This window comes from Jatropha curcas, chromosome 10, assembly GCF_041381405.1.
Source record: "Jatropha curcas cultivar XTBG-Jc1 chromosome 10, XTBG_Jcur_1.0, whole genome shotgun sequence".
Taxonomy (NCBI): Eukaryota; Viridiplantae; Streptophyta; class Magnoliopsida; order Malpighiales; family Euphorbiaceae; genus Jatropha; species Jatropha curcas.
Window position 1 is genome coordinate 20642318 of NC_143160.1, and position 72089 is coordinate 20714406.

Here is a 72089-nt window from a genome sequence, read left to right on the forward strand (position 1 = left end):
TCTTTGTCTGGTTGTGGCTCAGTTTTAGCACTTAAGTTGTCAGTTTTAGCGCTAGGAAACTCCTCATGTGTTTAATGTTGCCAACTTACTTTATTTTTATTTTCGAGAAAAGTATAAGGTAAAAAGCCCATATTTGACTCCATTTTGAATTTGCCTCAAGGATAAAATGCAATAGCCTCGAATCATTATGTTCGAGGACTAGGTTTTTAGCTTTTTTCACAGAATCAATGGTTTGAAATTAATCGTATAATCAAAATATTGGTTTTGTATGAATTTTAGATTATTGATGCATGAGCACACTTAGATGCATGGCAATATTAGAAATATAGAGCATTAAAAGCATAAATGAGTAAAATAGTGCAATTCAGAGGGGAGCCCGACTCTAGCCTCATTTTTTGAGGATTATAGGTCGTGTTACACATTCCCCTAGATCCTAGCCTGTCTGTTTGGTTGGGGCCCACTACCTAGGCTAAAACCCTATATATGACTTTATACTTCATTTGAATGAGGATCAGGGTGCATGAAGTTCTACCATCGATTAGGATGGTAGGATTGCGATTCCATTCTTAGAATGGGCTTACGATTTGCTGGACGGACCGGTTTAGGTAAAACTGATTTTGCAGTGTGCACCGGGCTTAAATCATTTTGCGTGCTGGATAGATTAGGCTTTGGGTGCTGGACGGACTAGGCTTTGATTGAAAATTGTTTTTGTAGTGCGCGACATAGACTAGGCTTAAATCATTTTTTGTGCTGGATGGACTAGTCTTGACAGTTTATAAGGTGTCAAATGGACTATGCTTTAATTGACAAAGATCAAGTTTGAGTTTTATACCCTAGCTCGTGAGGTAAAAAAGTTAGGTGGTGCAAGCGTTCGGTTAACATAGCTCCATGATGTTAAACGGTCAAAAAGACGGAGTCTTTTCTCCAATAAGCAAAGGATGGGCGCGAGGGCCCAATTTTAGTCTTATATTATATATTTAATTAGCTTTGGACCAAGAAGGACCAAAGTGTATATGAAAATAGAAAGGACCAACTTTTGAGTACCAAGTCACATTTTGGCTCCATTGAGGAAAAAGAGTAAAATCAGACTATAAAGCCTAAGAAACGTTCGCATGAGGGAGAATTAAAGTCGTTGAAGCTTGAGAAGTGCTCGATCAAGCAACAAGAGGTGGTGAAAAAATGAGGAGGAGAGCCATATTTATAGGCCGAGCTCCCCCTGGCCGGTGCCGGCAGCTTCTCTGCCAGTACTGGTGTTCCAAGCACCGGTACCGATTGAGGTGGATTTTAGCTACCTAGCCGATACTAGACTGGAGTCTCCCAGTAAAGCCAGCTAGGCCAAATGAATGTCTTGCCTTTTTCAGTATGTTTCAAGGTCTTCCTGCTTTTGAAAGCCCGTTTGAGGTAAAAATGATGTCCGATCAAGCTGATTCTCAAACTATTGGAACCTTAGCGGAATTTCCTAGGGCTTAGTGTTGAAATTAGGGTCAACAATTGCCCCTTTGGAAGATCAAAACTAATCTTGATTCGAGCTTATGACCTTAATTTTTGGCTGTCTATTTAGAATGCTGGCTGGAAAATTGTACCTTGCAAGTCATGGCAATGTCTGGAATATCCTGTTAAAATCTTGTCTGATTTTGAGACCATTTTTCTGAGACTGATTTGATTCAGCTGATTTTCTTAGCTAGGGTGTGTCAGCTATTTCCTATAAATAGGGGGTGAGTGGTGGCTCATTTGCACCAATCTTTTATTCTCTCACTTTTTCTTCTCTGAAAGCTGTTTTGGTGATAGTGCAGAAATGAGTGTGGGTTCATCACAAATGACTTCTTACTCACCTTTGAGTGAGGGGAAAGACAGTGATGAAGTTTCTCCCACCGTCCAACTGCATAGACAGGATAGCCAGGACAATACGTCCCTCCTTCCCTTCTACCGTCTGGGGAAGGTGGCCACGCCTTAAGAGGTGATTGAAGCGAGGTATCTTATCTAATGAAATCCCTGCTTTTTAAACTTCTATATTTTTGTATTCGTATTCTCATTCACAACCTATCTAACTTTGGTCTTGGATATGATATTGACTTTGGGAGTCCATTTTTGGTCTGCAGGACCTTTCAATTATGGCTCGCGTAACGGGCTCAGTTCCTTCACCACCAAGGGTGCCCACTTCCAATCAAAGAGTCAGTGCCCCTCTGACCTACTTCTCACTAACATGCTGCTTTCTAAGAGCATGAGGTGCATCAGATACAGGTCTCCAAATGGGCCACCATTTACTCTCTCCTAAAAGATCTCTCGGAGCATTGGCCCGATTACCCTGAGGATGTACTAGTATTTATTTCTCTCCAGCCGCTTAACTTATTGCATCCAATATGCACTTACTGCTGTGAACCCTCCCCCGAAGGCAAAATTGGTGCTAGAAAGAGGAATGCTCCCATGTGTTTTATGAAGTCGCCACCTAGTTTATTTTTATAAAGGAAAACTAAGAAAGAACCCTAAATGACTCCAATTTTAATTAATCTAAGTCTAGATTAATTACCCCAAAGTTTAAGGCACAATCTACGAACCCAAGGTGGATCCCGAGACTATGTCATGCTGATTAACTAACCTAAGTGTAAATGCTTCGCAAGGTAAATTGATGCAATTGGACCAATAAAGTGTTTTGGTGATTTCGACTTGCCGCTCGGGGTTAAATCCCGAACGTGCCTACGTACTCTCGTTTGAATGAGAGATCAAAGCCGACGTAGTTCGATAAAGCCTATTCGAAGGCATCTTGAAGGGGTATGCTTCATGCATGAGTGTGTGTATGCTTCGTGCATTTTTAGGCATTTTCCCAAAGATTGATTGATTTTCTGCTTTAGGCATTTGTTGCCAAAAGGTGTTTGATTGGGCAATTTATTGCCAAAAATTGATGCTTGGGCTATTTATTGCCAAAATGGTTGATTAAGGCATTTGTGCCAAAAGTTGATATTTGATTAGGCAATTTGTTGCCAAAGATTGGTTAGGCGATTTATCGCCAAAATGATTAAGGGCATTTGTGCCAAAGGGGTTTTGTTGGGCGATCTGTCGCCAAAATGATTAAGGCATTCGTGCCAAAAGATGATATGTAATTTAGGCAATTTATTGCCAAAGAAAAGGTGATATTTGAGCGATTTGTCGCCAAAAAGGTGGTTATTTGAATCATAGGCAATTTGTTGCCAAAAGTGATTGATTAAACTGTAGGCAATTTGTTTCCAAAAAAAACGTGATTGATTAAGGCTTTTAGCCACAATTATTGATTAATTGGACTTTTAGCCGAACTGTTCGAAATAAAGGCAATTACACCGTAGTTATTAATTAACTAGGCACTTTAGCTAATATGTTCGGAGTTGAGCATTAATACCACGATTATTCATTAACCGGGCATTTTAGCCTAAACTTATTTACTTAAGGCAGTTTGCTGCCAAGATGATGAATGGTGTGAATGCAGTTGTTTAATTAGAGTTTAGAGTAGAAGAGAATATGCACAAAATGCTGAAATTAAATGGGTAGAGTTTCGTTATTATCTGAGTTAATCGGCGGCCGGTTCTTAGCTTCAGCTTGAAAATTCCATATTAAGCTCCTCATTAGGGGAATATTTAATTAATTTAATTAAGTGACCAAATATCACAACAGCAGAGTAATAAAAAACCTACACTAAATGAAGCAAAGCAGTAAAAGAACCGCAAGGAGCGTAGGAGAGAAGAGAGCGTCCGTCAACACAGACTGAGTGAGTAAAACTGTCGATTCGGGGCTATATTTATAGGGAAAAACAGGCTGGAGGGCGAGTGCTACCGCCGTGGAAGACGAGCGCCTCCACCGTGGACGGCGAGTGCCGCCGCCGTTGACGGCGAGTGCCGCCGCCGTTGACGGCGGTTGCTGTCCACTCGCTAGCTTTTTCGTTCCAAAGGCTTTTTCGGGAGTTCCGTACCTCCAAAAAATATTCCGGGACCAGTTCTGCGATCCTCGTAATTTTCCGGACATTTCAAGTACCATATTGGCATACTTTCGGTGAACTTTTCGAATGGCCTCCGGTCCTGCCGGACTGTTTGCAGTACGGGAAAACAGGCTTTTTGAGCCTCAAAATTTGAGTATTTACAGTTGCCCCCCACCGGCAACCATAAAAATGATTTATGGGAGTCGGTGGTTGTCTGAAAAACAAATTTTGAAGGCGAAAAACAGACGTGTTCAGGAGACCCGCCTTTTGGCTATTTTCCTTGCCTGTATTTCTGTACTGTACTTTGACTGTACCTGCATTTGGTGAGTACTGAAAATTTTATATGTATGCATGATTATCCACTTTGATTTGTAAAAAAACGGGATTTTTTTTTCAATTTTAATTTTCAATTTCTGATCGTTTTTCTTTCAAAAGATGAATCCCTTTTATAACCACAACATGCACAATTGGACTAAGAGTCTCTCCAAGGTAGAAAAGATCAATTTGGGGAGGCACTGTGGTACATTTACTGGTATGACATCACCCGCTTTATCCAGGTTAGCTTCCGCCATACCCGAGTTTACCTGCTAGGCCTTACACATTGCACGTGGTACTGCGCTTCGCGTGTTTTGAGGCAGATGGGGATAGACCAGACTGTTCCGATTGTGGATGGCACTTCTGTTGATTCAGTTATTACTCCGGGTGTTACCCGAGCCATCCTTAAGGCCTGGGTTAGAGATCATCACATGGTTAGGCCCCTACCTAATCCTGCCGGTGTTCATACTTCTCCAGAGTACCGAACCTGGTTCATTGCTGCTGTTTGGCCGATTGAAAGACCAAGGAGGAACGCACTTGAGGGTTGGGCTCAGGTTGGTACTGGTGCTGCGGACGGGACTGATGAGGAGATTGTGATGGCTCCTCGGACTGGCGAGGTTGGAGAGGGTTTAGCATCTAAAGACGACATTGAGGATGTTGCCCCACGTAGGCGACGGGACACTTAGATTTTTTTTTGGACTTTAGACTTTATCTGGAATTTTGGCTTTGGATGTATGTTTTTTGGACTTAGACTTTTATTTTGTTTTTTGAACTTTATGGACTCTTTTGCTTGACTCTATTACTTTGAGACAGAATGACATTACAGTTTTGGCTTTTGGGCTTTCCAAGCATTTCCCAATTTATTTATTCAAGCTCTAACTTTTGCCTAAGCCGCCCTTTCGGGTTTTCAGCTTAGCGAGCTACCCATTTTTGCCTAAGCCGCCCTTTCGGGTTTTTAGCTTAGCGAGCCCCGACTTTTGCCTAAGCGCCCTTTTCGGGTTTTCAACTTAGCGGGTTCTTCTTTTTTTTTTTTTTTTTGCACTTTTTCTCTTTTCTTTCCTTTTTTCTTTGGCAAAGAAGAATGAATTATGAAATGATTTTTTCATTAATGTTTAGACTGTGCCCAATGAGGGTTGCCTACATATCTCCGATACATAATTTATTTTTTCCGAGGAGAATCAGGTCTAATGTAGCTCTTTGTTACATCATGCAATGATTATAAATTACACATAATATCTTTTTAATTGATCTAAACTACATGGATTCGTGAACTCCAAACATCTAAATCAGTCAAAATAACGGCTCCGCCGGACAGTATTTTCTTTAGAATGTAGGGCCCAGCCCAATGAGGGCGGAACTTCCCACGTGGGTCTATGACTGGTTGTCTAATTTCTTTCAAGACCAAACAACCTTCTTCCAATCTTCGGCTTTGACCTTCTTATTAAAATGCCGAGCTATTCTCCTCTGGTAAACCTGCGTTTGGTGGATCGCTTGTAACCTTTTCTCATCAATACCCAGGAATTGGAGGTGGTAATTCTGGACCCAATCTGCTTCGCTGATTTGGCTTTCCTGGATGATTCTTGCCGACCGAACTTCCAGTTCAACAGGCAGCACCGCCTCCATACCATATACCAAGGAATACGGAGTTGCTCCGGTGGGCGTTCTGATTGAAGTCCTATATCCCCATAGGGCATTCGGTAACTGTTCATGCCAAGCTTTGTGCTTTTTAACTGTCTTCTGCAAAATGACTTTTACAGCCTTATTTGCAGCCTCTACAGCCCCATTTGTTTGTGGACGATAGGGTGAGGACTTATGGTGTTGGATTCTCTTTTCTTTCAACAAATCCGAAAATTCACTCTGAAAGTGGGACCCATTATCAGTGATGATCTCAAATGGCATTCCGTACCGACAAAGGATGTTAGTACGAACGAACAGTGCTGCCTTCTTGGCATTCAAAACCGAATAAGAGGCTGCCTCAATCCACTTAGTGAAATAATCCACAGCAACCAGGATGAATTAATGACCATTGGAAGCCTTTGGGTGGATCTTTTCGATCACATCTATGCCCCAAGTTGCAAAGGGCCAAGGTGAAGCAATGGGATTCAATTTGACTGGAGGCTGTTTTTGCAGCTTAGCAAAAATTTGACACTCATGGCACTTCTGCGCGTGCCTCACGCAATCTGCATTCATAGTTGACCAGTAATAACCCAGATTCATAATTTTTTGAGCTAGAGCTATCCCGTGCATGTGTGGACCGGACTCCCCGATGTGTAAGGAATCCATAATGGTTTGAGCTTCCCCTTCATCTATGCATCTTAGATGTAAACCGTTCCAACTTCTTTTATACAGAACTCCCCCAGCAAGGAAATATCCGGATGCTAACTGTCTCAATGTCCGTTGATCAGTCTTCGAGGATCCATCCGGGTAAACCTCGTTCTGAAGATAATTTTGTACGTCCCAAAATCAGGGCTTGTCATCGACCAAATTCATGATGTGGGCCGGCTGTTTCTGTAGCCGAACTGTCAAAGGTCGAATGATTTGATTCCCCTCTACATTGACCATGGAAGCTAAAGTAGCAAGGGCATCAGCAAACTGGTTCTTGGCTCGGGGCAAGTAATGGAAAGACAGATCCTCAAATTGTTGAACCAATTCATCCAAGCGTTGTAGGTAAGGAACCAAACGCTCTTCCTTAATTTTCCACTACCTTAGAGCTTGGGAGACTATTAAATTGGAATCCCCGAAAACCCTAAGGACTTTTATCTCTTTTTCCAGGGCTGCTTCTAACCCCTTAATGCAAGCTTCATACTCGGCTTCATTGTTGGTGCAGTCGAAATCTAACTTGACTGCGATTGGGACGTATTCTCCACAAGGAGTTTTGAACACGACTCCAATCCCATTTCCATGATAATTCGAAGCTCCATCAAAATACATCTCCCAAACGTCATTTTCCACGTTCAAGAGATCTTCGTCGGGAAACTCCACTTCTTTCATTTCGTCTTCCACGGGCAGTTCCGCTAATTGGTCAGCCAAGGCTCCTCCTTTTACTGCCTTCCGTTGTACAAATTTCAAGTCATAAGCTGCGAGCACTGACACCCACTTAGCCATCTTACTGTCAAGAACCGGCCTCTCCATAAGGAATTTCAAGGGGTTCGATTCAGAGATAACATATGTGGTATAGGATGAAAGGTAGTGCTGTAGCTTTGTACAAGCCCAAACTAGAGCCAAACATAACTTCTCTATCTTATTATACTTCAGCTCATAGTCTAGCATCCTTTTGCTAAGGTAATACACGGCATTCTCTACCCTGGTTTCTTCCGCTTGTTGAGCTAGCATTGCACCCATCGCTTCTTCTGTCATTGATAGGTACAATAGCAAAGGTTTTCCTGGCCTTGGTGGTTGCAAGACTGGCGGAGATAATAGATACTGTTTGACCTGATCAAAGGCTTTCTGACAATCTTCGTTCCATTTGACGGATACCCCTTTCCTGAGTAAATTGAAGATCGGACCACAAGTATCGGCCAATTGATTAATGAACCGGCTGATGTAGTGTAGCCTTCCCAGGAAACCGCGAACTTCCTTTTCTGTCTTCGGTGCTGGCATTTCCAAAATGGCTTTGGCTTTTGAAGGGTCAATCTCTATGCCTTTCCGGCTGACCATATGCCCCAGAAATACTCCGGATGTAGCTCCAAACAGACACTTTGCCGGGTTGAGCTTTAAATTGTACTTTCGAAGCCTAAGGAAGAACTTCTCAAGTGCTGTGGTATGTTCTTCAGCTGTTTTCGATTTAACAACCATGTCGTCCACATACACCTCAACTTCTTTATGAATCATGTCGTGGAAGATAGTTGTTGCCATTCTTTAATAAGTTGCCCTGGCATTTTTGAGCCCCAAAGGCATGACCCTATAGCAGTAGGTTCCCCACTCTGTGATGAATGTCGTCTTCTCTTTGTCTGGCAAATGCATCATTATCTGATTGTACCCGACAGCGAGATCAGTCAAGGAGACCATCTCATGTCCAGCCATTCGATCAACCAACAAGTCAATATGGGGCAAAGGAAAATCGTCCTTCGGACATGCTTTATTCAGATCCCGGTAGTCGACACACATTTGCACCTTTCCATCCTTCTTAGGAACTGGCACTATGTTTGCTAACCATGTTGGGTAGGCAATGGGCTCTATGAACTTGTTTTCCAATTGCTTAGCTACTTCCTCCTTGATTTTCAAGGACCATTCTGTCTTCAGCCTCCTTAGCTTCTGTTTTACCAGCTTAGCCTCGGGGTACACTGCAATCTTGTGTATTGCTATTGCTGGGTCAATACCCGTGATGTCACTAGCCTTCCACATGAAGCAATCGACAAACTTCTTCAAGCATTCAATGATCTGTTCCCTGTTCACACAGTCAGATGCAATGTATGCATGTTCGTTTTCTTCTTTGCTAATGATTATTTTCTCTTTTTCATTTTTTATTTCATTTATTTCTTTTTCATTATTTTTCCTGGGATATGCTTGGAAAGATTGACACGCAGGGTAACCAATGATCTGTAAGCTTTTATTGATAAGGACGGAATTGTCCTCAAAAATTACATCAAATTTAAAAGCCGGATTTTCCAAATCCGATACAGAAGACTCGGAACTGGACTCTGACTCGATTTCAGACTCAGGGTCAGAGTCAGACTCAGTACAGGACTTGGCATCAGGTCTAGACTCTAGGCTTGGCTCGGGAAAGGTTTTTTCAGCAGCGTGCTCCTCCTCAGTATACCAGTTGGTGAGAGGCCCTTTATTCAGCTTCATCAGGCTTAGCAAGTCTTGGTTCCCATCATTACTAGTAATAATTGCAACCTCGTCAAAGAGACTGGGCTGCATGAGATCTTCTATCTCCAGCTTGGTTATTGCCTCTGGCTTGTTGTCCCGGGCATCAGCAAATATTTCCAGCCCGGGCAGCATTTTCTTAGCTGTTGTGAACCCCTACCCCGACAACAGGCATAAAAATGCATGTGACTAAGGGCAGAAATGCTCGTGAATGTATGAGTCGCCACCTTGTTTAATTATTTTCGGGTAAACTAGGAAAAACCCTAAATTGACTCCAATTTTAATTAACCTAATTACTAGACTAATTATCCCAATGTCTAAGGCATGGTGTGCAAACCCGAGTTGGATCCCGAGACCATGTCATATTGAAAAACTAACTAAAGAATGAATGCTTTGCAGGGTGAACGAAATAATTGGACCAATTAAAATGTTTATATGATTTTGACTTGTCGCTCGGGGTTAAATCCCAAACGTGCCTACGTACTTCCGTTCGAATGGAAGATCAAAGTCAACGTAGTTCGATAGGCCTTTTTGAAAGGGCTTTGAAGGGGTATGCTTAATGCATGAGTGTGTGTATGCTTTGTGCATTTTGTTTAGGCATTTTGCCAAAGAATTGATTGTTTTAGGCATTTGTTGCCAAAAGTGTTGATTTAAGGCTTTTATTGCCAAAAATTGATGTTTGGGCTTATTATTGCCAAAAGATGTTTGATTTAAGGCTTTTAGCCAACATGAGTTGATTTAGGCAATTTGTTTGCCAAAAGATTGGTTTATTTAAAGGCTTTTAGCTAAAAATGTGTAGATTTGAAGGCTTCTAGCCAAAAGTGTTGATTTAGGCAATTTATTTGCCAAAAGATGTTGATTGGGCGATTCTCGCCAAAATTGATTGATGTACGGCAATTTATTTGCCAAAAGATTGATTAATTCAAGGCGTCTTGCCAAAAATTGATGTGTAATTTAGGCAATTCGTTGCCAAAATGATTGATTAAACTGTAGGCAATTTATTGCCATAAACGTGATTGATTAAGGCTTCTAGCCACAATTATTGATTAATTGGACTTAAGCCGGACTGTTCGAAATAAAGGCAATTAAACCGTAGTTATTAATTAACTAGGCTTTTTAGCCAATATTGTCGGATTTAGCATTAATACCACGATTATTAATTAACCGGGTATTTAAGCTTAATCATATTTGATTAAGGCAGTTTATTTTGCCTAATTGATAACATGAATACGTTTATGCAGTTGTAGAGTTATTAGGAGTAGAAGAGAAATATGCATGAAGTGCTAAAATTAAATGAGCAGAGTTTTGTTTATTTACCTGAGTTAACCGGCGACCGCTTCTTAGCTTCAGCTTGAAAAACTCTAGATTAAGCTCCTCGTTTGGGGAATATTAATTTAGAATTAATTTAATTTAAGTGGCCAAATATCAAAGCAAGAAAGCAATAAAAGCTAAATTAAAAATGCAGAAAAGCAGTAAAAGAATCGCAAGGAGCGTAGGGGAGAAGGAGCGTCCGTCAACACAGACTGAGTGCCTCAAACTGAGTGCCGGGGATGATATTTATAGGCAAAATCGGACTGTTTCGGCAGCCAGGGCCGTTGGGTCCGACGGCCTGGTCCGCCGTGTCTGGCAGCTGGGGCCGCTGGGTCCCGCGGCCGGGGGTCCACCGTGTCCCGCGGCCGGAGCCGCTGGGGCCGGCGGGTTTGCTAATTTTTCGTTCCGGAGGCTTTTTCGGGAGTTCCGGACCTCCAAAAAAATTCCGGGACCAGTTCTGCGAACCTCGCGATGTCCCGGACGTTTTAAGTACCATATTGGCATACTTCCGGTAAATTTCCAAACTGGCCTCCGGTCCGGCGGGACTATTTGCAGTCCGGGAAAACAAGCTTTTTGAGCCTTAAAATTTGAGTATTCACAGTTGCCCCCCACTGGCTATCATAAAAATGATTTATGAGAGCTAGTGGCTGTCTGAAGGAGCAAATTTTGAGGATGGGCAAAGAAGGAAACCCGCCGTTGGTTTTTTTTTTTTTTGAAATGAAATGATCAAATGCATGGATTTATGTTTGCAACTTAAAGATGTTTTTGCCTCTTAATGAGGGCTTGAAAAGAGATTTTGCCTCTTAATAAGGGCTTGAAAAGAGATTTTGCCTCTTAATGAGGACTTGAAAAGAGATTTTGCCTCTTAATGAGGGCTTGAAAAGAGATTTTGCCTCTTAGAGGATTTGAAAAGATGTTTTGCCTCTTAAAAAGGGCTTGAAAAGATGTTTTGCCTCTTAATGAGGGCTTGAAAAGAGATTTTGCCTCTTAGAGGACTTGAAAAGATGTTTTGCCTCTTAATGAGGGCTTGAAAAGATGTTTTGCCTCTTAATGAGGGCTTGAAAAGGGATTTTGCCTCTTAGAGGACTTGAAAAGATGTTTTGGCTCTTAATGAGGGCTTGAAAAGAGATTTGTTTTATTTTTGTTTTTTTTCTTTGAGAACCAAGGGTCCACCTAAAGTCGAAGTGATCAAATGGCTTGGTTTTGGATGAAAAAAAGGTTGGCTATTGGTTAGGGTTTCACCCTAGGTTTTATGTAAAAAAAGGTTAACCATTAACCGGGTTCTACCCTGGGTTTGTGTAAAAGAGATTGACGATGGTTGGGTTTCACCCTGGGTTGTGTATGTTTTTTTTTTATAACACTTGCCCCTGAATCCGACTTGGAGGATTTTGCCCCCTGCTTGAGAGAATTAATGCCCTTATTAGCTGAAATAGAATTTCTTCTTAAAAATTCCGTGATTACTTCTGTGATGGGAGAATGGTGAAGGTTCTTATCACTTCTTGCCCCCAGAATGGTGCTGACCATGGAATACTTCAAAACATTGGTGTTGAACTTGTCCAATCGATTGAGGAATCAAAGAGAACAAGGCCACTTATATGACTCGAGGAAACGGATAATGTGGATGACATCGCTCGTCTGAAGGGATCAAAGAAACGATGGTCCGAGTGGAGACGAGGTATTAAAGAATTACATCTCAACGATTGTGTTTGACATTTTTTAGGGTTGTTTTGGAAACCCCGGGGATTGAATTGACATTTTCCTCTCTCTCTCTCTCTCTTTTTTTTTTTGAGGAATGACTCAAAGAGTGACGCTTTCAAAACGAACTTTTGAGAATGACTCGATTTTTGTGACTCATTGTGGAATGACCACTGGTGATGGAGACTTGATTTTAGAGACTCATTGGAGACTCGATTTAGAGACTCAAATTTTTCTTGTAGTGAATTTTGACTCGAGGGAACTCAGTGATTCCTGGAAAAAATGATTTATATACTCCGAAGGAGACCTTTGAAAGGGATTTTTTTTTAAAGGACATACTTTGCTGTTTATCCTACAAAAATGGACTTTCTAAAAGAATTCATGAAAGCACTTTTTGTTTTTGTTTTTGTTTTTTTTTTTTTTTTAACTTTTGCCTGGTAGCCGCCCTTTCGGGTTTTCGACTCTAGCAGGCTCTTTGCCCTAACTTTTGCCTAGACCGCCCTTTCGGGTTTTCAGCCTAGCAGGCTCAATTCTTGCCTGAAGCTGCCCTTTCGGGTTTTCAACTCCAGCTTTTTTTTTTCTTATTTTTTTATTTTTTATATTGGCAAAGAGAAAATGCTATTTATGATGCAAACTTATATTTGTGACCGCGCCTTTGCGGCTGCCTACGTATCTCCAAGAACTCTTCGGGGGATGGGGAGAATCAGGTCTTTCGTAGTTCCTTCCGGGATGCGAACTTCGTGATCGGCTGGTGTGGAATTCATCTCCGACTTGAAGTTAGCGTGGAATTCCTTTCCGTCTTGGTGCGGAATTTATTTCCGACTTGCTGTTGGGGCAAAATTCAATTTTGCCTTAATGCTGATTGTGGACTTCATTTCCGATTTGATTTCTTCGAGATTCCTTCCCGACTTGATATTAATACAGAATTCATTTCTGACTTGATTTCTTCGCGGGATTTCTTCCCGGCTTGATGTCTTTGCAGGATTCCTTCCCGGCTTGATGTCTTTGCAGGATTCCTTCCCGACTGGATGTCTTTGCGGGATTCCTTCCCGACTTGATGTTGATGCAGAATTCATTGCTGCCTTGATTTCTTCGCAGGATTTCTTCCTGGCTTGCTGTCTTTACAGGATTCATTCCCGACTGGATGTCTTTACGGGATTCCTTCCCGACTTGATGTTGATGCAAAATTCATTTCTGACTTGATTTCTTCGCGGGATTTCTTCCCGGCTTGATGTTGAATCAACTTATTGACTCGAGCTCGTATGATAGTGATGACCCTAGGCGAATCTGACTTTGTTGTTGTAGCGGTTTTACCACTGGTTGACTGAAATATGACTTGTATTCATCACAAAGAGTTTTGAATACCCACATTGTGGTGGTAACTTGAGTGGCTTAAGTGTTGAAGAAGCTTTTATGCTTTGAGTTTGTGGCTTCGCCATGTTTGAATTCTTGAGGTTAATTTGATTCCTTTTCTTGAACTTTATCTTCTTCTGAATTTGAAACTTATTTCCTCAATGGTTCTCCTCTCCATAAGGAATTTTGAGGAGATTCTTCCTTTTCCTTGTTTTGAGAAATGATCCTTGTTTATAAGGACACTTGTACTTGTGCCATGCTTGGCGCTTGATTTTCAAGGTGTTTGTTGTCATCCAATTTGTGGAAATGACTGCTTCTTTTAACTTGCTTTTTTCAAAATGTGAGCAGCCGCTTGGTCTTTGTCCTTATAGCTGAAATGATTTGTCATCTACCCTTGATGGGCTTGAATTTAACGGGGAGCTTGCAGTTGACCCATTTTTGACAACTTGATTTCCTGTAGCTTTGTCCTTGATTTCTTTCTTTTGTGCAGAAGTTCCTTTTGACCCATTTTTTTTCTTTTGCTTGTTTGCTTCCTTTTGACCAGGGGTTCCTTTTGTCCCGTTTTTCCTTTTGCTTGCTTAGAAGCGGCCTCTCCATAAAGAATTTCGAGGCAACTTGATTCTGAGATTACTTGAGTAGTGTATGGATAGCATTGTGACTTCGTGCAGACCCAACCCAATTCCAAACATAACTTCTTTATTCTGTCGCTTTTAAGCTCAAAATTCAGACACCTCTCTGTCGGAGCATCTTCCATTCTTGGGTTTTCGGAGAAACCATTCTAGCCCTAACCCCTTCAATCGACTTTGCCTCGGTACTGTTTGAAGTCTTGCGTACCCTTTGCTAGATCCTTTCCATGATTACCCTTCAAAACTTCCCCTTTGATGGTGCTTCTTAGGATGCCCCCAGCGTTGATTGATGCAGAGCAAATGAATGCATTTTTCTTTGCCAATTTTTATTATCTCTTTTTTATCATCATTTTTTTTAATTTTTTTATTATTTTTCTTCGATTTTTTTTTGTGCTTTCACAGGAAAGGATAGGGAAAGAGTATAAACATGATTGAAACGTAAACTAATCCCTTTTTATTGATAAGACAAAATTTGTGTACAAAAGACAATTAGATTTACAAATTTGAATTGAATGAAAAGAAAAAAAAACTAGACCCTAAAAGATAGACTCTAGGTGGACTGTGATGGACTAGGATTGGATTGACTGTAGTGACTTTATTCTTCTCGATGCTTAAATCGATCAGACAAGTTGTTGTTGGTCTTGAACAATTCCTTTGTTCTTTTGGAGGTTTGATCTCAACCTTCTCAGACACAAACTTCATTCATTCCTAAGAAAAAAGTTCGAAAGGATCGAACGATTCTTGTTCAGCAATTTTTTTTTGCATTAATCCCATGGTTAGGCAAGGGATTGGTTGATGTTCAGCTTGCTCTTGGGGATGATAGACCCATTGTCAACCAGGTCTTGTAGACGGTTTTTCAAAGTCCAGCATGATTCGGTCTTATGCCCATGTCCTTGATGGTACTCACAGTATTCATTGGCTTTGAAATTTCGGGGCAGGGGGTTTGGTAATGGCCTTGCTTCTAAGGGCTTCAGTAAATTTGCTTTCACTACTTCTCGGAACACTAAAAGGATTGGCATGCGGAGATCAGTATATTGCCTCCTTGGCTGATTGTTTCCCAAATTCCCAACACGTAAAGGATTCGTGGGGATTATACTGGCTATTTCATTTGTCTCACTGGACCCAGCATGATTCTGCTTCTTGTATGGGTCTTCTTTGAGTTGACCCAACTGGATTAAGTCTTCCACCTTAGTTGCAGTTGCAATGAGCGATTGAAACGTAGGCAAGTACTGTGTTTGAAGCTGTGACTGGTAGACAGGCCGTAAATTCTTGATTATTATGTCAACTTGTTCCTGTTCAGAGGGTCGGTTGATCATTTGAGTAGCTTTGGCTCTCCACCTCGAAAGGAACGAGGAGAAGGGCTCATTGTTCTTTTGTTTAGTGGTTTCCAGTTCCCTCCGGGTCACATCCACTTCGATATTATAATGGTACTGCGTGTTGAAAGCATTGCATATGTCCTCCCAATTCTTCATTTTGGGACGATCTAAGCTTACAAACCATCTTAATGTAGCACCAGTCAAAGATTGCTGAAACAACTGAGCAAGGACCTCGCTGTTCAGGCCAAACGGGTTGAGGGCACCCACATACATTTTCAGGTGCATTTTGGGACAAGTGGTTCCGTCAAACTTGTCCATGTTAGGCATCTTGAATTTTGTAGGTAATCTTGCTTCGAGGAACAAGGACAAGGAGTCCATGTCCACCACTTCCTTGTGTGTCTTGAGGGCAGTAATAGACCTTTCCAACAATTCCAGCTTCTCTCTCATTTTCTGAGCTTCCAGCTCAGAAGCAGTTCCAGAGGGCATGTCATCCAGGGCAGGGTTTGAGGACGTCGGTGCAGCACCGGGTCCCTGATTGGAGGCAGCAGGATCATTTCCCCCAGCTGAAGCCCCATTTCCATTACCACTACCTAGTTCAGCTATTAGGGTGGCTCTCTGGGCAGCTAATGCCTCATTCATTCTAGTCTCTATTCTGGCTTCGAGTTGTTCCTTTGGTTTTTGGATGTCAGACACTGATGCCATTGGTGCAATCGGGGTTGCTGGACTTGTGGGTGGGAGCTCAGTCGGTGTTTCGGGTACAGGTGGTCTTTGGAGGGGTACCTGTGAAAGGACATAGTCAAAACGATTAGACTATCCTATATAAGGTGTTTTCATGGGGTATGTGAGATAGTGTGAGGTAGGGTAGTGTATGGGTAAGGTATTTGGACTTGACCCTTGTGATGTGGGGTGGTATGGCCAAACAATGTAGGGTAATGTTGGTATAGGGAAGAATGACTTGACCCTGTGAGATGGGACGGTTTGACCCTGTGTGGTAGAGTAATGTTGGTATGCTAGGACACCTAGGATAGGACCCAATGGGATGTGATTTGTAAGGTAGAGTGCTTAGGGCTAGACACCTCGACTTTTCGAAAGGCCCTAAGTTCTCAAAGAAAAAAAACAATTTTTTTTTGGGCCTTAGGGGCCAAAATGTGAATTTTTGGGCCTAAGGACCAAAATGTAATTTTCCAGGTCTCAGGGACCAAAATGTGATTTTTCATGTCCCAGGGACCAAAATGTGATTTTTTAGGTCCCAAGGACCAAAATGTGATTTTCCAGCTTTGAAATGGAATGTTTTTTTTTTTAAGATTCTCTTTTTTATCATTTTCCAGACTCCTTTTTTTTTGTGAAGTATGGGATGAATGCGTGAATGCGCACAACATCACAACATAATTCATTTTTAATGGAATGATTCAGCATCATTGGATGCATACAGCCCTAAAGGATAGGTTCTATAGGCTATGACACAAATAGAGGATTGGCTTATTAAGGGACCCTTGAACCTTGAGCATGGATATACCTAACCACATGTGAAACAAGGAGTTTCGCGTGGGTCCGACAGTACGCATACTCATGGGCCACCCCCAAAAGGATTAGGGATGGTTTGCAATAACAGGGAGGATGCTTTGGCTGTCCGTCGACATAATCAAGGAGACCTGCCGATCATCGCTACTTGCTATCCAGACTCAGAAGTTTGAACAGAAGAAAAGAAATTCATTTGAAATTCATTTTTTTATGCAATGGAGAAAAAGATTCTCAACCGTGCAAATAAATCAACAAATTTAAATGATTTAAAGTAAATTTCAATTAAGTCCAAACTTTCCTTATTAAGCATTCTTAAAGAAAGAATACTTAATCCTTGCTAGGGTACCCTGCAAAACAAAGCATAGTAAAATAATACCCTAAAGAATGGCAGGTTAGTTTACACAACAATTGTAGTCCACTTTATGTAAAACGATTACATAATTCCCCAGCGGAGTCGCCAAACTGTGAACCCCTCCCCCGAATGCATAGGCATAGAAATGCATGTGACTAAGGACAGAAATGCACGTGAATGTATGAGTCGCCACCTTGTTTAATTATTTTCGGGTAAACTAGGAAAAACCCTAAATTGACTCCAATTTTAATTAACCTAATTACTAGACTAATTATCCCAATGTCTAAGGCATGGTGTGCAAACCCGAGTTGGATCCCGAGACCATGTCATGTTGAAAAACTAACCAAAGAATGAATGCTTTGCAGGGTGAACGAAATAATTGGACCAATTAAAATGTTTATGTGATTTTGACTTGCCGCTCGGGGTTAAATCCCAAACGTGCCTACGTACTTCCGTTCGAATGGAAGATCAAAGCCAACGTAATTCAATAGGCCTTTTTGAAGGGCTTTGAAGGGGTATGTTAATTGTAACATCCTAGTGAGTTGAGTTGAGTCATTTCATAGAGGTAAGTTGAGTTGGGTTGAATCAAACCTTGTTGGGGTAGAATGAGAGTATAAGTGGACTTATGTGAATGTAAAGTTAGGACTTGCTTGCATTAAAACATACAGCTTGGGTATGAAGTTGTAGCCTTTGTACACTTGAGGTACCAATTAGATATGTTACACAGCCAACTCACTTCTTCTAGAGACTACCCGTTCTTATCAGTTCACTTTCCTATTTTCATGTTTATCATTCTCTTCTTACTTGTCCCGCCCATTTTCTTTCCATTGTCAACATAGTTAAGCATTAAGTCAACTGCAAGTAAGTAAAATTCCTTGAAGTGTGATGTTATTTCCTATTTCATTGAGTTATATTGGAGATGAGTTATGAGAATTCTTGTGTATAGGAGAAGAAAGTTCAAAAGTTGCAGAAAAGAGAAGCTAAAACAGAGTCCCAGCTTTTTGAAACCAAGGTTTGATATCTCTTGTTATTTCCCATGTTCTTTGCATGAAAACTTGTATGGAGTGTTGTTCATGAGAATTCTTGTTGAGTATTGTTGAATGAAAGAAGTGGGAAGGAGATGAAAACAGGGGATAAATATATGAAGTGGAAACAGAGTTTGCTGGAAATTTTACCAGCAACTTTATCTTGATTTTGACCCCATTTAATGATGGAACTAGGAATTGTCATACAAGAGTTATTTGTTCCTTTATGTGTTATCTTTACGTGGGCTTTTGAATCATTCAATTTGGAGTTGTATATTGAGAGTTATGGCCAAAAGAACACAGACTACACAATCTGGAAACACGTCGCGCGCTCGCGCGGTCTGGAAAGCAAGTCGCGCTCGCGACTTTCACATGCGCGGTCGCGACTTTGGCCAGAAGCTCTCTGACTCTCAGTGTGCGCATCTCGCGCTCGCGAATCACACAAGCGCGCTCGCGACTTCATCTCGCGCTCGCGACTTGTGCTGCGCGGTCGCGACTTCAGCCAGAAACACACTGACTCTCAGGATGCACAAGTCGCGCTCGCGACTTTCACATGCACGGTCGCAACTTGAGCCAGAAAGCCCTCTGACTCTCAAATGCATTTCTCGCGCTCGCGAGGTTTGAAGACGCGCTCGCGACTTCTCTCTGGGAAGCATCTCGCGCTCGCGACTTGGAATGTCACGCTCGCGACTGATGCTTTGACACTCTTTTGCCTTTCATTTGCTATGTAATTACATTCCTTTGCTCAACATGCATGCATCCAATCATTTTTCAACAAAAATACAACATAAGAACATGGATGAAAACAACATACAAGCATTCATATGATGTGAAATCAAATCAACATGATGAACTATGAAGTTATGCAACCATTTATGTATTATGGTGTTATATTATTGACATGTACATAATAAGCTCCATTGAGGTTAGGGAGAAACCATGTAGATAAGGCTATGTCGCGACATAGAATAGCAGATCTGCGCCCCATACAGTTTGGAACTCCGGCTACAGGCCGTTGAGTGGATATGATTAAACCGTGCGGTGCAAATCCGGTTAGGGGCACCAAAGCGGACAGTATCTCACTAGGTCATACAGTGGCATAGGCGAATCCGGTTCGGGGCCTATAGCCTACAGTATTCATACAGTTTATCTTATCACTTCGGTTTCACTATAACCTTATGGAGCCATACAGATATCTTGACATAACATTGCATGAATCATACAGTATACTATACAGCAAGAAAGATCATCAAGTGAAACATGACAGTATCATGATATGTGTGCTTACATTCCATATGCGAGTAAATGTGTATTTATTTCCACATATGTATGTGCTTATATGTTTCTTCATTCATTATGATATTCACTGAGTTTAATCAAAGTTGCAGAGTTCATACAGCATAAAGAACATTAGGTAAGATCATGAAAGTATAATGTTATATATGCTCACAAGTTTATTTATTTAATTCTTAAGAAGCCATACAGTCATGAGTTGTTATTAATCATAATTTATATGATGTGACTAAAAGGGCATAAGTCATACAGCATAATGAATAGCAAGTAAGACAATGAACATATACTGTTATGTATTCTTACATATTTATTGATTTCATGCAGACAACACAATGAACAGCAGGTAAGACCATGATAGTATCATAATGTGTAATATACGGTTCATGTAAAGGAGTTATGAGAGAAGTAGATTAATTATGTTTATGAGTTAGAAGTTTATTCGTTGCTACAAAGAGACATTCATGTTAAAATTTATTGATTCTATGAGTATCAATGCTTTATGAAATTGGTATTTGAAGTTAGTTGCCATCGCACTTTGTTTAGTATGTGAATTATGAGCACCACTAAGTTTTATACTCAGCGCGTCGATTTTCATCACGCGCAGGTTGAAGATCGTGGTTGCTACTTGAAGACTTGAGGAGTCCTATCAAAGCAGAAGTGCTTAATTTGGTCATAATAGATTGAGAGATGTATAATTAAGAATTATGGCATGTATTAAGATTTATGGCATGTATAATTCTTTTATTGTTAGAGCTTATGTGATTGTAAATATAAGTGAAACATGTAATTATTTTGGTGTAAGTAGTTGGAGATAAGAATAATATTTATGAAATGATTGAAGATGAAATAGTTTACTATAGTTGGTATGATTAGGTCATGAAAACTTGATATAGATTCTGAATGAAATTAATTGCTAGATATTAAATGCTTTTGAGGATTTATATAATTATGTAAAGATATTTATATAAAGGGTTATTGTGTTATGATGATTCTTGGAGTTGTTGGAAGTTTAGAGTGTAACTGGGAGTGTTTATATTCTTATTCTACATACAGTATGATATCAGCATGACAGGATATAAGTTCAACCAGATTGTAGCGTCTCAGCTCGGTTCATTCGGGTTAACGGGTGGACCGGGAAGGGGTGTTACACTTAATGCATGAGTGTGTGTGTGCTTTGTGCATTTTGTTTAGGCATTTTGCCAAAGAATTGATTGTTTTAGGCATTTGTTGCCAAAAGTGTTGATTTAAGGCTTTTATTGCCAAAAATTGATGTTTGGGCTTATTATTGCCAAAAGATGTTTGATTTAAGGCTTTTAGCCAAAATGAGTTGATTTAGGCAATTTGTTTGCCAAAAGATTGGTTTATTTAAAGGCTTTTAGCTAAAAATGTGTAGATTTGAAGGCTTCTAGCCAAAAGTGTTGATTTAGGCAATTTATTTGCCAAAAGATATTGATTGGGCGATTGTCGCCAAAATTGATTGATTTACGGCAATTTATTTGCCAAAAGATTGATTAATTCAAGGCGTCTTGCCAAAAATTGATGTGTAATTTAGGCAATTCGTTGCCAAAATGATTGATTAAACTATAGGCAATTTGTTGCCGAAAACGTGATTGATTAAGGCTTTTAGCCACAATTATTGATTAATTGGACTTAAGCCGGACTGTTCGAAATAAAGGCAATTAAACCGTAGTTATTAATTAACTAGGCTTTTTAGCCAATATTGTCGGATTTAGCATTAATACCACGATTATTAATTAACCGGGTATTTAAGCTAAATCATATTTGATTGAGGCAGTTTATTTTGCCTAATTGATGACATGAATGCGTTTATGCAGTTGTAGAGTTATTAGGAGTAGAAGAGAAATATGCATGAAGTGCTAAAATTAAATGAGCAGAGTTTTGTTTATTTACCTGAGTTAACCGGCGACCGCTTCTTAGCTTCAGCTTGAAAAACTCCGGATTAAGCTCCTCGTTTGGGGAATATTAATTTAGAATTAATTTAATTTAAGTGGCCAAATATCAAAGCAAGAAAGCAATAAAAGCTAAATTAAAAATGCAGAAAAGCAGTAAAAGAATCGCAAGGAGCGTCCGTCAACACAGACTGAGTGCCGGGGACGATATTTATAGGCAAAATCAGACTGTTTCGGCGGCTAGGGCCGCTGGGTCCGGCGGCCGGGGCCGCCTGAGGCCGGCGGGTTTGCTAATTTTTCGTTCCGGAGGCTTTTTCGGGAGTTTCGGACCTCCAAAAAATATTCCGGGACCAGTTCCGCGATCCTCGTGACGTCCCGGACGTTTTAAGTACCATATTGGCATACTTCCGGTAAATTTCCAAAATGGCCTCCGGTCCGGCCGGACTATTTGCAGTCCAGGAAAACAAGCTTTTTGAGCCTCAAAATTTGAGTATTTACAGCTGTTGGGAAGTAGAATGGTTCCTGGAAGCCACAATAAGGAATTGTTTCTCCCGGTTTGCAGAAATGACCATTCAAAGTCAAAAGGTAAGGTCGCATCTGTATACTCTTCTTCTTTCTTCTCCTGGTTCTTTCAGCAAGGTCTTCATCAGTGGGCTCATAACCTAGCCCAAAGGTCCCTTGGTTCACCGGACACTCCCAAGCTTGCAGTGTGGGGTATGTCTTTCCGGACCTTGCCATAACCATTACCGGCAGGTAGGACATTTTCAGCATTAAAGGGACCATGCAGTTTATTTGCGTTGTCCCGAAATCAAAGAGAATTCGAGAGTTTGCAATTTTTCCCTCTATGCACTGTACTGTGTCATATTGAAACCCCGAGAGGGGCAGGTTGGCATTCTCAGGGCTGACCTCAAAGAGAGGCTGGCCCTTTGTCTTCTTCAGTTGGCTATAGTCATCCCCTTGAATAGTGATAACTTTGTCCTCGTAAGGAAACTTGACCTTTTGATGCAAAGAAGAGGGCACTGCCTTAGTATGATGTATCCATGGTCGTCCCAGGAGTAGGTTGAAACTAGTAGGCACATCAATTACTTGGAACGGGACCTCCATCATAGCTGGCCCAATTGCTAATTTCAATGTAGCAACCCCCAACACTTCCCTCCGGGTGCTGTCATAAGCTTTGACTATCTGGTCCGATGTACTGAAATCTGCTTCCTCCAACCGCAGACATCTAGCTATCCTTAGTGGGCAGACATTCAATGCTGACCCATTGTCAATGAGAACCATGGGCATAGTCTTTTCTCTAGTCTGAACAGTAACGTAGAGTGCAGCATTGTGATTGCTTCCTTCCTTGGGCAAGTCATCGTCGAAAAACCCAATGCTTTGCATCTTGGATGCTTGTGTAAGGGTGGATACCAGCACTTCAGGGCTAACCTCCACCGATGTTTGTAGCTGACTCATGGCCTTGCAAAGAGCTTGGCAATGAGGGAAAGATGATGCCAGAAGTTCCCAGATCGATACCCTAGCCTGGGTCTTTTTTAACTGCGAGAGTACCGGGTCTTCCTTTGGCTCAGCTGCCCTTTGGTAGGGCATATTTTGGACTTGGTCTAGAATTATTGGTTCATACTGTCTCCCACTCCTGGTCATTGCATCGACCTCTTCAGAGAAGTCATTCAGGTCCAGGACACAGATATCATTCATTTCTAGGAATAGTTCGAAAGGATCGACCAATTCCTGGTCAGCAACGATAGCATTTATCCCGTGATTTGGTAAAGGATTAGTGCTAATATTTGGCTTGCTCTTTGGAATGATTGAACCGTTATCCACCAGGTCTTGGATGCGGTTCTTAAGCATCCAGCATGCTTCAGTCTTGTGCCCGTTACCTTGATGGTACTCACAGTATTCATCAGCCCTATAGTTCCTCGGTAATGGGTTGGGTGGTGGCCGTGTTTCCAAAGGCTTAATGTAATTTGCCTTGACAGCCTCTCGGAATACAAAAAGGATTGGCATCCCGAGATCAGTGTAAGTCCTCCTCGATTGGCTGCCATTTCTCATATTCCCCACACGTAAAGGATTCGTGGGGGTGATACTTGCCACTTCGTGAATTTTGCTAGCTTGGCTAGGCTTCTTATACTTTGAGGTACCCGAGTCTTCTTTCAGTTGACCCATTTGGATTAAATCCTCTACCTTGGTTGCAGTAGCAATGAGCGACTGAAACGTTGGTAGGTACTGTAACACCCGCTGCCCGATCCTGAAAGACCCGACGGTGGATGCCACATTCGGTGCCAGAGGCACCGTCCTAACCTACATATAAATCAAACAATCATATTATGAATTAGAAGTGACTTAGTATTCACAAGTTTAGCAAGTAATAGTATTTTGTTTTGAAAATGATTTGGGAGAATCCTACAAAAAAACTGCAAGAGTTTCCCCTAAAAATAGAAGTTGCCAAACATATGAATACAAAGCACTCCCAAATTCAAACTCCAAACCCCATCAAACTCCAATAACAACACAATAGCACTTCTATAATTTCATAACTCCATAGTTCCTCAATAACATTATAATATTCATCACTTCAATACATTCATTTAAATATATCAAATTCTAATGTTATAACCATTAAATAAGTCCAAGTTTATCTCCCAATATATATACACCAAAATAATTTACAATAACATGTTTAAGTTATAAATTAAATAATACAGTCTCCAAAAATGTAATCGTTATACATGCCAAAATTTTTAGTTACATAAAATACTAATCAACTACCAAAAGATCTCTTCAGCTCTGATGCTACTCTTCAGGTCTTTAAGCAGCAAGCACAATCTCCAACCTGCGCGTGATAAAATCAACGCGCTGAGTATAAAACTCAGTGGTGCTCATAAAACACAACAAACAAATGTTGTGATGACAACATACTTAAAAACAATCATTTATATACATAAAATCATTAAATTTGAACATGCAGTACATATGCACACCAACACATCATGCTTTAGAAATTCATTTGATATCATAAATAAGTTGTGGTAAATTAAGAGTTATTAACATAATGTGATCTCATTTATTTCACTTCCTTAAAAATATTGTATAAGGGCTCACATACACTTAGGAGAAAAAGAAGCAGATAAGTTTTCATAGCTTATTCATAATGGCCTTAGGTCGCCAACCTTTTCATAACATATAGAGCGCGTCCGCCCTAATATAAGACACCCACGTGCCTAGCATATGATCATAGCTTCTTATCATAATGGCATCAAATGCCGAGCATGCTCATCATACATAATAAAATCAAATCATGCATCAAATCCACACCAAGTATATTAGAGCCCAAAAATATTTCTCATAAAATTCATTTTCTTTAGTCTTCTCATAATAAAAACTTAATTTAAACTTAAGTAATTCATAAAAATTCTCATACTTAAACAAAATGACTTAACATAGAAAAATTTCCAGCATAAAAATAACATGGACCTTTGCTGTGTTTTTAAAACATAACCGGAGCTATGGGTCTCCAAATTAAATGAAATTAGAGTCATTAGAAAGCTAAGACAAAATTCTACAAATGTTATGAAGGGATCACAGCCCAGATCAATATGGAAGATAACAAAACAAAGCTAGGAACACAGACTGACAGACAAGACCTGATTCAGCAGAACCAAGTCCATTGTTTCTTGAATTCCTACTAAACCCCACACTCAAATTAAACCAATCCAGAACGAGAGAATTCTCAAGAAATAGGGCAACAGCTTTTATGAAGAACTCAGAACCTAATCTTGTCATTATAGTGGTCAAAATGGGCACTCAATTCAGTGATGCATGTGGCCCGACACAAACAGAGTCAGTTTGGGTGTTTTAGCCATAAGTTGAGTTATATATCTCCAAATTGGACACAAGAGGATGGGTTGGAAAGCTAGGAGATTGACCTACAACTTTTATGAAGGACTCAGACATAGATGGAAATTAGAAAGGATTGCAAAATGGTCCTAAAGCTCACTCAAAATCACGTTTTTCCCAAATTCAGTTTACTTTAGCCATGAAAGGAACATGAACCACAAAGATACAAGGTAGCAATGTCTACCACAACATAAATACTCATCAAACATCATCCAAGAGCATGTAATGGCAACCAAAATTCAACAAACCAATCATTTCATACAAAATCTCAAAATATACACATAATAGCATAAAGGCACAAAATCAAAATTTGAGTAAGGTAAGTGTGTTTATGAACACTAACCTTCAAAACAAGCTTTAACAAGTTTTAATCAAAGCTTCTCAAGCTTTGGTCTTGCCTTTATCCTTATTAGAAGGCTCTCCACCCTCTACATGGAAGAAACTCAAAATCAAACAAAGAAAACAAATAAAAGAAGTAATTGGAGCATGATTAAGCATGTATATGTTAAAAGACAACTCTAAACCCAAAAATAATGAGATTATCATAAAATCACTTACTTGACCCAAGTAGGAAAATCACCAAATTCCTTGAAATTAGTCACCAAAGATTACTTCCCTAGCTTCACTCTCTAAGATTTATGACTTAAATCAAGTTGGATGGGTGTTTACTAAGTAGGAATTGAAGAAAATGAAGAAGAAGAAGAAGAAGAAGGAGGAGGAGGAAGAGAAACGTGGATGTAGAAGAAGATGGCAAAATTTGGTGGTCAATAATTGATAGTTGCTTTACTAAAGCAACTAAGGGGGTATTTTGGTCTTTTCTTCAAATAGGAGGGTGTTTTGGTCTTTTCTCCAAATATTCTCCAATTAAATTCCTTCAAAATATTATTTATCTCCACAAAACTCTCTAATTTATTCCATAAAAATAATTTCTCAAATTCCCTCCATAAAAATAATTTGCTCAAATTTCCTTACTTAATATAACACCATAATTCACTATTCACTAATTATCTAAATTCTCCAAAAATATTCCTTACTTACTTTCTACCCATAAAAACCATGCATACATGCTCCAAAAATGTTAAATAAAATATAAAACATAAATAGAAATTTTTCGGACCAAAAATAATACCAACTTTCGGACCGGTGGTACTATTCACAGACCGGTAAACTACTATTAAAACACAGGAAAAAAATGGGGCGTTACAGTTCTCCCCTCCTTAAAGAATTTCGTCCTCGAAATTCACCTGAATTAAACAACTGAGGATGCTGTTGTCTCATAATATCTTCACTTTCCCATGTAGCTTCCTCGGTCTTATGGTTTCTCCAAAGAACCTTTACCAACAGAATTCTCTTATTCTTTAGTTCCTTAATTTCCCTAGCAAGTATCCTCACTAGCTCTTCCTCATAAGTTAAATCTGGCTCTATAGTCACAGATTCCACTGATATTACATGTGATGGGTCGGACCGATACCTCCTCAACATAGATACGTGGAAAACATTATGTATCATATCCAGGTCTGGTGGTAAAGCTAGTCTATAGGCTAATGGACCCACACGCTCAATGATCTCATATGGACCAATGAACCTAGGACTAAGCTTACCCTTTCTTCCAAATCGCAATATCTTTTTCCACGGAGATACCTTAAGGAAAACCTTATCTCCCACTGCATACTCTATATCCTTCCTCTTCAAATCCGCATAAGATTTCTGACAATCTAAAGCTGCTTTCAATCTATCTCTGATAATTCTGACATTTTCTTCTATATCCCGAATCAAATCTGGACCTACCATCTTACCCTCACTCAATTCTGACCAACACAGTGGAGTCCTACATCTCCTACCATATAGTGCTTCAAAAGGGGCCATCTGAATACTCGACTGATAACTGTTATTGTAGGCAAATTCTACAAGTCGAATGTACTTCTCCCAACTGCCCTCAAACTCAATAGCACAAGCTCTTAACATATCCACCAAAATCTGAATAACCCGCTCTGACTGACCATCTGTCTGAGGATGAAAAGTTGTGCTGAAATTCAGCTTAGTACCTAGAGCCTCATGTAGCTTCTTCCAAAATCTAGAAGTAAATCTCGGATCTCTATCTGAAATGATGGAAGAAGGAACCCCGTGTAATCTCACTATCTCATCTATATAAAGCTCTGCATACTGCTCCATGGTGAAGTCGGTTCTAACAGGAAGAAAGTGTGCCGACTTAGTTAGTCTATCAACTATTACCCATACAGCATCTTTCTTTTTAGGAGTTAAAGGCAATCCAGTCACAAAATCCATAGTAACCTTATCCCATTTCCACTCTGGAATAGAAATAGGGTGTAACAAACCAGAAGGTGTTGACGCGTGTTTTTTATGCCCCGCCTGATCCGATGAGGAGAAGAGGATAAATGGATTAATGTTATCTAGAAGCATTCTGACCCAAGGATTTGAAATAATAATAATGATAAATAAATAAACAAATGAATAATAAAATAAATAAATAAATAATGGAGCTACAGTAGCCACGCAGCTACTGTAGCTAAATGAGTTAAAAAAAAGGGCAAGCGTGCTACAGTGCACGATGTGCTACAGTAGCACGCATGCTACTTATATATATATATATATATATATGTATATATATATATATATAATAATAATAATAATAATAATAATAATAGTAAAAAATAATAATAATAAAAAAAATATAAAACAAAAAAAATATAAAAAAAAAAGAGGAAAACGCGTGCTACTGCAGCACGCGTTTCCCTCGCTTTAAAATAAAATAATAAAATATAATAATAAAATAAGAAATAAAAAAAATAAAAAAATAAAAAATAAAAAATATAATAAAAAATAAAAAGAAGAAGAAAAGGAAACGCGTTTCCCTAAATTAAAAAAAAAAAAAAAAAGAGAAAACGCGTGCTACTGTAGCACGCGGCCCTTTTAACTTAGAATGAGCTCTCTCTCAAAAGAGGAGGGCTCGCTCTAAAAAAAAAGGAAACAAAACAAAAACTCTCTCTCAGCTCTCAGCTCTCTCTCTCGCTGGCTCTCTCTCCCTCTCAACTCTCTCTCTCAACACTCTCAACAATCTACACTATTACTCAATCTTCCCTCTACACAATCTTAAAATCCTAAAATACTCTACTGTCATATTTTCCTTCAAACACTCTTTTGAGTTGATTTGAGGAAAAATTGCTATTAGATATTAATTTAGGTGAACTAAAGCATAAAAAGAAAATAACAAAAAAAAAATAAAGAAAATACATTCAAATCCTTGGAAACAAAGCTTCTGGCAGATCCGATCTATTTATAATCCCGAATCTGAGGATCAGGTAATTTTCTTAACATTTTTGTATTTTTTACATATTTTTATGTATTGTTTGTGATTTTAATAATTTAAGTTTCTTTAAATTATATTCTATTCATGTTTGGCTATTTTATATGTCCTTAAATGGTATTTGAACAAGAAACCATAAACAAAAAAAAATCATTCAAAAATAAATTCGGGACAAAAAAAAAAAAAATATGCAGTGTTATTAATAAAAAAATCCACTGTTCACATACTATTCACACACTATTCACGCACTGTTTAGACACTATTTAACACATTATTCACCCGATTTTCCGGAAATAAAAAAATATAAAAATAATAAATTTTGCACGAAAATAAAGTTTAATTTCTTCAATAAATCAACTATGAACAGATTATAATTTAATTGAGCTTAAAGTATTAAAAATGTGATTATATATATTTATTTGTATGAATTTTATTATTTTATTATTTGTATGAATTTTTATTGGTTTATGAATTTAATTTTTGATTCGATTTATATACATATTTTTGGATCTGGTTTGTTACCCGCCTTGAACCATAAGGCAAGAGCGGGTCTTTTATTTATTTGATTTATTCTTTGGTTTGTTGCCCGCCTTTAACCATAAGGCAAGAGCGGGTTATTTATTTATTTCATTTAATATTTTTGATTCGGTTTGTTACCCGCCTTTAACCATAAGGCAAGAGCGGGTCTTTTATTTATTTGGTTTAATTGCTTTGATTTAATTGCTTTAATTTGAATTATTGCTATGTGATAATTAGATTTGTTTGGGACGATTAAATAATTTTTCAAATAGGAACTCGGTCCGATTCATTTGGGATGGGTTTAAATAAATAAATAATTTGGTTTTTCTAACTAAAATAAATTAGAAATCATAGGTTAATAATAGAGGCCGGTTTTTCCGGGCATCGGCTTCCAACGGGCCGGCGTACCCAATTCCCTTACCCAGAATCGCATTGGTGCGCCTGACCAGTCTTTTAAAAATAATTTGGCCTTAAAATAAAATTGGGTTTAAAATGAAGTCATTTTTATAAAAATGGTCCCATTGCCTAAACAATGGGTGGCGACTCTAAATTGTTTATAAGATCGATTTATCGGCACCGCATTCAAATAAAAAATATTTTTTCAAAAACCACAAAAAGGATGTTTTTGGGTCCTTCGGGGGGATTTCGGGCGAAAACAGATTGGCGACTTCACTGGGGATACAACCACTAGTCCCCGATTATTTTTTAATTAGATGGTTGTGATTAGGAATTAACTCTAAAAACCTATGTTTTCTAAAAAAAATAATAATAATAAAATTGGTTAGAAAGCCGTTGGAAAATTATTTAATCGTCCGAATATGTTTAATTGCTTTCCTTTTCTTTTTAGGATTTTTGCATTCATTCGCATTTCTCTCTTCTCACCTCATTCTACCCATGCTACCTTCGGTACTGGTGTTAAGTTTGACGGTGGATCTAGCCTAAACCATGCGATTTAGGTGCATCCATCCGAGAATTAACATTATTACCAACCGCAAGCCTAGTACCTTAAAGGTGCATCAAAAGGAGTAGGCCCAACAAAGCCTGAATCCTGTTTGCGGAACCCAGACTTTGTTAAGCCTAATAAGACCGAAGCCAATGCATATAGTTGAAAGCCTTAGTTACTTCCCCTAAGGTACACCTAATTCTGTTTGCTGTTGTTATGCCACATTCATTTCCGAGAGTTTATATCGTCAATCTCAAAAACCCCCTGTTGGTTGTCGAGATTAGACCAAATCCTAGGAAACAGATGTCGGAATTTATACCAACGGAATTCGTGTGTGGGAGAAATAAGGTTGGAAGGCATGCATTTCCCAACTCCCGTTCCCTATGTGTTATAAACTGTACATATGTTGTGACATTCATGCACCATGTAACACTTTCCTTTTCAGCCATGCATTAATAAGAGCTAATTTCTGATATGGACGTTTGACCTTGACTTTGAGATTAGACCTCAAATTCGTGTTGAATAATATAATGCAATCACTTATAGTGAATCAATACCCAAAAGAAAAGGGAGCCATAAGGGGGTTGCGATTCCTTTGTATTGTCACATTTCTCGCATTATCTGAAAATAAGAGAGTAAGAGGTTACAAAATTTGTAACTAAACAAAATAAGATCCTGCTTGGGACCATATGTTCCAAGGCAAAAAGTAAGGATACAAAGAAAAGAAAATAAATAAGAAAAATCCCGCTTGGAAATTCTTTCATTCCAAGGCAAAAATTAGGGAATTGAGAGAAAATAGCCAACCGTAAAATCCAGAAGGAACGGTTGACGACAGATAATGCCAGAAATGTTTGAATACAAAATAAGTTATTGACATGTTATTCACATCGAATTTGGGATCCAGTTGTTGAAATCAAGATCTTATTTCCATATTGATCATTAGCACATTAGAACTGCATTCCTCATCCTACGTGCTCCCATTTTCTCATGCATACATATAGAACCCACTTTTAACTCAGGTCCTTTTTTTCGGTCAGAATTGATCCACCTCGGGAAATCGCTTCGAGAGTTTGGCGCCGACGTCCTGGTCAACGTTTGGTCAGAGTATCCCCAATCCCCGAGCCTACTCCAGTTGGTTCTGTGAATTCTTACTCAGATCTAGCAGAAATGGGTGACAACACTCCGAATGAGACTGGGTTTTCTGAAGCTCAGATAAGGACTATTGCTCAGATTGTAGCAGCTGCTATCGCCCAAGATAGGGCCCAAAATCAAACTCCTCCCGCTTCAAGCAGTCAACTAGTAGTTGAAGAAAGACAAATTCCAGAACCTGGGTCAGACAATCAAGCTACTGTAGGAAACACTGTCCCTATTGAAAATGATGTAATTAAGCAACTTGCAGAATTAAAAGACAAGGTTGAGAAAATGTCTGTAATAAAAGAAAAAGATTCGGTCACCAATTTTCATATAACTGAGTATGTTTTGCATCCAACCAGCTCCACTTCATTTAAAACATTCAAACATACTACATTTGAAGGAGACAATGACCCCCGGTCCCATCTGTCTGATTTCCTCCGGGTCTCACAAATGAATCGATACAATGAGGAGGATGTCTTACGGGCATTTCCACAAACACTGCATAAGGACTATCGATGATGGTATGATGGTCTAGATGAGGAGATTCAGAAGAATTGGGTCAAGCTCCAAACCGCTTTTCTTAAGCACTTTAAGACAGATGAGAGTGACGAATTTGGCTTGCGTGATTTGGAGAGTCTGAAACAAGAAAAGGATGAAAGTTTCTCTGACTACTATAAGAGGTGGAGAACCAAGCTATACAGGGTACAGACAAGGCCAAAGGACCAAGAACTGATTAGAATTTTCTGTAGAAGTCTGTTACCCTTCTTCAAGGAAAGGATGTTGGTCCAACCTCTCATTGACTTTTCTCTAGTGCAAAGGGCCGGGCTGAATATCGAGGAGCTTTACAAAGAGGAGAAGAAGAGAAACCAGGGGTTTGTCAATTACCGGTCTTCCCACAATGGTCATAATAAGAATGTCGGTCATGCAGCTACAAACCAGTCAGGGAGTAGCGATATAGTTGGAGCTGTGAAGGAGAAAGCGCAAAGGGAGTTCACTGATTTGGGCAGACCTTTGAGCAAGGTTATGCGGTCCTGTATCAAGAATGGTGTACTGTCAAAGTTACCCATTAATCCATCCAAGCCAATTCTGGGTAAGTTTATTGACCAAAACTGTGAATACCATCAGTGCAAAGGACACTCTACTGATAATTGCTCCAGGCTCAAGTATGACATTCAAAACTTGATAGATAGTGGGAAGATCACCAAGCCTCTCGTGCACAAAAGTTAGTTGTGATGGGTGAATTGATCAATCCTTTAATCATACTTTTTGTTTTTCTGAATGTTGTTTTAAGAACAATGTGGATGGATTTTGTTTACTATTTTAATCAACGGAATGAATTTTGATTACTTATTTTCTTATTTCTCATGATTGTTATGTTTATAGCATTGATTATACCATATGCATATTTGGCATAAGTGCATTGCATCATTTTGCATTTAACCTAAGCACCATCGAAAATCCCAAAAAAAAAAAAAAAAAAAAAGAGGATGGGAGACTATCGGCCTATATCGACTGTAGCCTCGCCCAAAGATGGCTTCCTTCTTCCACATACAGGTGTTCTGATCAACAGTGCTGCAAGAACGGGGTGAATTCTATTACAAAAAAAAAAAAGAGAGAGAGAAAAGTCCATTTTATTTGTTGACTGCCAAACAGATGGCTAGGTTCATTAAGCAAAGCATTTTCTGTCGCTATGGTGCTTCTCATCACATAGTCACAGACAATGGTTTTCACTTCCAAGCAGATGTCATCCTGAAGGGAAATTCAGACCCAACTGGCACAGATTGTTCAGAATCCAGAAACTGTTAGACAAAGATACTGCTGAACCGGATCGTTAATCGAGACCAGATGAAAAGGCTTTTATGTCTGAAATGATGATTTCGATTAATAAAAAAGAAAGGGCTAGATTGAAAACCTGAAAGGGCGACCTGGGCAAGAAATGCACTCGCTAGGTTGAAAACCCGCAAAGGGCGGCCTAGGCAAAAGTTAGAGTTAAAAAAAAAATGAATGAAATGACAATGAAAAAAAAAAAAATAAATATAAATAAAAAATTTTGAGATTAATGTATGGTGCTTAGTTTAAATGCGAAATCTGTGATATGCATTCGTGACATATTTGCGACCGGTTGCTCGATGCCATCAACTTGACAAGAAGGAGAATAGGCGAATGAGTAGTCAGAATAAATGACCATTGTATTAAAGTAGTTTCTCTTTACTTCAGTATGATGTTGAAGGAAGTAAGAGCAATAAAGAGTTTGACAGCAATAAAGAGCTTGATGGCAATAAAGAGCTTGATTCTCAAATTCATCTTCCCTCTTGTTTCTGGGGCATGGTTGTAAGACCTCCCTCTCTGCCTATATGGTCAGCATTCGCTCATTTATGCTGAAGATTTTCCACTATTGGTTTTGCCCGGGTATTAGATTCTCCCAGACAGCGATCAGGAGGACGAATACCATCTTCTCAGTGATTTCCTTGGAAGAATCAATAAAGAAAAGCCATCAATAAAAATTCCTAACCCTTAAATAGGATCATGCATACATAAAGAAGTTGCATATTTTTATCTTTTTCTGCGTGTTGCAGGTGATAAAAAGGGTCATCCCTTCTTTTTTTTCAAGAGTGTAAATCCTTTTTGTTTACGTGCTTTTGCTTAACTTTTGTTTCATTGTCTTTTGTTAATTTTGGAATAAAATTGATGGGTATTTATCCCTGCATTAACAAGGCGAACACTCTCCCAAGTGAGTGGGATGCCTCCCTTTTTGTCTCTGTGGCTTTGTTTTCTTTGTGCAGTAATAAAGCAAAGTTCAAAAGAAAAAAAAAAAGAAAGAGAAAAGTTCAAAAAAAAAAAAGAAGAATGGAAAAAATAAATATTTCGGAGTCAGTGTGCGGCTCGTATGCTTCAACAAATCCATTTACTTACCACACAGGGGGGCAAGTCATCAGATACCCCCAGGTAAGTCTTCTTCCAACACCGCATCAGGGAAAGTATACCTAAAAATTTGGGACTAGAAAAATTTGGCAATTTTTGCTAAAATTCAAAATTCTTTGCAATGGATAAAAATAAAGTTTTCAAGGTTATCTTAAAAGATAATATTTTTGGTCTCAGGACGACATTCCGGACTGGGGGCAAAAATAAAATCTTTTGTCCTGATGCAAAATTTTCAATTTCAAAGTCTATGATTTTTAAGGCATGGGGGCATGTGATGCTCCAACATTTAATAAAGGCAAGATCTGTTTGTACACAGAAATTGCCCTTTTTCTCTTGAAAATTTTTCAGGTCAACCGGTGATGGTTTCTCGAAGCTGATCGAGGTAATCTCAAAACCAAACACTCCAAAGCCGATTATGCCGAGCTGAGGAGGTGGACAAAGCCGATTAAACCGTGCTTTGGACCAAGTAAGATCTGTATATCTACAGAAATTGCATTAAGCAAAATCTGTTTTTACACAGAACTTGCTATTTGACCTCACAAAGTGAAATCTGTTTTTACACAGAAATAGCTATTTGGTTCCATCTGTTTTTATACAAAAATCAAGCAAAATCTGTTTTTACACAGAAATTGCTCGTTGACCTTACAAAGCGAAATCTGTTTTTACACAGAAATTGCTATTTGGTCTCATCTGTTTTTATACAGAAATCAAGCAAAATCTGTTTTTACACAGAACTTGCTATTTGACCTCACAAAGCGAAATCTGTTTTTACACAGAAATAGCTATTTGGTTCCATCTGTTTTTTATACAGAAATCAAGCAAAATCTGTTTTTACACAGAAATTGCTCTTTGACCTTACAAAGCGAAATCTGTTTTTACATAGAAATTGCTATTTGGTCTCATCTGTTTTTATACAGAAATCAAGCAAAATTTGTTTTTACATAGAAATTGCTCTTTGACCTCACAAAGCGAAATCTGTTTTTACACAGAAATTGCTATTTGGTCTCATCTGTTTTTATACAGAAATCAAGCAAAATTTGTTTTTACACAGAAATTGCTCTTTGACCTCACAAAGCGAAATCTGTTTTTACACAGAAATTGCTATTTGGTCTCATCTGTTTTTATACAGAAATCAACCAAAATCTGTTTTTACACAGAAATTGCTCTTTGACCTTGCAAAGCGAAATCTGTTTTACACAGAAATTGCTATTTGGTCCCATCTGTTTTTATACAGAAATCAAGCAAAATCCATTTGTATACAGAAATTGCCCTTTAGTTCCACCAAGTGAAATCTGTTTGTATACAGAAATAGTTCTTTGGTCCCACCAACAATGATGGTGCATTTTAAAGCTATTTGAATTTTAATTCTACTAATGTATTGCAAAGTTGATCTGTTTCTACGCAGGAATTGCTTTTCTCAACAGAACCTTGGACGTGGCCAGATGACCGTTGACGCTTAAATCTGTTTCTACACAGAATGCTGATATAGTTCGACTGGAGCCTTCAGGTCAATTCAATCAAAATCCTTCGAGCTAGTCAAACCGAGCCTCGAAGGTATTTTCATATCCAACCGATCCGACTGGAGCCAACAAAGCCGATCAGACTGAGCTGAGAAGGTGACCAGATGATCAAATCAACCCAAAATCCTTTGAGCCAATCAGACCGAGCTTCGAAGATGTCTTCAAAGCCAATCAAACCGAGCTTTGAAGATGATTACCAAAACGACTACTTCATTCAGCTCAAGATTGAAGGCGCGTCAATAGACCACTTTAACATTAATTCTTTACACAATTAATGCTAAAGTGGGGGGGCAAACTGTTGACGCGTGTTTTTTATGCCCCGCCTGATCCGATGAGGAGAAGAGGATAAATGGATTAATGTTATCTAGAAGCATTCTGACCCAAGGATTTGAAATAATAATAATGATAAATAAATAAACAAATGAATAATAAAATAAATAAATAAATAAATAATGGAGCTACGGTAGCCACGCAGCTACTGTAGCTAAATGAGTTAAAAAAAAAGGCAAGCGTGCTACAGTGCACGATGTGCTACAGTAGCACGCATGCTACTTATATATATATATATATATATATATATATATATATATATATATATATATATATATATAATAATAATAATAATAATAATAATAATAGTAAAAAATAATAATAATAAAAAAATATAAAACAAAAAAAATATAAAAAAAAAGAGGAAAACGCGTGCTACTGCAGCACGCGTTTCCCTCACTTTAAAATAAAATAATAAAATATAATAATAAAATAAGAAATAAAAAAAATAAAAAATATAATAAAAAATAAAAAGAAGAAGAAAAGGAAACGGGTGCTACTGTAGCACGCGTTTCCCTAAATTAAAAAAAAAAAAAAGAGAAAACACGTGCTACAGTAGCGCGCGGCCCTTTTAACTTAGAATGAGCTCTCTCTCAAAAGAGGAGGGCTCGCTCTAAAAAAAAAGGAAACAAAACAAAAACTCTCTCTCAGCTCTCAGCTCTCTCTCTCGCTGGCTCTCTCTCCCTCTCAACTCTCTCTCTCAACACTCTCAACAATCTACACTATTACTCAATCTTCCCTCTACACAATCTTAAAATCCTAAAATACTCTACTGTCATATTTTCCTTCAAACACTCTTTTGAGTTGATTTGAAGGAAAATTGCTATTAGATATTAATTTAGGTGAACTAAAGCATAAAAAGAAAATAACAAAAAAAAAAAAAATAAAGAAAATACATTCAAATCCTTGGAAACAAAGCTTCTGGCAGATCCGATCCATTTATAATCCCGAATCTGAGGATCAGGTAATTTTCTTAACATTTTTGTATTTTTTACATATTTTTATGTATTGTTTGTGATTTTAATAATTTAAGTTTCTTTAAATTATATTCTGTTCATGTTTGGCTATTTTATATATCCTTAAATGGTATTTGAACAAGAAACCATAAACAAAAAAAAATCATTCAAAAATAAATTCGGGACAAAAAAAAAAATATATGCAGTGTTATTAATAAAAAAAATCCACTGTTCACATACTATTCACACACTATTCACGCACTGTTTAGACACTATTCACACACTATTCACCCGATTTTCCGGAAATAAAAAAATATAAAAATAATAAATTTTGCACGAAAATAAAGTTTAATTTCTTCAATAAATCAACTATGAACAGATTATAATTTAATTGAGCTTAAAGTATTAAAAATGTGATTATATATATTTATTTGTATGAATTTTATTATTTTATTATTTGTATGAATTTTTATTGGTTTATGAATTTAATTTTTGATTCGATTTATATACATATTTTTGGATCTGGTTTGTTACCCGCCTTGAACCATAAAGCAAGAGCGGGTCTTTTATTTATTTGATTTATTCTTTGGTTTGTTGCCCGCCTTTAACCATAAGGCAAGAGCGGGTTATTTATTTATTTCATTTAATATTTTTGATTCGGTTTGTTACCCGCCTTTAACCATAAGGCAAGAGCGGGTCTTTTATTTATTTGGTTTAATTGCTTTGATTTAATTGCTTTAATTTGAATTATTGCTATGTGATAATTAGATTTGTTTGGGACGATTAAATAATTTTCCAAATAGGAACTCAGTCCGATTCATTTGGGATGGGTTTAAATAAATAAATAATTTGGTTTTTCTAACTAAAATAAATTAGAAATCATAGGTTAATAATAGAGGCCGGTTTTTCCGGGCGTCGGCTTCCAACGAGCCGGCGTACCCAATTCCCTTACCCAGAATCGCATTGGTGCGCCTGACCAGTCTTTTAAAAATAATTTGGCCTTAAAACAAAATTGGGTTTAAAATAAAGTCATTTTTATAAAAATGGTCCCATTGCCTAAACAATGGGTGGCGACTCAAAATTGTTTATAAGACCGATTTATCGGCACCGCATTCAAATAAAAAATATTTTTTCAAAAACCACAAAAAGGATGTTTTCGGGTCCTTCGGGGGGATTTCGGGCGAAAACAGAAGGAAACTGATGCTCTGCTTTCACTTGCTGGCACGTCAAACATCTCGACACATAATCTGTGATATCCCTCTTCATCGCCGGCCACCAATACTGTGATTTCAAATCCTGATACATCTTATTACTGCTAGGATGTATAGCATAGGGACTACTATGAGCTTCCTTTAAGATACTCTTCCTCAGCTCTGAAATTTTAGGCACACAAATCCGATCCCTAAAGTACAAGCAGTCATCATCTTTAATCATAAATCTCTTTTTCCTTCCATCTCTGACTCGATCTTTCCACAAGGCAATTGTCTCATCATCTCTCTATGCATCTCGAATCTGCTGAAGTAGACTAAGTCTAATCATAAGCTCTGCCATGAGTACACCATTACTAGCTACAGATAATCGCGTATTCATAGCACGTAATGCAACCAAGGACTTCCTACTAAGTGCATTTGCTACCACATTAGCTTTACCCGGATGGTAATCAATGGTGAAGTCATAGTCCTTAAGTAGCTCTGACCATCTGCGCTGTCTCAGATTAAGCTCCTTTTGAGTAAGCAGATACTTGAGACTCTTATGATCCGTATACAGATGACATTTCTCACCATACAAGTAATGCCTCCAAATCTTCAAAGCGAAGACTATAGCTGCTAACTCCAAATCATGCGTAGGGTAGTTCTTCTCGTGTGGTTTAAGCTGTCTAGAAGCATAAGCAACTACCTTACCCTCCTGCATAAGCACACAACCCAATCCATTATGTGAAGCATCACTATACACATCATACGGTCTACCCGAAACTGGCTGTGTCAACACTGGAGCCTCAATAAGCATCATCTTAAGCTTCCCAAAACTATTCTGACATTTATCATTCCACTCGAATCTAACATCTTTTTGAAGAAGCCTAGTCAAAGGAGCCGCAATGAGAGAAAATCCCTTGATAAATCTTCTATAATAACCAGCCAATCCTAAGAAACTCCGAATCTCTGTCACATTCTTAGGTGGCTTCCATTCAAGCACTGCCTCTATCTTCTTCGGATCAACTCTAATACCCTCAACAAAAATAATGTGACCCAAGAAAGCAATCTCAGACAACCAGAATTCACACTTACTCAACTTAGCATACAACTATCTCTCTCTCAATATCTGAAGTACAATTCTCAAATGGTGATCATGATCCTCTCTAGTCCGAGAATATACCAAGATGTCATCAATGAACACAACCACAAACTGATTTAAGTAAGGATGAAAGATCCGGTTCATCAAATCCATGAACACTGCAGGAGCATTAGTCAAACCAAACGGCATTATCAAGAACTCATAGTGACCGTAGCGTGTCCTGAAAGTAGTCTTAGGTACATCTGATGCCTTCACCCTTAGCTGATGATAACCTGATCTCAGATCTATCTTCGAGAATACACTAGCTCCTCTCAACTGATCAAATAAATCATCTATCCGAGGCAATGGATACTGATTCTTCACAGTAAATTATCTGTAATCAATACACAATCTAAGTGATCCATCCTTCTTCTTAACAAACAATACTGGAGCACCCCACGGAGATACACTAGGACGAATAAACCCCTCATCAAGCAATTCCTGAATCTGTATCTTTAACTCTTTCAACTCAGAAGGTGCCATCCGATATGGAGCAATGGATATCGATGCAGTACCAGGCATAACCTCAATACCAAACTCAACCTCTCTCTCAGGAGGTAAACCAGGCAACTCCTCTGGAAACACATCCGAAAAATCACATACTGTGGGTATATCATGGACACTAGGAGATTCTGACTCTGGAGCAAGTACACAGGCTAAGTAGGCCTCACAACCATGCTGGATCAATCTTCTAGCAGTAGAAGCAGAAATAACATTAGAGAGGTAATCTGACCTCTCACCCACAACTACAATCTCCTCACCAGATGAAGTCTGGAGTGTAATCCTCTTAAGTCTACAATCAACCATAACTCCATGTCTAGATAACCAATCCATACCCAAGATCACATCAAACTCCCGGAAAGGCAACTCTATTAGATCTCCCAGAAACACATGGCCATAGATTACCAATGGACAATCTCTATACACCCGATTAACTACGACACTATGACCTAAGGGATTAGTAACCTCAATACTATTGTTAAGGATTAGTTGTAAATATAGTTATATTACGAGTTAGGTTCCTAATTAGTTTATGATTTGTATTCCTAAATAGCTAGGTAGCATACGAATTCCTTATATATAGACCTATGTAATCGATTGATGAGATACAAGAAATACAACTACAATATTAATCTCTCAACATGGTATCAGAGCCTTCCATTCAAAAAAAAAAAAAAAAAAGCCAAACTCAAATCTCTGTCTCGCACAAAAGCAAGCCATGGGTTAAGGACTATCTGGCAATCGGCAAGGCCTTCCCGGACACTGAAAATCCAATGGTCAAAGATAAGAAATTCGAGCCAGCAGCACCACCCGCTCGCGTTGGTCATAAACAGCGCAAGCAAAAAGGACCAGAGGCTGCTGCTCAGTTGCCGACGTTGGCTTGAAGAGAGACGTGCAACCCAGTGAGTTGCATCGTCATTCTTGGGCTTGTTCAATAGGTTTGTTTGCTGTGATTCTGTTACAGCTGTGTCGGGCAGTCCTCTGCTACTGTTGTTGCTTTAATTTGCTGCGGAAACATATTTTTCCTTTGTTGTGACAATTGGTTTAGGTAATTTTTGGTAATTTTCTAGTGATTCCTTATTGCATTAGGGTTTGGTACTGCATCTTTGCTGCAGTTATGGGTATTCTGCTTTTGAACCTTCTCTTTTGTCGAGAGCAGTGCAACCCCAGTGAGTTGCATTGTGTTCTTGGCCTTCAGTGGTGTCCTCCGTTTGCCAGATTTTCCTTTGCTGTGTTTCTGAATATCTGTGCTACTGGGCTTCCTCTTTGAGGCATTGATTATGGAAGCTTGAAACAGCCCTGTGAGTTGTTTTCTGGTTCAATGAGATTTGTTTCGACAATCTAAGTGTGTTGTCTTGATTCTGCTACTACTATTTGGTTTGGGATTCTTTATTGCTATAATGAAGTGGGTACAGTTGCTGATTATGGTATTGTGCTTTGCTGAAAGTAGTAGTTTGTAACAAGTTGAGCATGATTAACATCTATGCTCCAACTTGAGGGGGAGTGTTAAGGATTAGTTGTAAATATAGTTATATTACGAGTTAGGTTCCTAATTAGTTTATGATTTGTATTCCTAAATAGCTAGGTAGCATACGAATTCCTTATATATAGACCTATGTAATCGATTGATGAGATACAAGAAATACAACTACAATATTAATCTCTCAACAACTATGCTCTAACATATCAGCATGCATATTACCCAATCTACCCACATGTATGCCTAAATATGAATGAGTAGAGCCAGGATCAATCAAAGCATATACAGAAAGATCAAAGAGAGAGAATGTACCAATGATAACGTCTGGGGCATCCTGCTCCTCCCTAGTCCGGATAGCATACGCTCTAGCAGGTGCTCTGGACTCAAGTTTTTCCACTGTCTCTGAAACTGACCTCTGACTCCCAGTGCCTCCTGTATCACCACGGCCTCTGCCTCTGCCTCTCGAAACATAAGGAGCCGACCTCCTTAGCTGAGGAGCTGCACTAGCCAAAGTCATAGGGCAGTCTCAAAGCAAATGCTCTGTAGACCCACATCGAAAGCATGCCCCAGAAAATCTCCTACAAACCCCGGGATGCTTCTTTCCACACTGAGGACATGGCGGAATATCAATCCACGTAGCACCTCCACCACTAGCAATAGATGTGGTCTATGGAGCTACTCTGCCATGAGTACCCTGTCCATGTCTCTGAATCGGTCTAGACCAGGTCTGTGATGGACCTCTGTGCCTCTTACTACTATACTGAGCCCCAGAAGTCTGTCCAGATACCATACCCTGAACCCTCTTTTGTTGACCCTGCTAACTCCGTTGCCTCCTAGCTTGCTGCTCATTCCTCACTTCTTCAAGCTCTAAAGCTGCCTTCACTAGGGAAGACAATGATGTATGAGGATGAGCAACTAGATGCATGCGATATTCATCATGCAAGCCTTTCCTGAAGCGCTTGCATCTATCAGACTCAGTAGGAATCATCTCAGTAGCATACCTGCTCAACCGGATGAACTCTCTCTCATATTCAGCCACAGACATTCTGCCCTGTTTTAATGCTAAAAACTCTGCTTTACATTGGTCAATGTAAAGCTCCCCAATATATTTCTGTCTGAACTCAGAAAGAAAGAAGTCCCAAGTCCTCTGCTCAGCACTAACTGTCCGTGATACAGTATCCCACCACTGGTAAGCTTCCTCTCTCAATAAGGAAGTGGCACAAACCAAACTGTCTACAGGTGAGCACTGCATCTGCTCCAATATCCTCTCCACAGACTGGAGCCAATACTCTACTACAGAAGCCACATCATCCTTTCTACCCATAAACTCAACAGCTCCATATTTCCTCAGTTTCTCAATAGGGGGACGAACTGGAACAGGGGCTGGAGCAACTGGAGCCTGGGGAACAGCTCCTGCTGCCTGCCTCAAAGCAGCAACTAACTACTGAACAAATGTATCCTGATTAGGCCCAGCAGGACCTGCAGCAGCTTGCCCCACCCTCGAGGCGTGCTCTGCATCAGAACCCACAGCACCACTAGCGGCATCTCCAATAGGAATACCACCACTAGGAGGGACATAACTATCCACCTCCTCATCTGACAGATGTTGAGACATCACTCAACTCCTATAAAGACCAAAAGGTTCGCATCAGAGAGAAGTTCCAAACCAAATCAATATGGCATGTATTTAACTTAAATTACTCATACTCTCATTTCAAAATAGATAAATGCCTATATATGCATATAGTCCTAGAACCACCTAAACCTATGCTCTGATACCACTAAATGTAACACCCGCTGCCCGATCCCGAAAGACTCGACGGTGGAAGCCACATTCGGTGCCAGAGGCACCGTCCTAACCTACATATAAATCAAACAATCATATTATGAATTAGAAGTGACTTAGCATTCACAAGTTTAGCAAGTAATAGTATTTTGTTTTGAAAATGATTTGGGAGAATCCTACAGAAAAAATGCAAGAGTTTCCCCTGAATATAGAAGTTGCCAAACATATGAATACAAAGCACTCCCAAATTCAAACTCCAAACCCCATCAAACTCCAATAACAACACAATAGCACTTCTATAATTTCATAACTCCATAGTTCCTCAATAACATTATAATATTCATCACTTCAATACATTCATTTAAATATATCAAATTCTAATGTTCTAACCATTAAATAAGTCCAAGTTTATCTCCCAATATATATACACCAAAATAATTTACAATAACATGTTTAAGTTATAAATTAAATAATACAGTCTCCAAAAATGTAATCGTTATACATGCCAAAATTTTTAGTTACATAAAATACTAATCAACTACCAAAAGATCTCTTCAGCTCTGATGCTACTCTTCAGGTCTTTAAGCAGCAAGCACAATCTCCAACCTGCGCGTGATAAAATCAACGCGCTGAGTATAAAACTCAGTGGTGCTCATAAAACACAACAAACAAATGTTGTGATGACAACATACTTAAAAACAATCATTTATATACATAAAATCATTAAATTTGAACATGCAGTACATATGCACACCAACACATCATGCTTTAGAAATTCATTTGATATCATAAATAAGTTGTGGTAAATTAAGAGTTATTAACATAATGTGATCTCATTTATTTCACTTCCTTAAAAATATTGTATAAGGGCTCACATACACTTAGGAGAAAAAGAAGCAGATAAGTTTTCATAGCTTATTCATAATGGCCTTAGGTCGCCAACCTTTTCATAACATATAGAGCGCGTCCGCCCTAACATAAGACACCCACGTGCCTAGCATATGATCATAGCTTCTTATCATAATGGCATCAAATGCCGAGCATGCTCATCATACATAATAAAATCAAATCATGCATCAAATCCACACCAAGTATATTAGAGCCCAAAAATATTTCTCATAAAATTCATTTTCTTTAGTCTTCTCATAATAAAAACTTAATTTAAACTTAAGTAATTCATAAAAATTCTCATACTTAAACAAAATGACTTAACATAGAAAAATTTCCAGCATAAAAATAACATGGACCTTTGCTGTGTTTTTAAAACATAACCGGAGCTATGGGTCTCCAAATTAAATGAAATTAGAGTCATTAGAAAGCTAAGACAAAATTCTACAAATGTTATGAAGGGATCACAGCCCAGATCAATATGGAAGATAACAAAACAAAGCTAGGAACACAGACTGACAGACAAGACCTGATTCAGCAGAACCAAGTCCATTGTTTCTTGAATTCCTACTAAACCCCACACTCAAATTAAACCAATCCAGAACGAGAGAATTCTCAAGAAATAGGGCAACAGCTTTTATGAAGAACTCAGAACCTAATCTTGTCATTATAGTGGTCAAAATGGGCACTCAATTCAGTGATGCATGTGGCCCGACACAAACAGAGTCAGTTTGGGTGTTTTAGCCATAAGTTGAGTTATATATCTCCAAATTGGACACAAGAGGATGGGTTGGAAAGCTAGGAGATTGACCTACAACTTTTATGAAGGACTCAGACATAGATGGAAATTAGAAAGGATTGCAAAATGGTCCTAAAGCTCACTCAAAATCACATTTTTCCCAAATTCAGTTTACTTTAGCCATGAAAGGAACATGAACCACAAAGATACAAGGTAGCAATGTCTACCACAACATAAATACTCATCAAACATCATCCAAGAGCATGTAATGGCAACCAAAATTCAACAAACCAATCATTTCATACAAAATCTCAAAATATACACATAATAGCATAAAGGCACAAAATCAAAATTTGAGTAAGGTAAGTGTGTTTATGAACACTAACCTTTTAAACAAGCTTTAACAAGCTTTAATCAAAGCTTCTCAAGCTTTGGTCTTGCCTTTATCCTTATTAGAAGGCTCTCCACCCTCTACATGGAAGAAACTCAAAATCAAACAAAGAAAACAAATAAAAGAAGTAATTGGAGCATGATTAAGCATGTATATGTTAAAAGACAACTCTAAACCCAAAAATAATGAGATTATCATAAAATCACTTACTTGACCCAAGTAGGAAAATCACCAAATTCCTTGAAATTAGTCACCAAAGATTACTTCCCTAGCTTCACTCTCTAAGATTTATGACTTAAATCAAGTTGGATGGGTGTTTACTAAGTAGGAATTGAAGAAAATGAAGAAGAAGAAGAAGAAGAAGGAGGAGGAGGAAGAGAAACGTGGATGTAGAAGAAGATGGCAAAATTTGGTGGTCAATAATTGATAGTTGCTTTATTAAAGCAACTAAGGGGGTATTTTGGTCTTTTCTTCAAATAGGAGAGTGTTTTGGTCTTTTCTCCAAATATTCTCCAATTAAATTCCTTCAAAATATTATTTATCTCCACAAAACTCTCTAATTTATTCCATAAAAATAATTTCTCAAATTTCCTCCATAAAAATAATTTGCTCAAATTTCCTTACTTAATATAACACCATAATTCACTATTCACTAATTATCTAAATTCTCCAAAAAATTCCTTACTTACTTTCTACCCATAAAAACCATGCATAATGCTCCAAAAATGTTAAATAAAATATAAAACATAAATAGAAATTTTTCGGACCAAAAATAATACCAACTTCCGGACCGGTGGTACTATTCACAGACCGGTAAACTACTATTAAAACACAGGAAAAAATGGGGCGTTACAGGTACTGAGTTTGCAGTTGTTGTTCGTAGACAGGCAACAGATTTTTAATGATTATGTCTACATGTTCTTATTCTGAAGGCCGATTGATCATTTGGGCGGCCTTGGCCCTCCACCTCATAAGGAACGAGGAAAAGGGTTTATTGTTCTTTTGTTTGATGGTTTCCAGTTCTCTCCGAGTAACATCCACTTCTATATTATAGTGGTACTGCGTGTTAAACACATTGCACATGTCTTCCCAGGTCTTCATTTTAGTCTGATCCAGGCTGACAAACCATCTCAAAGCAGCACCAGTCAGTGATTGTTGAAACAACTGAGCAAGGAGCTCGCTGTTCAAGCCAAACGGGTTAAGGGCACCCACATACATTTTCAGGTGCATTTTGGGACAAGTGGTTCCATCAAACTTGTCCATGTTAGGCATCTTGAACTTTGTCGGCAATCTTGCTTCAGGGAACAAGGACAAGGAGTCCATGTCCACCACTTCCTTATGTGTTTTGAGGGCAGTGATTGACCTTTCCAAGAGTTCCAGTTTTTCTTTCATTTTCTGAGCTTCCAGCTCAGCAGTAGTTCTAGAGGGCATGTCATCCAGGTTAAGGGCAGGGTTTGAGGACGTCGGTCCAGCAGCAGGTCCCTGATTGGAGGTAGCAGGATCCCTTCCCGTAGTGGAAGCCCCATTTCCATTACCACTACCTAGTTCAGCTATTAGGGCAGTTCTCTAGGCAGCTAATGCCTCATTCATTCTAGCCTCCATTCTGGCTTCCAGTTGTTCCATGAGATTTTGGATGTCAGAAAGTGATGCCATTTGGATTGCAGGTGAAGTTGGTGAAGCTGGTGAGGTTGGTGAAGCTGGTGAGGTTGGTGATAGCACTATAGGTGTGACTGGAACTTGGATAGGCACTCAAACAGTGGGTACTTGTAAGGATAAGGGTAACTGGATTAAGGTACAGTGGATAGTATTCTGTATCAGGAAAGCTGAATGTGAGGTAGATCGACTCCCTTGTCCAATTGTGCATGACTAAAAAGAATATGAGATGATATGTCATGAATGCGCACAATATCACGTCATAATCCATTTTAATGATATGATTCACATCATTGGGTGCATACAGCCCTAAAGGATAGGTTCTATAGGCTATGACACAAATAGAAAATCGGCTTATTAAGGGACCCTTGAACCTTGAGTAAGGATATACCTAACCACATGTGAAACAAAGAGTTTCACGTGGGTCCAACAGTACGCATACTCATGGGCCACCCCCAAAAGGATTAGGGATGGTTTGCGGTAACAGGGAGGACGCTTTGGCTGTCCATCGACATAATCAAGGAGACCCGCCGATCAGCGCTACTTGCTATCCAGACTCAGAAGTTTGAACAGAAGAGAAGAAATTCATTTGAAATTCGTTTTTTATGCAATGGAGAAAAAGATTCTCAATCGTGCAAATAAATCAACAAATTTAAATGTTTTCATTAAATTTTACAATTAAGTCCAAATTTCCTTATCCAGTATTCTTAAAGAAAGAACACTTGACTTGTGCCAGGGTACCCTGCAAAACAAAGCACAACAAAATAATACCCTGAAGAAGGGCAGGTTAGTTGATGCAGCAATTGTAGTCCACTTTATGCAAAATGATTACATAGTCCCCAGCAGAGTCGCCAAACTGTGAACCCTCCCCCGAAGGCAAAATTGGTGCTAGAACGAGGTATGTTCACGTGTGTTTTATGAAGTCGCCACCTAGTTTATTTTTGTAAGGGAAAACTAAGAAAGAACCCTAAATGACTCCAATTTTAATTAATCTAAGTCTAGATTAATTACCCCAAAGTTTAAGGCACAATCTACGAACCCGAGGTGGATCCCGAGACTATGTCATGCTGATTAACTAACCTAAGTGTAAATGCTTCGCAAGGTAAATTGATGCAATTGGACCAATAAAGTGTTTTGGTGATTTCGACTTGCTGCTCGGGGTTAAATCCCGAACGTGCCTACGTACTCTCGTTTGAATGAGAGATCAAAGCCGACGTAGTTCGATAAAGCCTATTCAAAGGCATCTTGAAGGGGTATGCTTCATGCATGAGTGTGTGTATGCTTCGCGCATTTTTTAGGCATTTTGCCAAAGATTGATTGATTTTCTGCTTTAGGCATTTGTTGCCAAAAGGTGTTTGATTGGGCAATTTATTGCCAAAAATTGATGCTTGGGCTATTTATCGCCAAAATGGTTGATTAAGGCATTTGTGCCAAAAGTTGATATTTGATTAGGCAATTTGTTGCCGAAGATTGGTTAGGCGATTTATCGCCAAAATGATTAAGGGCATTTGTGCCAAAGGGGTTTTGTTGGGCGATCTGTCACCAAAATGATTAAGGCATTCGTGCCAAAAGATGATATGTAATTTAGGCAATTTATTGCCAAAGAAAAGGTGATATTTGGGCGATTTGTCGCCAAAAAGGTGGTTATTTGAATCATAGGCAATTTGTTGCCAAAAGCGATTGATTAAACTGTAGGCAATTTGTTCCCAAAAAAAACATGATTGATTAAGGCTTTTAGCCACAATTATTGATTAATTGGACTTTTAGCCAAACTGTTCGAAATAAAGGCAATTACACCGTAGTTATTAATTAACTAGGCACTTTAGCCAATATGTTCGGAGTTGAGCATTAATACCATGATTATTGATTAACCGGGCATTTTAGCCTAAACTTATTTACTTAAGGCAGTTTGCTGCCAAGATGATGAATGGTGTGAATGCAGTTGTTTAATTAAAGTTTAGAGTGGAAGAGAATATGCACAAAATGCTGAAATTAAATGGGCAGAGTTTCGTTATTACCTGAGTTAATCGGCGGCCGCTTCTTAGTTTCAGCTTGAAAATTCCAGATTAAGCTCCTCGTTTGGGGAATATTTAATTAATTTAATTAAGTGACCAAATATCACAACAGCAGAGTAATAAAAAACGTACACTAAATGCAGAAAAGCAGTAAAAGAACCGCAAGGAGCGTAGGAGAGAAGAGAGCGTCCGTCAACACAGACTGAGTGAGTAAAACTGTCGATTCGAGGCTATATTTATAGGGAAAAATAGGCTGGAGGGTGGGTGCTACCGCCGTGGACGGCGGCTGCTGTCCACTCGCTAGCTTTTTCGTTCCAAAGGCTTTTTCGGGAGTTCCGTACCTCCAAAAAATATTCCCGGACCAGTTCTGCGATCCTCGTAATTTTCCGGACATTTCAAGTACCATATTGGCATACTTTCGGTGAACTTTCTGAATGACCTCCGGTCCAGCCGGACTGTTTGCAGTCCGGGAAAACAGGCTTTTTGAGCCTCAAAATTTGAGTATTCACAACTGCATCAAGTATGTATTTTTTTTTATTGATTTTAACTTACTACGTTCAATCTGCAGCCTCCCCAGGATGGTGTGACGGGTTGACCATGTTGGTCGGTCAGCTTCGTGCGCGGGTATCTGAGGCCCTGACTTGCGAGAGCTTCCTGAAGGATCAAGTTAAACTATAAAGAAGACATTGTTGATGCTTCAGCTTGCTACTTTTCCTTTTCTGTTTTAGGGGTTAGGGTAGTTGTAGGCTCTTGTAGCCATTTTTGATACATTTGGGTTGATGACGCCCTATTTGAGGCATTCTCTTTTGTAATACCTACTACCCTTTTATTATCGTATTTTATGATTGTCTCTGGATTTATGTTTTGCTTATTCTCCATTACTCTACACTGATTACCTGAATTTCTTTATTGTGTAGATCTGTAAGTAATGTTAAATCGGATGATTCTGATTCATCAGAAATCAAAAGGATCATAAATCGAAATGAATTAATTTTGCAAGATTTTAGTAAAGCTATAGATGAATGGGAAATACCTAAAGTTGATAAAGAACAGATTTATAAAGTTAGTAAATTTCCTTTATGGAATACGGATTATATAATTAAAATTGAAGAAAGAGATTTTCAACTTAGTAAACCTTTTGAAAGGATAACTTTGCTTTCATCTAAAACTTTACAACAACATAAACATAAAAAATATAAATATATTCATATAGGATTAATACAGGTAGGCATAAAACCTTTAACTAGAGAAGGCTTAAACACTAGTATATTGGCAGTAGTCAGAGATGCTAGATTTTTAAATTTTCAAGATTCTTTATTAGGATCTGTTGAAACAAGTTTAAGTGAAGGACCGATCTCTTTTGAGGTCTATCCAGATATGACTGTTTCTTTAAATGATCTTAATATTTTAGAAAGTATAGTTTTAGAAATTAAAACTCATAATTATAAAATAAAGCAAGGATCAATTCCAATTGCTTTAATTTATAAAATTCATTATAAAGCTATGAATTCTGCTTTTAGTACAAAATATAAGTTACAACCTAAATTTGGAGAAACGCGATTTCTTCAAACAGATTTAACTAAAACCAATACTGTTATACCTAAAACCATCCAATGGAAGGATATCACCTTACCAGAGGAATGGATTTTGGAAGGGATTGTCCCTCCACCTGAACAAGAAAGAGTCAAACCAAATGTCAATTTGCAAAAAATTGAACAATTTGAAGATGGTAAAGTAACTTTAAAATTTAATAGAAGTCAAAGCTCTAGGTATACAGGATCAACATCTTCTGTTGTCACAGATGATGATAAACCAAAAATACCTTCGGTAATTTATGCAAGATATAAGGAAAATGAACCTAAACCAATTATCCAAACATTAGTAAAACCTAGGTATTCTACATCAGATATACCTGCATCTAGTCAATCATTTAAAATGAAAGGAGTTGATTATAGTAATTCAGTCCCACAGGCAATTTATAATCCTGTAGATAATTATTTAAATCAACAATCTAACTTATTAAATACTTCACCAGAATCACCAACAGCTTCAGCCATCACTGAAAATGTTAGTAAAATACATAGGGAATTAAACGTCTTAACTAAAGAAGATATTGACAGGGATTTGGTAAAAGAAATAACAAAAACAAAAAATTTAATGAAGTTTAATAAAATCTTAAAAACTCATGTTTTTGATGATTTAAAAGAAGAATATTTAGAACATCAACTTCAAACCCAAACTAAAATAAAATTTTTAGATTGGTTTTCATTAATTAAAAATAATTCAAATAAAAGCCTTAACCCTATAACAATTCGTGATAAACGGCCAGAATGGATAGTAAATGATAGAATCATTCAAAGTGATTTTCCACCTAAGACAATAAGTAAGTTTAAATATCAAGATAATGATATTACTTGTACGCCATATAAAGTAGCTAGAGAAAATGATTCTGATAAAAAATTAATTGAACAAAATAATTTTAGTAATGCTAGTTTAATTTATTTAAATACACAATTAAAAAAGATAGAACAATTACTTCAGGATAAACCAGTAGTAGTTGAACAATCTAAAGGTAAAGAATTAGTAAAAACACATATGTTTAAACCATTTCAAGTGTCTACGTCTAGTCAAAAGGAATTAAATTCTAAGTTTTTAGGAACTTTAAAACAACAGCTTAGTCAACTTGAGGCAAGTTCAGGATTTACTCCTCAAGTAGTTCAGGATTCCACTCATGATTCTAGAAATATAAATCTTTTAGAAGAAACTTCTAGCACTGAAGTCAGTGAACCTGACCTAGAAGATGCTAAACAATTTATAAATAATATAACCCATAGAGAATTAGTCTCTAAGGCTCCGGATCTAGGCATATTTGATAAACCTCCATACATATCCCAATTTCATTATAATGCTAACACATTATATGAATGGAATATTGATGGATTGTCTGAATATAAAATATTAAGTATTTTGCAACAAATGACAATGGCTGTAAATGCTTATAAAACCCAGTCACCCATATCTGATAAAGCAGTTGCTGAAATCCTTATTGCAGGATTTACAGGACAGTTAAAAGGATGGTGGGATTATCATCTCACTGAAAAAGACCAATTAAATATTTTAAATTCCGTTCAAGTAACAGATCAGGATGAACCTTTATATGATGACAGTGGTGAACCTATTCAGGATGCAGTTGCAACCTTAATATTAACCATTTCATTACATTTTATAGGAGATCCCTCACACATAAAAGATAAAAATGCTGAACTTTTAAGTAATTTAAAATGTAAACACTTAGGACAATTTCAATTATATAAAACCACTTTTCTTACACGATTAATGTTAAGAGAAGACTCAAACCAAGCTTTGGAGAAGTTTTGGAGAAGATAAGGAAGATAAAATTATAACACCTAAAATTCAACCTCACACTTATGATTTAACGACCATATTAAATAAAAATAAAAAGGTAGAGACAAAACTGTCATTAGATGATTTGTATAAAGAAGTTAGGATTTTAAAACATGAAGTAAAAGAATTAAATCACCAGGCATAGATAAATGCTACAAAAATAAAACATTTAGAAACTCAGTTAATATCTAGTTCCTCTTCGGAAGAACCAGATGATGAAATAAACGATGAAATCAATGAACTAAATGAAGCCGAAGAAATAAACCCAAATTTTCTCTTTCTTTTACAAGAAATAACATCTAGAAAATACTTAGTAAAAATAACTTTACAAATTTCAAATGATTTTCTAGTAAATGGTATAGCTTTGTTTGATACAGGCGCAGACTTAAATTGTATAAAATCTGACTTAGTACCACATAGGTTTTGGTCAGAAACTCATGAAAAATTAACTACCGCTAATAAATCTAAACTAGAAATTCTAGGTAAAATTGAGGCAGATATTGTAAATAATGAATTAGAAATTAAAACAATATTCTTACTTTCACAACAAATAAATTATATGGTAATATTAGGAACACCATTTATAAACCTAATCACACCATATTCAGTAAAAGAAGATTGTATTAAATTTAAAGTAAACGGAAGTAGAGCTAGGCTAGAATTCACTGAAAAACCTAGGAGAAAGAATTTAAATTTATTAAAAGCTCACTCTATTAAAACTTTGGAAATTAATTCTTTAATAAATTCTAAAGAAGAAGACTTAAATAATTTGAGGAATCATGCATATCTTCAACGGATTAAAAATCAATTAGAAGATAAGGATATTCAAATTAGAATAAATAAATTAAGAGACTTTATGGAAACTAGACTATGTGCAGATCACCCAACTGCTTTTTGGACTCGTAAACAACATATAGTAGATTTACCATACGAAAAGGACTTTGATGAAAAGTCTATTACAACTAAAGCTCGGCCCATTCAAATGAGCCCTGAACTCATAGAACATTGTAAAAAGGAAATTAAGGATTTAGAAAATAAAAAATTAATTAGCAAATCTAGAAGCCCTTGGTCTTGTGCAGCTTTTTATGTCAATAAAAACGCTGAGATAGAAAGAGGAGTACCTAGATTAGTAATTAATTATAAGCCGTTAAACACAGCTTTAAAATGGATAAGGTATCCATTACCTAATAAGAAAGATTTATTAAAACAATTATATAATGCAAACATTTTTAGTAAATTTGATATGAAATCTGGTTATTGGCAGATCCAGATTCATCCTGATGATAGATATAAAACAGCATTCACAGTTCCTTTCGGACAGTATGAATGGAATGTGATGCCTTTTGGATTAAAAAATGCTCCTTCTGAATTTCAGAGGATCATGAATGATATATTTAATCCCCATAGTGACTTTTGTATAGTATACATTGATGATGTTCTCGTTTTTAGTAGAACATTAGAACAACATTTTAGACACTTAAAAACATTTTGCATGGTAATTGAAATGAATGGATTAGCATTGAGTAAAACTAAAATGGACTTATTTAAAACCAAAGTTAGGTTTTTAGGTCATTATATAGAACAGGGTGTTATCCAGCCCATAGAACGAGCTATGGTTTTTGGGTCCAAGTTCCCTGATGAATTAACTAATAAAACCCAACTCCAACGTTTTCTTGGATGTTTAAACTATGTTATAGATTTTTACCCAAACTTAAATTGCATGATAAAACCATTGCATGACAGGCTTAAGAAAAATGCTGGCCCATGGACAGCCCAGCATACACAGTTAGTAAAAAAGATAAAGGCCTTAGTAACGAAAATTCCATATCTTTATATCCCTAATCCAACACCTTTTAAAATTGTTGAAACAGATGCTTCAGATGTTGGATATGGTGGTATTTTAAAACAAGTAATTAATGGTAAAGAACGTATTATTCAGTATACGTCTGGTCATTGGAACCAAACACAGTTAAACTATTCTACTATTAAAAAAGAAATTTTAAGTATTGTAATTTGTATCAATAAATTTCAATCTGATTTATTAAATCAAAAGTTTTTACTTCGGATTGATTGTAAATCTGCAAAAGATGTTTTGCAAAAGGATGTTAAAAATCTTGCTTCTAAACAAATTTTTGCTAGATGGCAAGCTCTTCTTAGTAAATTTGAATTTGATATAGAATTTATTAAAGGTACCAGCAACAACATTCCAGATTTTCTAACTCGCGAATTCTTACAGAACGATGGGAAGGAAAAAGGATAAGGGCAAAGCCCCTAAAGAAGATCCCGAATCACCCACTAAAGCTCTCTCTGAGCACTCAGAAGATTTACCTAAAACCTTAAACACTAAAAACTCTTCAGATCTTAAAAAATGGATTGAACAACTTAGTCAATCCCCTGAAGTGTTAAAGGCGCTACAAAGTATAGCGTCCTCTTCCACAGAGATGCCAGGTATGTCTTCTACACCTAAAGCGATCGTACCCGTTCATGGTACGGCTAGTCTGTCTCAAACGGTAGACAGTAAAGACTTATCAAATCCGTTGATGGCTGTGGATTTGCCAAAAATCCAGTATACTCCAAGTATACATAAATGGTTTGTTAAAAGTATTTTTGATTATGAAATTGAGATTGAGGATGGATATAACAATCTTAATCCTTGGTCTGTTTTAAAACAATATTATCCTGAGAATTGGTATTTTCCTCCAACAGATCTTTCAAAACCTCAGGAATATTATCACAATATTCTTTTGGATACAGGATCCGTAAAAATTAAACATAATTATGATTCAAAAAATAAATCGGTTATTTTGTATTCTTCACTTAAAATCCACAGGATTCTTCATCCCAAGGACTGGCCTAAACCCTCTCTTTATACACCTGTACAATTTAAAGTTTTATATAAACATGTACACAGTACTGTTTACAATTATTTTGATTACCGTGATGCATGGGAAAAAGTTTTTGCTCTTCAAAATCCCACTGCTACGCATTCATGGTTAATCTATTTTGATACTTCATTCCGTACTGATTGTAAGGTGCCTAACTGGTTTAAAAAATGGTGGCAAACCAGGGGTATTTCCAATGAAATTCTCCCTCCTCCAATTCAGGCCTTATATCAGTATTTTAAAGCCCATTATAAACCTAGTCCTGCAGAAGCCCATATTCCTTCACTTATGTATTATTGTATGGTCTTCTTCACGCCATGGGTATATCAATGGTATTTGGATACTCAATATGCTGTAGGAACATATCAGATTCCTATGTTAGTAAAAAAGCACAAAATTAAATGGTGGGGATCGTTTAAGAACTCTACCACTGAACTTAAAATTGATCAATGGATCCGTAATAAACTGTCACAAGTTTCTCCATTAACCTATGCAACTACTCTTGCTTTAAAGGATCAACCTACATTTGGCATCCAGAAAGCACAGTGTCAAGCAAGGTTAGCCGCTGCTAAAACTCCAGATGAGTATAGAAGAATCTGCCAAGAGATGTGTCAACATCTTTCTTCAGAATCAGATTCTCCAGTAAAACCCTCATCAAGTAAACAGCCAGTAGCTTGTTCAGATAAATCGTCTAAATCCAGCCATAGAAGCAAAACCAGGTGGGCTGATGTGGCGTCCTCTTCTTCATCATCTTCATCATCACTCTCCTCCAAAGAAGATAGTAATGATGATATTCTTCAATCAATAATAGTAAAAAGCAAAGCTGCCAAAAAAGCAAAAGAAAAATTAAAGCAAAAGAACAAGGTAAGGAAAAAAAGAAAAGAAAAAGAAGGACACCTCGTCCTCATCTGAGTAAAAGGCAGGTGAAACCTTATTTCACCATCATTCAATAGTAAAGGCCAAATCACTGTGTCTACAGAAAAAGCCAACGCATTATGTCCACAGTAAAGATTCGATGGCAGACAACCAACTGTTCATCCACAGTAAAGGTCAACACTGTTCAAGATTCGGTGGCAGACCAAGCACTATGCATAAATAGTAAAAGTAGAATAGTAAAGATTCTTTTCTATGTTATTTAAAGAGAGCCTATCCTCTTGTGAAGGCATAGGATAGTATAACCAACTACTCTAAACACTCTCATCCTCTCCTCTCAAAGTTCTCTGTAAGCATTCAACGTTTGAAGTCTGGATTCTTTAAACTTGTAAGTTTAAATTTGTATTTCATATTTAAATAAAGTTATTTATTTAAATTTATAAACTGTTACTACTAAAGCCCTGTTAAAGGCTTTCTTCTCTTCTCCCTCTACACTCTGACTTAGTTCTGGGGATCCCAGGCTAAGGTTGCAGGAACCCTCAACCTTAAATAAAATCAATTAAAAGTGGTTGAGTTAATTGATAAATATTAAATTTATTTGTGATTTTGTCTGTTGTATAAGTATGCTCTGTGGTTGCACCTTAGTGTGATCTTCCACATCAGAAATCTTGTTTAAATTGCATGTTCATAAACATCTACTGTTCATGCACTGTGAAGATTAAAACGGCCACTATTCATTGAATAAACACTTACTGTTTAAATCAAAGATTAAAATTCGAAACTGTTTTCATAAAAAGTATTGATATATAGGCTGGAAACCCAGAGGTGCGGGCTACTGGTCCAAAGGACTATTCAAAATAGTCGTCTTCTTGGTATAACAACGCCACGTATCATGCTTAAATGAATTACATTCATATTTTTGTAAATTTAAGAGAAAATAATATTTTAATTACAATATATAATATTAGTCTAAATATTACTGAGATTTTTATAGATCTTAATAATAATACAATTTTAACAACTATATATGATTTAAATTTGGATAATATAAATAATTTCCTTGTTTGATATTTAAATGTTTAGTATCGGGCGATCTTAATGGTGTTTGTTGGTATCAGAGCCACTAGGGCAATTTCGGGCCCGTTCCATGGGGGGTTCTCACAGTGTGACACTGTGACGAAGCACTGGCTCTTGCCCCCAGGTTATCCTATTCGACCAAAGCGGCTCTGTGGCCTAGGGCCCGACTTCGAGTGCGGGACGTCACTTAGTGCAGCCGGTCAGCCCTTTAATGGGGTAGGTTGGCGTTGTCGCGAGGCAACAAATCATCGAATAAGTCGTAAAAAGTGGTTCTGAGGTACTGCAGGTTGTCACGATCCTGGTGTATGGGCACCCCCGTAATAGGGAGCCGGATTAATGGTGTTTGTTGGTATCAGAGCCAACCGAACTAAACATTGTTTACATCTAACCCAATAAAGAAATTTGTTTTATAAAATATTATAGAAGCTTTTGCTTTGCCCACTGAGCCGATTCCATTTGAACCCGTTGTAAGTCCCATTTGTTGAGATTTGTTGGGCAGTGAAGGGTATAACCGGAGGGCATAATCGGGTAGTTGAAAGACTTTATAATATCTTCTAAAATGGATCCTTTATTGTGTAGATCTGTAAGTAATGTTAAATCGGATGATTCTGATTCATCAGAAATCAAAAGGATCATAAATCGAAATGAATTAATTTTGCAAGATTTTAGTAAAGCTATAGATGAATGGGAAATACCTAAAGTTGATAAAGAACAGATTTATAAAGTTAGTAAATTTCCTTTATGGAATACGGATTATATAATTAAAACTGAAGAAAGAGATTTTCAACTTAGTAAACCTTTTGAAAGGATAACTTTGCTTTCATCTAAAACTTTACAACAACATAAACATAAAAAATATAAATATATTCATATAGGATTAATACAGGTAGGCATAAAACCTTTAACTAGAGAAGGCTTAAACACTAGTATATTGGCAGTAGTCAGAGATGCTAGATTTTTAAATTTTCAAGATTCTTTATTAGGATCTGTTGAAACAAGTTTAAGTGAAGGACCGATCTCTTTTGAGGTCTATCCAGATATGACTGTTTCTTTAAATGATCTTAATATTTTAGAAAGTATAGTTTTAGAAATTAAAACTCATAATTATAAAATGAAGCAAGGATCAATTCCAATTGCTTTAATTTATAAAATTCATTATAAAGCTATGAATTCTGCTTTTAGTACAAAATATAAGTTACAACCTAAATTTGGAGAAACGCGATTTCTTCAAACAGATTTAACTAAAACCAATACTGTTATACCTAAAACCATCCAATGGAAGGATATCACCTTACCAGAGGAATGGATTTTGGAAGGGATTGTCCCTCCACCTGAACAAGAAAGAGTCAAACCAAATGTCAATTTGCAAAAAATTGAACAATTTGAAGATGGTAAAGTAACTTTAAAATTTAATAGAAGTCAAAGCTCTAGGTATACAGGATCAACATCTTCTGTTGTCACAGATGATGATAAACCAAAAATACCTTCGGTAATTTATGCAAGATATAAGGAAAATGAACCTAAACCAATTATCCAAACATTAGTAAAACCTAGGTATTCTACATCAGATATACCTGCATCTAGTCAATCATTTAAAATGAAAGGAGTTGATTATAGTAATTCAGTCCCACAGGCAATTTATAATCCTGTAGATAATTATTTAAATCAACAATCTAATTTATTAAATACTTCACTAGAATCACCAACAGCTTCAGCCATCACTGAAAATGTTAGTAAAATACATAGGGAATTAAACGTCTTAACTAAAGAAGATATTGACAGGGATTTGGTAAAAGAAATAACAAAAACAAAAAATTTAATGAAGTTTAATAAAATCTTAAAAACTCATGTTTTTGATGATTTAAAAGAAGAATATTTAGAACATCAACTTCAAACCCAAACTAAAATAAAATTTTTAGATTGGTTTTCATTAATTAAAAATAATTCAAATAAAAGCCTTAACCCTATAACAATTCGTGATAAACGGCCAGAATGGATAGTAAATGATAGAATCATTCAAAGTGATTTTCCACCTAAGACAATAAGTAAGTTTAAATATCAAGATAATGATATTACTTGTATGCCATATAAAGTAGCTAGAGAAAATGATTCTGATAAAAAATTAATTGAACAAAATAATTTTAGTAATGCTAGTTTAATTTGTTTAAATACACAATTAAAAAAGATAGAACAATTACTTCAGGATAAACCAGTAGTAGTTGAACAATCTAAAGGTAAAGAATTAGTAAAAACACATATGTTTAAACCATTTCAAGTGTCTACGTCTAGTCAAAAGGAATTAAATTCTAAGTTTTTAGGAACTTTAAAACAACAGCTTAGTCAACTTGAGGCAAGTTCAGGATTTACTCCTCAAGTAGTTCAGGATTCCACTCATGATTCTAGAAATATAAATCTTTTAGAAGAAACTTCTAGCACTGAAGTCAGTGAACTTGACCTAGAAGATGCTAAACAATTTATAAATAATATAACCCATAGGGAATTAGTCTCTAAGGCTCCGGATCTAGGCATAATTGATAAACCTCCATACATATCCCAATTTCATTATAATGCTAACACATTATATGAATGGAATATTGATGGATTGTCTGAATATAAAATATTAAGTATTTTGCAACAAATGACAATGGCTGCAAATGCTTATAAAACCCAGTCACCCATATCTGATAAAGCAGTTGCTGAAATCCTTATTGCAGGATTTACAGGACAGTTAAAAGGATGGTGGGATTATCATCTCACTGAAAAAGACCAATTAAATATTTTAAATTCCGTTCAAGTAACAGATCAGGATGAACCTTTATATGATGACAGTGGTGAACCTATTCAGGATGCAGTTGCAACCTTAATATTAACCATTTCATTACATTTTATAGGAGATCCCTCACACATAAAAGATAAAAATGCTGAACTTTTAAGTAATTTAAAATGTAAACACTTAGGACAATTTCAATTATATAAAACCACTTTTCTTACACGATTAATGTTAAGAGAAGACTCAAACCAAGCTTTTTGGAAAGAAAAATTCTTAGCTGGTTTACCTTATTTTTTAGGGGAAAAAGTTAGGAATTATATTAAACAACAACATGGTAACCCAATCCCATATAATAAATTAACTTATGGTCAATTAATAAGCATAATTCAGAAAGAAGGATTACAGATTTGTCAGGATTTAAAACTTCAAAGGACTTTGAAGTATGAATTAAAAAAGACTAAACAAGAATTAGGAAGTTTTTGTAAACAATTTGATTATAATATATCACCTACACAGCAATGTAGTGGTCAATGTTCTAAACCATCAAGCTCTAGGAAACACTATAAAAAACATTATAGGTCTAAACCTAGTAAAGATAATTATTATCATAAAGAAAAACCTAAATATTATAAGAAACCTAAAAGTAAAAAACCATATAAAAAGTCTGATAAAACTTCATATAAAGATTTAACTTGTTTTAAATGTGGTAAGAAAGGACACACATCAAAATTTTGCAAATTCAACAAAAAATTGCATGAATTAAAATTGGACGATGATGTGATAAATAAAATTCATGAATTGTATCTTACTTCTGATACATCAGATTCTGAGATACAAGAAAGTGAACCACAAATTGATGAACTTGGTTCAACGACCAGTTCCTCAGATAAATCAATAAATATGCTAACAAAAGATCAAAATACAATTTTAGAAGTAGTAAAAAGTATTACGGATAACGATCTTAAAAACCAACTTCTTAAAAAACTGATTAAAAGTTTTGGAGAAGATAAGGAAGAAAAAATTATAACACCTAAAATTCAACCTCACACTTATGATTTAACGACCATATTAAATAAAAATAAAAAGGTAGAGACAAAACTGTCATTAGATGATTTGTATAAAGAAGTTAGGATTTTAAAACATGAAGTAAAAGAATTAAATCACCAGGCACAGATAAATGCTACAAAAATAAAACATTTAGAAACTCAGTTAATATCTAGTTCCTCTTCGGAAGAACCAGATGATGAAATAAACGATGAAATCAATGAACTAAATGAGGCCGAAGAAATAAACCCAAATTTTCTCTTTCTTTTACAAGAAATAACATCTAGAAAATACTTAGTAAAAATAACTTTACAAATTTCAAATGATTTTCTAGTAAATGGTATAGCTTTGTTTGATACAGGCGCAGACTTAAATTGTATAAAATCTGACTTAGTACCACATAGGTTTTGGTCAGAAACTCATGAAAAATTAACTACCGCTAATAAATCTAAACTAGAAATTCTAGGTAAAATTGAGGCAGATATTGTAAATAATGAATTAGAAATTAAAACAATATTCTTACTTTCACCACAAATAAATTATATGGTAATATTAGGAACACCATTTATAAACCTAATCACACCATATTCAGTAAGAGAAGATTGTATTAAATTTAAAGTAAACGGAAGTAGAGCTAGGCTAGAATTCACTGAAAAACCTAGGAGAAAGAATTTAAATTTATTAAAAGCTCACTCTATTAAAACTTTGGAAATTAATTCTTTAATAAATTCTAAAGAAGAAGACTTAAATAATTTGAGGAATCATGCATATCTTCAACGGATTAAAAATCAATTAGAAGATAAGGATATTCAAATTAGAATAAATAAATTAAGAGACTTTATGGAAACTAGACTATGTGCAGATCACCCAACTGCTTTTTGGACTCGTAAACAGCATATAGTAGATTTACCATACGAAAAGGACTTTGATGAAAAGTCTATTACAACTAAAGCTCGGCCCATTCAAATGAGCCCTAAACTCATAGAACATTGTAAAAAGGAAATTAAGGATTTAGAAAATAAAAAATTAATTAGCAAATCTAGAAGCCCTTGGTCTTGTGCAGCTTTTTATGTCAATAAAAATGCTGAGATAGAAAGAGGAGTACCTAGATTAGTAATTAATTATAAGCCGTTAAACACAGCTTTAAAATGGATAAGGTATCCATTACCTAATAAGAAAGATTTATTAAAACAATTATATAATGCAAACATTTTTAGTAAATTTGATATGAAATCTGGTTATTGGCAGATCCAGATTCATCCTGATGATAGATATAAAACAGCATTCACAGTTCCTTTCGGACAGTATGAATGGAATGTGATGCCTTTTGGATTAAAAAATGCTCCTTCTGAATTTCAGAGGATCATGAATGATATATTTAATCCCCATAGTGACTTTTGTATAGTATACATTGATGATGTTCTCGTTTTTAGTAGAACATTAGAACAACATTTTAGACACTTAAAAACATTTTGCATGGTAATTGAAATGAATGGATTAGCATTGAGTAAAACTAAAATGGACTTATTTAAAACCAAAGTTAGGTTTTTGGGTCATTATATAGAACAGGGTGTTATCCAGCCCATAGAACGAGCTATGGTTTTTGGGTCCAAGTTCCCTGATGAATTAACTAATAAAACCCAACTCCAACGTTTTCTTGGATGTTTAAACTATGTTATAGATTTTTACCCAAACTTAAATTGCATGATAAAACCATTGCATGACAGGCTTAAGAAAAATGCTGGCCCATGGACAGCCCAGCATACACAGTTAGTAAAAAAGATAAAGGCCTTAGTAACGAAAATTCCATATCTTTATATCCCTAATCCAACACCTTTTAAAATTGTTGAAACAGATGCTTCAGATGTTGGATATGGTGGTATTTTAAAACAAGTAATTAATGGTAAAGAACGTATTATTCAGTATACGTCTGGTCATTGGAACCAAACACAGTTAAACTATTCTACTATTAAAAAAGAAATTTTAAGTATTGTAATTTGTATCAATAAATTTCAATCTGATTTATTAAATCAAAAGTTTTTACTTCGGATTGATTGTAAATCTGCAAAAGATGTTTTGCAAAAGGATGTTAAAAATCTTGCTTCTAAACAAATTTTTGCTAGATGGCAAGCTCTTCTTAGTAAATTTGAATTTGATATAGAATTTATTAAAGGTACCAGCAACAACATTCCAGATTTTCTAACTCGCGAATTCTTACAGAACGATGGGAAGGAAAAAGGATAAGGGCAAAGCCCCTAAAGAAGATCCCGAATCACCCACTAAAGCTCTCTCTGAGCACTCAGAAGATTTACCTAAAACCTTAAACACTAAAAACTCTTCAGATCTTAAAAAATGGATTGAACAACTTAGTCAATCCCCTGAAGTGTTAAAGGCGCTACAAAGTATAGCGTCCTCTTCCACAGAGACGCCAGGTATGTCTTCTACACCTAAAGCGATCGTACCCGTTCATGGTACGGCTAGTCTGTCTCAAACGGTAGACAGTAAAGACTTATCAAATCCGTTGATGGCTGTGGATTTGCCAAAAATCCAGTATACTCCAAGTATACATAAATGGTTTGTTAAAAGTATTTTTGATTATGAAATTGAGATTGAGGATGGATATAACAATCTTAATCCTTGGTCTGTTTTAAAACAATATTATCCTGAGAATTGGTATTTTCCTCCAACAGATCTTTCAAAACATCAGGAATATTATCACAATATTCTTTTGGATACAGGATCCGTAAAAATTAAACATAATTATGATTCAAAAAATAAATCGGTTATTTTGTATTCTTCACTTAAAATCCACAGGATTCTTCATCCCAAGGACTGGCCTAAACCCTCTCTTTATACACCTGTACAATTTAAAGTTTTATATAAACATGTACACAGTACTGTTTACAATTATTTTGATTACCGTGATGCATGGGAAAAAGTTTTTGCTCTTCAAAATCCCACTGCTACGCATTCATGGTTAATCTATTTTGATACTTCATTCCGTACTGATTGTAAGGTGCCTAACTGGTTTAAAAAATGGTGGCAAACCAGGGGTATTTCCAATGAAATTCTCCCTCCTCCAATTCAGGCCTTATATCAGTATTTTAAAGCCCATTATAAACCTAGTCCTGCAGAAGCCCATATTCCTTCACTTATGTATTATTGTATGGTCTTCTTCACGCCATGGGTATATCAATGGTATTTGGATACTCAATATGCTGTAGGAACATATCAGATTCCTATGTTAGTAAAAAAGCACAAAATTAAATGGTGGGGATCGTTTAAGAACTCTACCACTGAACTTAAAATTGATCAATGGATCCGTAATAAACTGTCACAAGTTTCTCCATTAACCTATGCAACTACTCTTGCTTTAAAGGATCAACCTACATTTGGCATCCAGAAAGCACAGTGTCAAGCAAGGTTAGCCGCTGCTAAAACTCCAGATGAGTATAGAAGAATCTGCCAAGAGATGTGTCAACATCTTTCTTCAGAATCAGATTCTCCAGTAAAACCCTCATCAAGTAAACAGCCAGTAGCTTGTTCAGATAAATCGTCTAAATCCAGCCATAGAAGCAAAACCAGGTGGGCTGATGTGGCGTCCTCTTCTTCATCATCTTCATCATCACTCTCCTCCAAAGAAGATAGTAATGATGATATTCTTCAATCAATAATAGTAAAAAGCAAAGCTGCCAAAAAAGCAAAAGAAAAATTAAAGCAAAAGAGCAAGGTAAAGAAAAAAGAAAAGAAAAAGAAGGACACCTCGTCCTCATCTGAGTAAAAGGCAGGTGAAACCTTATTTCACCATCATTCAATAGTAAAGGCCAAATCACTGTGTCTACAGAAAAAGCCAACGCATTATGTCCACAGTAAAGATTCGATGGCAGACAACCAACTGTTCATCCACAGTAAAGGTCAACACTGTTCAAGATTCGGTGGCAGACCAAGCACTATTCATAAATAGTAAAAATAGAATAGTAAAGATTCTTTTCTATGTTATTTAAAGAGAGCCTATCCTCTTGTGAAGGCATAGGATAGTATAACCAACTACTCTAAACACTCTCATCCTCTCCTCTCAAAGTTCTCTGTAAGCATTCAACGTTTGAAGTCTGGATTGTAAAACTTTAAACTTGTAAGTTTAAATTTGTATTTCATATTTAAATAAAGTTATTTATTTAAATTTATAAACTGTTACTACTAAAGCCCTGTTAAAGGCTTTCTTCTCTTCTCCCTCTACACTCTGACTTAGTTCTGGGGATCCCAGGCTAAGGTTGCAGGAACCCTCAACCTTAAATAAAATCAATTAAAAGTGGTTGAGTTAATTGATAAATATTAAATTTATTTGTGATTTTGTCTGTTGTATAAGTATGCTCTGTGGTTGCACCTTAGTGTGATCTTCCACATCAGAAATCTTGTTTAAATTGCATGTTCATAAACATCTACTGTTCATGCACTGTGAAGATTAAAACGGCCACTATTCATTGAATAAACACTTACTGTTTAAATCAAAGATTAAAATTCGAAACTGTTTTCATAAAAAGTATTGATATATAGGCTGGAAACCCAGAGGTGCGGGCTACTGGTCCAAAGGACTATTCAAAATAGTCGTCTTCTTGGTATAACAACGCCACGTATCATGCTTAAATGAATTACATTCATATTTTTGTAAATTTAAGAGAAAATAATATTTTAATTACAATATATAATATTAGTCTAAATATTACTGAGATTTTTATAGATCTTAATAATAATACAATTTTAACAACTATATATGATTTAAATTTGGATAATATAAATAATTTCCTTTTTTGATATTTAAATGTTTAGTATCGGGCGATCTTATTGGTATTTGTTGGTATCAGAGCCACTAGGGCAATTTCGGGCCCGTTCCATGGGGGGTTCTCACGGTGTGACACTGTGACGAAGCACTGGCTCTTGCCCCCAGGTTATCCTATTCGACCAAAGCGGCTCTGTGGCCTAGGGCCCGACTTCGAGTGCGGGACGTCACTTAGTGCAGCCGGTCAGCCCTTTAATGGGGTAGGTTGGCGTTGTCGCGAGGCAACAAATCATCGAATAAGCCGTAAAAAGTGGTTCTGAGGTACTGCAGGTTGTCACGATCCTGGTGTATAGGCACCCCCGTAATAGGGAGCCGGATTACTGTGTAATTCAAAGGGGAGCCCAACTCTAGCCTCGTTTATCGAAGATTCTAGGTTGTGCGACACATTCCCCTGGATTCCGACCGATCTATTCGGTCAGGGGCCCGCTACCTAGTCTGAAATCCATAAGTGTGCCTTCATACCTCATTTGTATGAGGATTAGGGCGCACTAAGTTCTACCATTGATTAGGATGGTAGGATTTTGAATGCCACTCTTAGAGTGGGCTTATGAGATGTCGAACTGACCCGACTTTAGGTTTCAAAATTGCTTTTGTATTCTATGCTGGACAAACCAAGCTTAAAGCATATTAAGTGTCAGACAGACTAGGCTTGATAGTTTATAAAGCGCTAAACCAACCAAGCTTAATTGAGAAAGATTGAGTTCAGTGTTTATACCTTAGGATAAGGGGTTTCGAGATTTGGAGGTGCAAGTGTACGATTGTATAGCTTCACAATTAAAAACGACCAAGGAGATCGAGTCTTTCTCCAAAATGCTAAGGTTATATATATATATATATATATATATATATATATATATATATATATATAGTGCTTAGCTTTGGCCTAAGAAAGGCCAAAATGTGAGTGAAAGTCAAAAGGATCGACTTTTGAGAACCAAGTTGGGTTTTAACTCAACTAAGAAAGAAAAGCGAAGTCATATTATATTGCTTTTCATCCAAAAGGGAGAAATAGAGTCGTTGATGCTTGAGAAGTGCTCGATCAAGCAACAAGAGGTGCTTGCAAGTGGGGGTAGCACCAATTTATAGGGTTGGATCCCCCTCTGGTCGGTATCGACCATGTCAACACTAATACCGGCGGGTCTGCTTTAGGAGGCTCAGCCAGACCAGTTGGTAGATGATCGGTACCGCCACTAGGCTGGTTAGTACTTATCAGGGCAAATTACTGCCCTACCCTTTTGGCTTGATTTTTGAGTTTTCAAGCTTCCGATAGTCCGTTCGAGGCCCAAACAACATCCGATTGAGTTGATTCTCATGCCGTTGGAACCGTAGCGGGATTCCTAGAGCCTGGTGCTAAAATCATGATCAACAGTTTGCCCCTTCCAAAAGATCAAGTTGACCTTGATTCGAGCGTAACAAACCCCAATTTCAACACCTCTTGTTGGAGTTTCAAACTAGAACATCCTATTAAAATCTCATCTGATTTTGAAACCATTTTTTTTTAAACCAGTCTGATTCGGCTAATTTTTTGGGTCCTTTCTATAAAACTCTATTGCAAAGGAGGGTAGAACTTTGTTTGAAAATTTGTCAGGGTCATATAGGCTGAAACCATGCAAAATTTTGACTCTGGATAGGTCTTGAAAAGTCCAATCTTCCGGGCAAAGGCGAGACTTGTCCTCCCCATTTTCTATAAATAGGGGGTGGTGGTGGCCCATTTTCCCCACACCCTTTCATTTGCTCTCCTCTTGCTTTCTTACTTTGAGAAGCCATTTTCTTACCCAAAATTTATTGAAATGAACCCACAATCACTAATGACTTCTTATTCTCTGCTCAGTAGTCTGAGAAAAATGGGGATACCTCCCTAACCTACCTTCCATCTTGGCAAGGTGAGCAAGACCAGGTCCCACCTCCACCTCTAGTGTCGACGTCAAGTCGAAGGGTTACTGCTCCTTCAGTGTTAGATCTGCTAGCTAAGAACATGCAACAGGTGAGATATAACAAACCATTTGGCATGACCACCTACCCTCTTTCGAAGGACATTCCGAACAACTAGCCTGTGCACCCTAATGGCTTGCCAGTATTTTTCGTTTCCTCAGTCTGTTCAACTCTTATGATTCGTTGTGCGATTTAGTAACTTGAATTTTTGATGTTCAATTATGCAGCCTCCTACGGGTTGGTGCGAGGGGATGCCATCTCTGGTTGGTCACCTCCGAGGGACGTTGTCCGAGGCCCTGACTCAAGAGAGCTTCTTGAGGAGCTAGGTAAAGTCGCTAAGAGAGGAGCTTAGGCGATGCTAATGCCTTGGGCCTGTCACCCTATTGCTTTATTTGTGGCATCCCGACCCGGCAAAGTGATCCTAAGAGGGTGGGTAAAGCAAAGCTCCTTTCTAGCTTCTAGGATGGTAGGCTAACTATTGGTAATGGAATGCGGGACACAGGAATGAATCAGATCATATGTCGAAAAGGAGGAAACTAATCATCAGAGGTGTCTTTTGGTCAAATGGCCTGGAGAGTTGGAAGAACTCTAGGATTAAGCGTGCTCGCTTAATGGAAATTTTAAGATGGGTGACCCCCTGGGAAGTTTCCCATTTTATCTACAGGACAAAACTGTGCGGGTCTTGCCAATCCAGTATGGGATGGAATTGGCTTGATCCAAAGTAAACAATTTCTCTAGTGATTAGAGTCGAGCGTTACATTATTTTTCTATCTTTTCTAGAATATGACTTTAATTTACTAACTTCGTAACATTTTTGGGTCAATGTTGCCTTAGCCGTGACATCTTCTTTTGTAAAAACTTGGCCATTTTTATTTATCAAATTATCAGATTTTATTTCTGCATGCCTGATCTCTTGTTCTCCTTTATTCTACACTGAATGCTTGAATTTTTGACTTATTGACTGATTGCCTGTTTCAACTGTGGTTGCAGTGACTGCCTATTTCTAAGCGTTTGGCATTTGATTACCCTTATTCTGCACTGAATGCATTGATTTTTGAATTTGTACTAACTGCACTGGCTTTTGAACCTATATCAACTTCCTGATCTATATTGACTGCCTGATTTTTCTAACTTTAACATTGATTGCCCTGATGTTTGCATTAGTTGCCCTGATGTTTGCACTGGTTGCCTAATTATTATGGTTATGGACTAACTGTCTATTTTGATTTTTTGACACTAATTGCACTGATTTTTGAACTTGCACTGTTCTACGCACTAACTGCCTGACTATTCTGGTTCTGCATTGATTGCCTGTTCTGAGCTTGCACTAAGTTGCTCGTTTTGGAAATTTTGCACTAACTGCTTGTCTTGAGCATGCACTGAGTTGCCTATTTATTGCTTCAATTATTGACCTAAAAGTCATGGTTAGTAGATAAAATTGTAACAGATTGCTTTTCTTTTAGTGTCGGTAATAGTGATTTACCGGTCTGTAAATAGTACCATCAGTCCAGGACTTGGTATTATTTTAGTTCGAAAAAATTACTATGCCTACTTAATATTTTATTTACTATTTTTTTGGAGCATGTTTGCATGATTTAGGCGGGTAGAAAATATTTCATGAATATTATTGGAGAGTTTATGTATTATATGAATATTATTTCTAGTGTGGTATATTAAGAAATAAATGAGCAATAATTTTAGTGGAGTTAATTTAATTAATTGGTGGAGTTAAATAATAAGTAGAAGATAATTATTTGAGGAATATTTAGAGCCATTGGATGAGATTACTTAGGCCTTAATCTTAGCCACACATTTGGCATGAAATTAGGAAGTCAAATTTGACTTTGTCACCTTAAAGTTATCACCACAACACTTTTTCTTTCTTCTCTTCTCCTTCTCCACGCCATTTTCCTCTTCTGTCTCTTCTTTCATTTTCTTCATTTTCTTACCTCCAAATTACCACCAAGCTACTTAATTAAACCATGACATAGTACTTAATTCTTAAGAATTAAGTAGTAGAAGTTGACATTGGTGATTAAAAGCAAAGAGAAGTGAAGTTACCATTGAAGCAAGTAAGTTGTGGTTTTTGAGTTTTGTGAATTAATAATTAGAATTCAAGGTCTAGACATGTTATTGATGCATTAAATCATGCTCCAACTATTTCTTTTGTCAAGTTTTGCTTTTAATGTTGATTTCTCATACTTTGAAGAGGTTGGAGAACCATCCTCAAAGGGTAAAGAGAAAGCCAAGGAGTAAGGCTTTCCAAGCTTATTCAAGCTTGTTAATAAGGTTAGTGCAATAATACTTTCACTTGTTTAAGTTGTTTTTACATGGTTAGGTTTTGAATATATTTTGGGAACTTTGTATGTTTTGGTTAAATCGATGAATTTTAATGTTAGATATGTTCTGCAGTGCAATTGGAACTCATTTCCGACCCCTTTATACTTCCCATTTGTTTCTGACTTCTTCATGAAAGTTGTATCTCTATTTCTCAGCTTTCCAAAACATATTCTTATGTCTAATTCCAATACTTGTAGCTCAACTTATGATTTAAATACCAAAACTGGTTCTGTTATGGTGTCTTACCTGTATATCCAAAATGATTGTCCATTTCGATCACTCAAATGGAAAAATAACGTTTTCTGTTCTTCATAAAAGTTGTAGCTTTACTTCTTATCTTTCCCACCCATCCTCTTGTGTCAAATTTGGAGATACATAGCTCAACTTATGGATGAAACACCCAAACTGACTCTGTTGCAATGGGCTACATGCATCACTAAATTGAGTACCCATTTTGACCACTATAATGACAATATTAGGCTCTAACTTATTCATAAAATTTGTTGCCCTGTGTCTTGAGACTTCTCTCGTTCTGGATTGGTTTCATTTGAGTGTTTCGTTAAGTAGGAATTCAAGAAACATTGGACTTGATTCTGCTGAATCTCGTCTGATCTTTTGGTCTGTGTTCCTAGCTTTTGTTTGCTATTTTACCATTTGATCTGGGCTGTTGTCCCTTCTGAACATTTATAGCATTTTTTCTTAGCTTTCTAATAAATCTGATTTCATTCAATTTGGAGACCCATAACTCAAATTATGTGTTAAAAACCCAGCAAAGGGCAAGTTTATGAAAATGCTGAAAAGTTCTTGATTTATGTACTTTTATACTATATTAAGTCTATATATATCTATAGTGTTTTGAGCAAGAGTTTTGAAATGATGGGTATGAAGAAATGAAGAGTTTTTTATTAAGAATTTTGAAATGATGGGTATTAAGAAATGAAGAGTTTTTGATTAAGAATTATTACTTTGTGAAAGAATCTGCTATACATGATTGAAATGTGGTATGATGAGATTGATTTTGTTATGTGAAGCTATGATCATATGCTAGGGTTATCAGCCCTTATAAATAAGCGGACGCGCTTATTTGTGTGATGGGGGTGGTGCTTTCATAGGCCACGATTATGTGATGGGGGTGGTGCTTTCATAGGCCACGATTGTGTGATGGGGGTGGCGCTAACATAGGCCACGATCAAATCTGCTTATGTTCATTCTGCATGAGTACGAGCCTTAACTAAAGGATGAAATTTATTTTTGCTATAAAAGAATGAAGACATATTTGTATTTCTAATCGTCTTATTACTTTCAAAGTATTTGAATTAAATGAATGCAATTTCGATATTTATATAGTTGAGTAATTTAAAGCATTTGTGAGACTTGCCTTGGCTATTCTTGTTATTTTAATTGTTGGTTCTTTAGCACCACTGAGTCTTCCACTCAGCGCATTGATTTTTATCACACGCAGGTTAGGAGCGGAGGGTGTTCTGCAAGACCAAAGGAGTAGCATCAGAGTAGATATCACATTTTGGGTAGGATATTTTGTAAATGATGATTTTTGGCATGTATATAAATATTGTGTTGTGGAGGTTGTATATAATAAGTTTATAATGTATTAAGAGTTATTATTATTTAAGGAAATAACATCTTATTATATTTTTGGTGTATGATGATTATATATTCCTTGAAAAGAATGTGTTTAGAATATTATGATTATATTGATGGATATTGAGAAGTGCTTGTGGTATGTTGTGTTGAATTAGAGTTTTGGGGTTTGGAGAAAATTGGAAGTGTGTATATTTTCTTTGTGTGGCAAGTTAATTTTTAGGGGCAACCCTTGCGAAATTTTCGTAGGAATTTCCTTCAATATTTTTTTTTTATTTTCAAACAATGTTAGTTACTTGCCTCCTTATGAAAATCTAACCACTTCTAATTTGTGATCTAGCTTTAATAAGTGACATAAGACGGTGCTTCGGCACCGATTGTGGCATCCGCCGTCTGGTTCTCGAGGATTGGCCGATGGGTGTTACAAAAATAATATGCATGATGCATGATGGCCAATTCTGAGCCTCGGGTCGACTTTTGAGTAAGTGCCTTTTGGAATTTTTAGGCCCGATTTGCCAAAAATTAGTTTTGAGT

At 37.1% G+C, this 72089-nt stretch overlaps 1 long non-coding RNA gene and 1 pseudogene across 1 annotated transcript; one reads left to right on the plus strand and one right to left on the minus strand.

Moving 5' to 3' along the window:
• The first annotated feature begins 28323 nt into the window (after nt 1-28323).
• On the plus strand, nt 28324-31639 carry LOC149493241 (uncharacterized). Its single transcript, XR_016322845.1, has 2 exons — nt 28324-28683; nt 31188-31639. It is a non-coding gene; the product is annotated as an uncharacterized LOC149493241 (long non-coding RNA).
• Nucleotides 31640-41991: 10352 nt separating this feature from the next.
• LOC149493242 (uncharacterized) lies at nt 41992-56077 on the minus strand (annotated as a pseudogene).
• Nucleotides 56078-72089: the final 16012 nt, after the last annotated feature.